The sequence below is a fragment of the Pyrus communis genome, chromosome 13, assembly GCF_041283825.1.
Source record: "Pyrus communis isolate YQ-2024b chromosome 13, ASM4128382v1, whole genome shotgun sequence".
Lineage (NCBI taxonomy): Eukaryota > Viridiplantae > Streptophyta > Magnoliopsida > Rosales > Rosaceae > Pyrus > Pyrus communis.
Genome location: NC_142577.1, coordinates 14,770,407 through 14,840,539, shown reverse-complemented (window position 1 = coordinate 14,840,539; position 70,133 = coordinate 14,770,407). Strand labels below are relative to the sequence as shown.

The window sequence follows — 70,133 nt, the reverse complement described above, 5'->3', positions numbered from 1 at the left end:
ATGCCGTAATCATTTCTTTTGTTTTGGGTCGTAGGAGTGGGCTGTACGCTTACATGGTCAAGAAGAATGAAGATTGCTTTAGATGCCGCAAAGGGGCTTGCTTTTCTTCATGGTGCAGAGAGACCAATCATTTACCGCGACTTCAAGACATCAAATATCTTGTTGGATGGGGTTAGTTGTCTTCTCATTGTTATCTTTTACGTTGTGTTCATAACTGTTGAGCATCTTACTTGAGGTGCATTTGGAAAAATTTAAAAGAAAATACTTCTCCAATGAAACCCCAACCCGAAGATAAACTCCACATGGACACTAATTGTCGTGATTCTTTATCAATTTCTGGCAAGCAAAGAGTGGTATTTTATGATTGAATACAATTATGCATGGCTAGGAAAATGGGTGATTTCTTGTGATTAAATTATGCTGGTTGTTTTTACTGAAATTAAATGATAATATGCAGGATTTTAATGCAAAGTTGTCAGACTTTGGCCTTGCAAAGGAAGGGCCAATGGGAGACCAAACCCATGTTTCAACACGAGTGATGGGCACGTATGGATATGCTGCTCCGGAGTATGTTATGACTGGTGAGTGGTTTCATGCCACCGATTTATATGATAAAACATTATTCTTTTCTTGATGGAAACAGACAATTATTGCAGTGGTTTCTCAGGGCATCTTTGTAGTCCTTCATTGTTACACATGGTTGACTAAAATCACATCATATGCAGTGGTTTTCATCATGGTTTGAAGGAAAAACTTAAAAGGAAGTCATATTTGAATATCGATAAGAAGAATCCCGTTTCTCTCTTCCTCACTCTTGTGTTCTCTCTCCATATACATCAAATTGACGAGTCAGTGCTATTCTATGAATGCTTTCGTAGATGAAACAATATATGTTTCAAGCCTATCTCAACTTGGTTTTCATAGCAGTATACCTTTTAACAAGAAATATGACATAATTCCTTATTATTGGTAATATTTACATCATAGTATGTCATGACTAAGTATTAATTTGATCCAAACAGGGCATTTAACCGCTCGAAGTGATGTTTATGGATTTGGAGTGGTACTACTTGAGCTGCTCCTTGGAAGGAGAGCAATGGACAAGAGCAGACCTGGGCAAGAACATAACCTGGTTGAGTGGGCTCGCCCACTCTTAAACCATAATAAGAAACTTCTGAGGATCGTAGACCCTAGACTGGAAGGGCAGTACTCACTCAAAACAGCAATGAAGGTGGCCCATCTGGCATATCAATGCCTTAGCCAAAACCCGAAAGGGAGGCCCCTTATGAGCCAGGTGGTTGAATTGCTCGAGTCTCTTCAGACAACAGGAAACCATGAACTTCAAAGTGGAGAAGGTGGAGTGACTCTTTATGAGGCTCCCAAGGGAACCTTTGGAACCGCCCCCATGAAGAGAGACCCGAACAGAAGAGACGGTGAAAGGGGAGGAGAGGCACATAGGAGGAGCAAACCGGGAAATGGAGGGAGCAAGAGTGAGCCTATGAATGATTTCGATCGTAGTAACTTGTCTCCAAATTTTTGTGTCACTTGAAAAGTAGCTCCTACGTACGTTAAACTTGTAACCAGATAGTGGATGGAGGGTTGAAACTGTACAAGATCATATCAACTGGTCTATCCATTTGGTGGTTTTGAGTTAAATCCATTTGCCGGGGCGGGGCGAAAATTGAAAATTGTGATTAACAATTTAACGCTTTGTAATTCATTTTCTTACGTTTTATTCTAATCACTATCTTGTAATTTAACAGAAGGTATCATTTGACATTATTGCCCTCGCCAAATATGCCTTAATCAGTTGAGACTTTGAGTATCAGCATAAGCATCTCATGTATTTATGATCATGTTTAACTCTTGATACGTCTTTAGCCTGCATTAATGATGTTCAAATTTACATGGGTTCAGACAGGAGAAATTAAGCCGACGAACAAGTGGAATTTGTAGTTGAGTAAGTTTTTGAAACGGGGAACAATCTAACGTTACTGCTCGTGGGATCTGAACGACTCTTGAGGTTTGCCAACTAACAAAACAACACACAACAAATGAAACCATCTTTTTGCCCTTGAACAAACACTTGCCGCAATTGTTTACGTTGTTAACCACGTTGGTGCATTTTCCACGGTAGATACGCTCTCCAAGCTTGCACTTATACCCACATTGCCCGCAGTGCTTCCTTTCTCCGACAACATAAACACCTACTGTCTTGCGGCAATAGACATTAGACAAGACTCTTCCACTGTTAGCTTTTGGTTTTATTTGCTCACTGGTGAGGATTTTAGCTTACGATCTCTACTTCTGCAACACTCCTCTATGGGGCTAAAATTTAATCCAAAGTTGTATTTGGCACTTGTTTAATGCTTACTAGTTTACGCGCGCGCGCACAAAGTGCGTGAATTTTTTTTTTTTTTTTGTTTTTAATATTAAAACAGAGATGATGAGAGAGAATGTGGGAGTGAGGAGAAATAGGTTTTTTTATTTTTTATTTTTTTAAATTAAAGATGTTAAAATCACCTGTAAGTGATGCTTAAACAAACAAAAATAAACTTTAGGTTTGTGAAATTACATTACTGCCCTTAACATTTTTATTGTGATAGAAGACTAAATAGTATTTTTCACCCTCTTTTGATTGACAAAGAGAGTTCTATTAATATGTAGTTTAGATAATAAAGACCTCAATTATCACCGCAACTAGCTTTATACACACAATAATTGCGTTTAAATGTCTAGCTGCAAATAACTCTAGATAAATAATAAATTTGTTTTTGATATTTTGTAGATGTCTTTGATGTATAGTTAAAGTTACATGATGAATATTATTTTGTATATATATAAATAAAAGTGTAGCTGCAATGTGATAAACCTCAGTATATATTCAACTTTTTCAAGGTTCAACTCGAAAACTTTGGATTATAGTAGCTTGTACAAAATTTTATATGGGGCATTGGTTTTTTCATAATCAAATTCGCTTTGGGGGCAAGTTTGCTTCATTGGACCATACCAAGTGTTGACTAGCAATTCAGTTTCGTGACTCGGTACTAGTGTGTTTCCCAACTTGTAGCACATCATCTTGAGTGTTGCCTATTTTCTCTTTATTTGGTATCTCGCCGTTTTCTATTGTGGCTCCATCCTTTATTCCAGTCCATTATAAGTTGTCGACGGTTGGATGGCTTAAGGTTAATATTGATGGGTCTTGCGCCAACTTACGTGCTGGATTTAAAGGAATCTTTCGCTCTTTAGAGGGTGGAGTGCTTGGTGCTTTTCAATCAAATACGAAATTTGTAAATTCAATTGCTGCAGAAATTCTTGTCTTTATTGAAGATGTGTCTATAGCTCGGGTGAGAGACTGGAAGCATATATTGATTGAAACAAATTCCATGTTTGGTTATTCATTATCATTTTTTACAGGCTCCCAATTTGGTTCCTTGGTTTCTTATGGTGGATTGAAAGAATTGTCTTTGACGACTTTGTCAAATGCGGTTTATATGTACATATATTTATCGAGAAGGAAATTAGGTTGAAGATTGTTTAGCTTCATTTCAGACAAATAGTTATGCTTACTGTTGGTGGTCTATAGTTCCAGACTTTGTTGCGTCTGCCTATGCTCGTGACATGTCATTTTGTCCTTATTATAATTTTCGTTGATCATTTGGTTATTGCAAGTTTTGGTAGTCTCCCCGCTTGTAATTTTTTTCATTTACTTTCCTTTTTTATTTATTAATAAAAATGGTGGAGAAGGGATGGTCAGGGAGTTCCTGGGTGTAATGATTCTCTCCCCTTTGGGAGTGGGTATGTGCCTCGCATGCAACCATTGCCGATGAGCTAATCTCGCTTAATTTTTCTTCATTAAACTTAGAAGAAAAGAAGAAGAGACAAACGAAACGTTGAAGCATGTCCAGCCCATGCCCAAAAGTCGAGAACTAGGCAATTATTGCCCAAAAACTCAAGAAAACTACTCCAGCCCATAACCTAAAGTAGGGCAATTGGGTGGGCCCAAGCTTGCTAGACAGACCCATTAGGCAATTCATGCTCGATCCCTTGTCCGAGTTCTATCTGACGTCAGCATGAAGTTAACTACACCTTTTTTTTTATGTGCTAGGCCCGTGCCATACACGCGTGCGGGGTGGTATGTCAAGAGACAAAAAAACGTCGTGGAGACTGTGATGTAGGCTATCAACACGTGGCGGAATCCAGGCTTGTGGATTTCCAATGGCCATATACTCCAACAGTCCTTATTAATTAGGCCTTTTTCAGGTAAAAAAATTTGAAAATTTTCAAAAAACGAAAGAAAAGGAAAGTGACCAGTGTGCCCACGTGGCACCATTTGGTACACTTAGGGGGCGTTTGTTTGCCCTCACTAGGTTGGACTGGACTGGACTGGACTAGCTATTAGTCCAATACTGTGTTTTTTCCATGCTGGGACTAACATTAATGAGACTAAAGGGGACTAGCATGGACAAAACCCTTCACTAAGAGGTCTTAGCGAGACCCCCCAATAACCATGGGACTAGCTAAGACTATCCTCTCTTTCTCATCCTCGTCATGCTCAACGACCATTCCCGACAAACTCCTCGTCATCTCCGGTCACCTAGATCAATCATTAACTTTCCGACTCTCTTTCAGATCCATTTCACAACCAACTTTCATATAAAATATACCAAATTGAAGCTGGGAGTGACAAGATTACGATTTTACCTGAATCGAGGCCAAAATGTGGTCGAATGTGGCCAGAAAATGACCTGGAAGTCTCGGCCTGTTTGGGCTTCTTCAAATCCATGACAGATTCGAGCATTCAAAGCTAAGATCTCGGTCTAGGGATGGTGATGAATTTTTTGGCAGTGCTAACTTCATCCAATTTAACAAGGGTTGGCCGGAAAACACATCGGGAAACCTGCAACTCGTCGGGAAAATTGGAGCTGTGAGGTTCCATTCGAACAACGCATAGCTAGAGAGGGAGGGAGGACAGAGAAATAGAGACTGGAATCAATAAGGAGTTTGACCAGGAATGAGAAAGAGACATGAATTGAGAGGTCTAAGAGGAAAAAAAGAGGGAGAGGGTGGGACGATGAGAGAAGAGGAAAAGAGTGGGACGGAAATGGTAGGAAAAGATGAAGAAAAAGATAAGATCATAATAAAATATTAATAATTTATATATTAAATAATATAATATTAGAATTTGTTATTATCCAGCTTCTTATTCCAATACTGCACCAAACGCTTCACTAAGTTAGTCCAGTTTAGTCTAGTCTAAGCCAGTCCAGCTTAGTCCTTGAAGCTAATCCAATCCGAGATAGTCCGGCGCAACAAACGCCCCCTTAATTGAAATAATCTAACAGTCAAATTAATTTGGTTCAAAAACAATTCTACACACAAAAGCAATAAACCCTTACTCCACTAAGTGAGGTCAGCTGTACGATTCCTTACTCAATTTTGTGCCAAGTCTTCCGTTAGATCCAAGTACTCAGTCTTTTTCTTAGAGTCTTTCCAAGTCTTCCTAGGTCTTTCTCTACCCATTTAGCCCTAAGCACTCTGTCTCGCAATAACATTTTTAACTGGAGCACACGTAGGTCTTCGTTTCACATGTCCAAATCACCTTAATCTATTTTCTCTCATCTTATCTCAATTTTAGCTACTTCTACTTTACCTCGGATATCCTCGTTCTTAATCATGTCCTTTCTTGTATGCCCACACTTCTAACGAAGCATTCTCATCTCCTCTACACTCATTGTGTGTACCTATTGATGTTTGATCGTCCAACATTCCGTGCCATAAAGCATTGCTGGCCTTATTGTCGTCCTATAAAAATTTCCCTTAAACTTTAGTGGCATACGACGGTCGCACAACATACCCGATGCATCCACTCAACATGTAATCTATGGTTAAGGTCTCCATCTAATTCTCTATTATTTTGCAAGATAGATCCAAAATAGTAAAAGCGTTCATTCTTTAAAAAATAAAAAATAAAAAAAATAGAGAAAATTTTTTAAATGTAATTTCAGATAATGACATTGTGGTGACAGGATTGGTTAAAAATTAATTTGGCTAGAAAATAATGTTAAAAATTATAAAAATACAAAAAAATGTAAATGTTTTTTTCCTATAAATACCCAACCATACTCTTTCACAAAAATTGTAATTTCGAGTAATGACACGTGACGTATATAGAAAGTTAAAAATCCTATCCATAATTAATCATAATATTATCTTTTTATAAAAATTTTAAAAAATGCAAACTGCATGAGCAATTGATTTACAAGATGAATATGCACTTAGGCAATTAATATTCACCAAGGCAATAATTGTATATTGCCCAATTACCCATGAACTCGCTTTTATGCTTTTCAACAACAACATCGTCTTATCCCACTAAGTGAGGTTTGCTTTTACGCTTTTATGCTTTTCAAGATCAAAAAAAATAAATTGATGGTGTATTAAATAGGAAGCTTCAACGCCGCTGAGTCGCTGACAACAGAAAAACTCTTGGTTTTCATTACACGACAGATATAACAATGTGCACATTAAACTACGTACTACAGGAAAGGAAATTCTAATCCAGACTAAGATTCTAAATGACCGCACTATCAACCCTCGTCTGGCTAAAATTGTACAAACACCACTTCAAATTTCTAAAACAACAAATTACCAATTGGAATCTGCAGTTCCATACATCATAACCTTGGTTCATTATCCGATTATCATGAGCATTAGCCTGCAGAAGTAGGAAATCATCGTTAGCGAAGGCATGTCGACGGCTAATTTGTAGAATCTGCACTCAAATTTCAAGTGTTGAAATGAAATTACCCCATAGATGGTGCAACTTCACAGCTAACTGAGTGACAGATCTTCTCTCTGAAGGATTGGAAAATTCCATATTCACAGCTTCCTCAATGGAAGACAAGAATTCATGTTTTGCTTTCACGGGCAGGCCAAGGTAGTTTGGTCCATGCGTGGTGCTCAAGTCAGCAATCTAAACGAGTGAAAAATCATATTAAGCATTAACATTTCAATTTGGAATACATGTCAGTTTCCAAGTAAAAATTACGTTGCATATATGATATATCATGTATGGAAGCACTTGCCTGCTGCAACCAAGGAATTACGGTGTTGATAAACCTTTGCTCTAGGAGATATGAAGTTAAAGTGCTGAGAACATCCCTGGCAGTTTTAGGCGACAAACATTCCAGAACAGGACCAGTTCCATCAAGAAGCTCAACCAGAACAATTTCATCACCCGAGCAAAGAGCTTCCACATATGCAGAGTCTAGGTCCCCTTCACATAGAAAACCTTTCACTTGTTTCCAGAGGTTATTCTTACTTTCTACAACATTTTGTCTAACTTTGGCATTAGAAGCCGAAGAAAACATAGCATCTGTCCTTATTTGACCATTACTTATCCTCTGTGTTCCCTGCCCAGGAATTTTCCTGATGTCTTTCCCAGTAGGATTCCTGGTAAGCTTCCCCATATTGTTACTCCATGTCTCTGCACCGTGTCTTACAGAATTGTTTGTTCGGCTCCTGCCAGTTGTGTTTTCCACCCAAGTATCAGAATGTTTCACGGACAACATTGAAGGCTGTCGGCTGGTTATATCTATAGATGGCCTTGGAGTGCTTGTGGAGAGCCTTGGAGAATGCAAAGTTTGACTCTGTTTCATGAGTTTGGAAGTTGCTAAGTTCGAATGGTCCCTCCTGTGTTCAAAGTTCTGAGCTAACCGGTCTACAACATCCTCTAGACCCACCACCCTTGTTTGTAAGACAGACAAGCTATCCATTATGCCCGATGTAAACACCTGTTAACAAAGTTTAAACCAAGAAAAATAGAAGGTTTAGAATATATAGAAAAGAAAATACGTATATTCTAACTTCTGAGCAATATTGTGTCAAAATGACCAGCATATCAGAGTTTTTCTCTAGGAGTTTTACACAAACGGTGCAGCTACTAACATACATGCATGTCTTTATGTACCTGTAAAAGATCCATTAGGTTTGACTGCTTGGTTTCAATCTCCACAAGTTGTTTTCTAATGCAAACCACTTCATTGACCATTTGTGAACACCCATTTGGAGCATGGGAACTAGATTCTGTCACAGTTGAATCCAGACTTCTACGGTCGCGTATCCTTTCAGAGTACATCTGTTTCTCACTACCACCAATCTCTTCAGCTGCAAACTGTTGATTTCTTCCCACTGGCTTCTGCAAACCACCCTTGTCAATGCTATGAGTCACAAACTTTCCCTCTAAGTCATCAGTGACAAGATTTGACCCAGAAGAACACTCTTGTTTATCATCCATAGGCACATATTCATATCCATTGTCCTGTGTGTTTGTAACATCTGTACTCGTCCTTTCTAAAGTCTTTGTAACAGAGCTACCCTCAGATTCTTCATTCTGAAATTCGGGCAAAGAAGCATTGTAGGTCTTTGGAACTGCAACTTCAAAATGCCAATCATGCTCACTGGAACGTTGATGACTTTCCCCATAACCTGGACATGTTTGTCTAATAGACAAAGGAGCTCTGCTCTTAGTTAAGCCAGTAACAACTTTCTTGTGGGCGAGATCCTTCCGTCCAGATTCACTGGCACTAGTAATATCGCTGTAGTCACCGCCAAAGAAATTTTCTGAAGAAAATTGGTATAAGCATAATGAGAAGTAACAGGGATAGCACAGTTAAAATTTTGCACAACTACAAAAGAAAAAGAATGACATCTTTATTAATTAACGCAGACTATCTATGCACTAGTAGCATTTTTACTTTACTTTCTAATAAAACTGAACAGCTACACCCTAGTAATCCTCAGATTTGATATGCATCACAAAATGCCCATTGAAACTGTACCAGTTTCCAGTTCTTGTCAGCTTAATTGAGACTTTGAGAGTCGAGACTATCCAGAAAGAGCACAAGAAAGTAACAGAAAACAAGTATAAACAATTATGCATTTACATCTTTATGGGAGCATCCAGCAGAAAAATAAGCATTGAGGCAAAATCCAGCAAGTAAAATAAATCTTAAGCATATAAAAGAACAGGAACCGGTCATTAAACCTTTTATTGAAGATCCAGCTTCTGAAGGTTCAGAAGTATCAGGTCCTGGAAGACTTTTCCAGCACTGTAGGGCCTGCAGGACCGTGTCCCTAACTGGTTTCACCTGCAACACAAGAAGCACCAAGAGGATCTGGTTTTAACCATCTGCATGAAAGAAGATTATCCAAGTGTAGATTTTTAACTAACACTGACCTTGTCAAAGCGACATGATTCAAGGGAACGAATGCAGGAAGCCTTAAAAGAGCCCATGAAAGATGCACCACTTGAAGCTATTTCCCCTAATGCTATGCAAGCAGCTTTGCGTGTTGTCCAGTCATTACTCTTCAGAGATTCTTGAATGCTAGTCATTGCAGCGGCGAGAACATTTTGTGTTGGAGCACCCCCTGCCTAGAATAGAGTATCGAATTAAGCCCATACAGCAAGGATATTCTACCACACAAATTACAAAGAAGTAAACAACACAAGTGGTATAAAACAAAATGCAGCAAAATAAACACAAGCATACATAGCATCAAAATAGGCTGTTGAGCTAGTTACTAGACAACTGGCACTGTCCAATCCCATTCAATGATTAATTGAAGAACGCACCATGCCATGATTGAGATTTGAGAGGAAACACCATATAGCATGTTTTGCAAACAGAGACTGAAAGAAGATTACTTTGTACCAAAAATAAGTACACAAACTAATGATATTGATGCATATACATCAATCTGTGTATATGTAATAACTTTTGTCTCAAATTTCTTTCATTGCCATACCTTGAAACTCAACATAAAAGGCCTCTCCAGAATATAACAAATACTAATTCAAAGGACGTGCAAATAGAAATCCATTAATTCAAACAGCATTTGGAAAAAAGAACTTTTAATAGCAGAACCATAATACACAACCTGTAATATCATGACTACTAAACTTACGTTTGAGTTTGAAAATTCACCTGGATAATGCTTCTGTTCAATTCAATGATTGCAGGCTTTGCCATGAAATGTGGGTTTTTAAGCAACTTTATTGTTCGAGTCAACATGGGCTGCAGAATTGAAACTGGAGGATCACGAGTATTGTCAATGACCCTGGCTAAGCACAATGCTGAACCCGCCTGCACTTGCCTGTTTTGTTCACCCATAGCTTCAAAAAGTGGCCTGACTAAAACAACAAAGATCCCATCACCCTCACCCGTGTCATTACTCAGTTTTGATGCTAAAACACCTACAGTCTCCACACATGCATCCCTCACAACTGAGTCTGGATCCCTGAGCCGCTTAACAATGCTGGCAACCATCTTGCCGAGATGCATTCCAACAAGCCCCTCATGATATCTAACTAATGTACCCATCAGTCTTATACACTCCTTTCGAACTGCACTCTTTTGTTCCGAATCTGTATCCAAAATACAAGACAGAAATGGAGCAAACCCATCTGGGGTTAAACACTCAGCCATTTTCTCTAGTTCCTCAACGCCTAATTGGTAAGTATCCCGATCAGCAAGCTTGTTCATTGCAATAACTACCTTGTGTTTTAGCTCAAAAACCACCTGTTGCGCAGTGACCCTCGCAGGTCCCCTCCCTTTAACAAGCCCATGTCTTTTCATCTTGAATAGCAACAAAAAAATACCCAATTTCCTAATTGCACAAGATTAATTCACTTCAAAGTTGGGGCTGCTAATTCAAACTATTGGATTCCTGTAAAGCCAAAGTAGAAAACAAACCAAACATGAATCATCATACTACCATGGTGAACTCAATAGCAACTTAATCACTAATAAAATGCAAAAAATTAACCCAAAACTTGAGTTAAATCTCTACAAATACAAAATAAATAAAAAGATTCACTTCAAAGAAAAATCCACAATTTTTGAATTAGTGTTTTGAGCATCACAAACTGAAATCCAAAGTACAATCTTCGACATTTACGAAAGTCTATTAATTTTATAAAACAGGAAACTCTAGAACCCTAGAAATTTGAAACGGAGCACTTACAGATCATATTCTCCGTTGGTTCCACAGTGGAATTACTAGCCGGATTAGGAGGCTTTCGCGTTGCTGCATCAGAGCGAAGTATCAGAGCTCCCTCCCCCCCCATTCTCTCTTATTTTGCGGCGCTTTCTCGGCACCCAAACAAAAAATCTAGAGAGAGAAAGAGAGGAGAAATTTTTGAAAGAATGGCTTTGAGATTACCGAAATTTGAAAATATTATAAATTATAGAAAAGGAAATAGTAAAATACTCAAAAGAAGGAATCTCAGAGAGCGTGTCAGGGACGGAGAGAGAATCTGGAGACACAGATGGCTTTTCAAATTTCGCGCTTCCTGTTTGGCTTTTCAAATTTAGAAAGGGAGCGTTTGGATTGGACCATGGGGTATTTTGGACCATTGATTTGAACCTGGGGGTTTGAAAGAGACACGTGGAGCCCTCAAACAGCTCCTGATCTTCCTTACCTTACCTGAAAGATCAAGATTCGTTTTTAATTTTCTCCATGATTTCAACCCAAAGTGAACAAATATTGAGTCTAAATTTTCTCCATGATTACATATTGATTTGATTTCAGAATTGGCACTTAATACTATGATCTAATAATATTTCTCTTCATTTGTAAGTGAGAGATCTTAGGTTCGATTTTCGCCAAAAGTAAATTTGAACCACGTCACTACTAGCACATTGTAAGACTTAACTCACTTCCCTACCCTCTTAATATAGATATTATCGTTTGTTCAAAAATATATATATATTGATTTCAGAACAAAGTAACTTGCATCATTATCTCAATTTGAATTCAAAGGTGACTTTGATTCACACTGTATGTTTTGAGAAATATTTCCATCCGAAAAGGAGAAAAAAAGGGGATGAAGAGTGAAAGCCCGCATCAATAAGAATACTTCGTGTTGGTCACTTAACCATGGTGAGCAAACAATTGTCCAATTTTTAAAACATCAGGTAGTTATTGAATGTTTTAACAGATTGGAACCAATTTGGAATTATTCCTAAAGATTCAGTAGTTATATGCACTTAACCCTAAAATAATGTACGCAATTTAAATGTATTTGGTGGAGGTTTGGAAATAGGCCGAACCAAATCGAACAAAACTAATGCAATTTGGTTTTCTTTTCTTTTCTTTTGTAAAATGTTACTTTATTACCAACCCAATATATTACATAAGAGTAGGCCCAAATACTAATACATAGACGGAAAAAAAAAAAAAAAGGACCTCTACAGTAACCAAGAGCCCAAAACATAAAAAGCAACGAAGAAAACCCCAGCAGCATCAAACAGCCGCCGCCGGAAAGCCGCGTGCGGACCAACAGAAACAAAGGTCCCCGGCACACCCCTGATGACAAGCTAAATGTGAAACACATAGGCATAATGTCACACAAATTAGTGGCAGAGTTAGCTCACTAAGCCTGCAACACCCGACAGCGGTATTCTCCCAATGCCCAGATAGGGAATATGTTCCGGTACGCAGCATACGTGATCATACAGTTCCTGTTGAAGACACCCATAATTTCCTGCAAAAGAAAATATTAAAGGAAGAAAGATCAAATGTATTGACAGCTTAGGCATACAAATTACGAGGAATCAATAACATATATTAACATCATCGGGTCAATAACACTTTGTACCATTAGGTTTGTGTTCAATTGCAACCTCATATAACATTTTTAAAACATTTCAATCTCATACACTTATTATTTCATTTCAATGTCATACATCCGTCTCATTTCTGTGTAAAAAAAGGTTATTACTGTCTAAGGCTTAAGTTGCATTGCACATTCCGCCTTGACATGGTTTAAACTGCGACTGCAGGCACCCCTGTCCGGTACACTAATCCCTCGCTACTTTCTTTGCTTTCACCCTAAATTTAATATTTTAAAGCAGGAGGTTGTATGACATTGAAATGATATAATAAGTAAATGTATGAGATTGAAATGTTTTAAAGATGTTGTATGAGGTTGCAATTAAACACAAACTTGGTAATTTACCCAATATCATTTGTTCATATCCTAACATGTGAAAATCTTCTTGTTGGATACAGTATTCACTAGAAATCCAAATTGTTGGATACAGTATTCACTAGAAATCCAAAATGACAAGAAAAATGCAAAATGGTAGAGGCTTAGAGCACGTTTATGGAGGTTATGCATCTTAAACAGTATTAACAAACAATGAAGTACCTCTTGAGGAAAGTCTCCATTCTCCATTTGAGAATTTATCAAAAATCTAGCCGCACGGTGCAACGGTGTTGGGTCTCTCTCAGCCTGTTCCAACAAGTAAAACACCACAATAAGAAAAGTGCAAACACAATGAATAACAACAAGGAAAGCAATCAACATCTGGAAGGACAAAAAAGGGGAGCAAGTCTTTTGGAGTTGACTTTTGGCAATTTTAGAATTGTTTGGTTGGAGAGAACTGGTAGAAATATTACTGAAAAATGTAGAGGATTAGGATTTCCAGGGATAGGGCCAGATTCTGTGTGTTTTCTGGGATTCAGTGTCTATGAAATTACTCGTTTAGAGAGACTTCATTTCTTTTCTTAACGGGGATCATTAAAGCATGGATGTATTGTCCTCAGTTGTTAGAACTCAGAACTGAAGTGGCTTATGTTGTCTGATGAAATGCTGGTATTATACTGTGAGTTGGGAAGTAGAGGCCTTGTTTGTGTATTTGACGGACTGTTGATCCATTTCAGTGGTATTGATGTTAGTTCATTCTAACGAAACTATTTGTTCTCATCCAAAAGAATAAACACCTTAAATCAAAAGTTGCTGCACCAGAATAAGTTGAATAACAACCTATCAATGTACATGAAAGTATTTGGTTAAACTATATGCATACCTGGCCACCATCAATAAGAGCCAACATGGCCCATCCAGTATTGACCACGTGAGACCTATCACCCTCAAGATTTGTGTACACCTGTAAAGAAAAAGCAATAAGAACATTTGATGACATGAATCACAAAAAACCTACCAAAATTATACCTTCAACCAATTCAATATTGTCACCTCAGACAAGACACGTCCCATTACTATCAAAGTTACAAGAGTCTCTTTGTTGGCAAATGCAACAATATGTAAGGTAACATTATGAATAAATGTAAAAGGATGGTGCATTTTCAAAAACAAATGTTAGAAATATTCTCAACCTTGCTAACCTGTTCTCTTTCAAATCATTGCGAGAGTTTTACCAAAAGAAAAGGCAAAGCACCCAAGACTAACTGTTTTCATGGCTACATAACCATACATTGATGATGAGGGAAACAAAAGCATCATTTAGATTCAGCATGTAACAAGATAGACACACTACAAACGCATTTTATTTTCTTGCTTGTATCAGAAACAACTAGCAACAAGACAATATTTGGCCACATCAATTAAAGTTTGGCCAAATCAAGTAAGGAAAATATCAAATTACCGGAGTAAAGATATATGTTATCTGAGTACAGTCAAGGTCATATCCCCATGCAACTGCAGGTGGTTAAAGCTTACAAGAGATGAGATAGGATTGACACGCTTAGCTCACTGCAAACCAATAAAAGAACCAATAGAAGAAAAACCTAGTGTATTGACCAGGAAAGGTTAACTAATTCCCATTTTTACCTGTTTTCCAGCTTTATAACCACTCAAAACATATACAATACAAGAAGCACACCAAACAAAATAACTACCTAACATTAATTAATTAAAATTTTCAATTTAAAGGGATTAAAGCTAAAATGAGGAATACAACAGAGTTTATAATTAAGAATTGATGAACTTAATAATTTATAGAAAATATTTTTGAGAAATAAGAATGATGTAAAATCAATAGACTTGCCTTGTTTTGACATGATAGATAACTCTCTGACCACCCACCAGAAGTAAGTTGTTTTGATAGCAGAAAATCACAAGCTTTCCGAATGCTAGAACTATTGTTGTAGTTCCTTCCAGCAGCCACCAACCCTTTTACCCCAAACCATGTACCATAAGTGAAGCAAACCCCCCATGAACCATACCTGTTCAGCAATTATAGAAACATAAAAAGCGTGATCTTGGAACTGATAGATCAGAGAAAGAGAAAGCAGCTAGAAAGATCTTATAAAGTAAGAAACATGGGGCTAACCATGAACCATCAGATGCTTGTATCTTTTCAATAAACTCCACAGCTCTTTTGATACAGTGTTCTATTTCTTCTCGCCGATGACCAGGATATAATTTCTTAAATGATTCCAGAGCTTGAATAGAAGCTGAGGTGCATTCAACATAACTACAGAGACGTGTAGTAAGTACTTAATTTCTAGAGAAAGAAAAATGGAAGGAGAAAAGAAAAGATAGAACTGATGCAGTTCAAGGTGGTGGTATCTTACGGATAATCAATTACAATGTCACCAAAGGTTTCAGCAGGGTTGATCAACTGGAAAATAAAAGAAACAGTAAAATAGATTAGGTCTCTGTGATCTCACGAGGTAACAGTGAAAAGCAAAGGGTTTTTATTTATATCATGCAATGAGTCCTGACATGCAATAGTGACTTCTCCAAGTTTCAAGTATTATTTAATAGAGAAGATGGGACTCCCCTGGCAAAGATTGTGATAAAGTGCTAAGATAAGACGTCAACCACAGGGTTGTTGCAGATAAAGCGGGTTGAGATTACAAATGACGATACCATGAACCACATAGATTGTAAATTTTTCTTGTACATTTTCAATTATTAAAGGAGTGGTTTTCACTATCATTAGTTTACAAAAAACAGAACCTGTGTAAGGGGTTTGATAATATGCACCCACAAAATGAAGAAAAATAAGTTTTCCTTTTCTTCCCAACTTATGTAAATATGGAAATAAGCACAACTGCACAGGCAGAGTAATGAAACTGCTTTCAGTCGCAATACAGATTCAAACACTTACGGAAGGAGTTACTAGATGGCAGTTATATTAATGGACACATGCTATACAAATTTTAGCAGAACCCACCAAAATAAAATGAAGAAAAGTGAATGACAATGGAGAGTCATTAAAATGAGGCTACCTCCAACCAACTGTAAGATCTTGTGAGCTCATATGTTGCAAAACCGCCATCATTATTCTGCAATCACATTATAATAAATAGCTATAAGCGATTAAAACAAAACTTTCAGGTCATAAATCAGTTATTACAGAAAAAAGCAACGATGAGTATTCATAGGAAATATGTAGATAGGGCAAGCTGCAGGGAAGGGTATTTATATGAAACCTGCATATGGGGGAAGAATGGAGCTTCATGATCGATTAGCACAGTTCCAATTTTGATGTAATAGGTCCAAATAAAGACGGCATTGTCACACACATAAATGTTCTCCTGGTCACTAGGTGACAAAGAAATACATGCTCACTTGCCCTTGAATTTGATATCAAGGTGGAGATGAAAGGGATGCCCTTTTAATGTTTTAATCTCAACCTTTGATATCAAATCCAAGGGTGGGTGACTGAATCTTTGGCCACCAAGTGACTAAGAGAATAGAACTCTTGTCACACATAGCACATGGCAACATACACTCTCTTGTTTGTATCTTTATATCATCGCAATTAAGGGTAACCAAATTCGTTTGTGGTTTCATCCCTCTCGACTTTCATAATTAAGGGTACATGCCCATATAAAAACCACACTTGTCTGGAGACATTAAGCATTAGAAACAATAGAACATTATAAGGAGTTCTAGAGATGGCATGGGTGGTAGAAAATTAGTACACTTATCTACTTCAGAGTTCAGACTATCATGGTCTGGGCTAACCTGTAATGAGAGTATGACATTGACAGCATCGTAAAGCCGGTTTGCATCTAGTGGTTCACCAACAATTTCAGATGGAATTTTTGACAATGATAGAACAGCCTGAAAGAAAAAAAAAATTAGAAATAGTGAACAATGAATAAGTAAATGCAGTGCGTTTAACTGACCAACACTCACTTTCAATCCTTCAGCTGTGCAGTCTGAGATGGGCCATCCATGATCAGCAGTTGAGAAAGGCCAAGCACCCTTTGAAATGTGGCGATACCAATAGTCCAGATCACCGGGGCAATCTTCTAAAACCTTGAGAGAAAATAAACAGTCAATCATGGATGTGAGGGGCCCATTAAATGTACCAGTATTAAGAAGAAAAAAATGAACTCAGATGCACAAGATCACCACCTGTGAATCTTTTATGTATTGATGTCCCTTTCTTAGAGTTGAACCAAATTCTTCTATAAGGTTGGTTGCGATAATTGCTTGAACAGAAAAAGAAGTGTCCCAAGCCTGGCTTCCATTATACCCCTGGAGTAAATTCATAACATCAGGTTACATGGCAGAAAACTCGTTAAAAAGATGCTGACTCAATAAGTGCTGTAAAACAAAGTCAGCATAATTGAGTTTATTTGCAGGAAGAGGGTATTAAAAATCGCAGACTTTTTTGTCTGGGTAAGGCTGTAAGCACTAGGCACTCAATGCAAATATCTGGACAATTGAACAAGTCACACTTTGAGGCTATTAAATGTTCAAGAATAAATCACACTTAGAGGCAATTAAAACTTCAAAAACTTGTTCAACTTCCTAGCAATTGTTTTTCGCATGATCATCACACATATTTCTGTAGAAAAGAAAGTTTCCAGTATCAAATTATTGATGACTACTGAGTACAATTAGAAACAGCAGTTATGTAGCAAGCTTTAGGATACGCATGCTAAACAGCTGTAAAGTGTCAATGGATGGGACACATTCCAGAAATATGGATTGTTAAAAACAGTTCAAGGTATGATGATAGTAGACAGACCTGCATTTTCATGCCATCTTCAGCAATCCATAGGTAATCATAGATTCTTGGAATATGTAACTTGAAAGCCTCTGAATTCGGATCTTCTGCCCAACAGCAAAGCATATTTAAAACCTGCAATCCGCATCAACCCCAAAACTCAAAAAATTGTAATTGACATATAGATATAGTCATATATAGATATATGTAAAAGGAGGAGGGAGATGTGAACATTAATAAAAGGACCAAAATGAATAACTAAAAAGCAATTAAAAAGTCGTCCAGACAAAGGACAAAATAGATTAAATGAAAGCATTTTAAGAACCTAACTAATAAACCATTCTTGACTTAAAATTTTAATCACAGTATTATCATCATAACTAATATAAGTTTGGCATGGACGAATAGTGTGTGGGATAAAGGGACGGAATGAGAGGAGTTTCTTAACCTGCTACAGAGATAGGTGAGTAAAAATGACAATCAGGTGGATGAAGAGCCCCTCCATACCCACCAAAACCACTGTGTTCATGGTGGAATTGGTATAAATCTAGACAAAATTGTTAACTGAGACCAGTAAAAGACTATATGCAATCTTTTAAAATAAACTATTCTTCATCTCTCCTTCCTTTCTACCCAACAAGAGGAGAAAACATTTATATCCATCTCTCTTCCTATCCTCTTCCCATGTCTACTATCATTTTCCTCCATACTCTTCATCATCTCTTCCAAATGTAGTATAAGTGGCGGCAATAAAAGATTATATTTGCTCCCCTTAACAGACAGAAACCTAAACACTGTATGTAGCGCCGAACCACTTGGATACATACCTTATTCACAGGTCCAATGCAAATATAACGAGTATTCTCATCTTCATAATGTATGTGCTCAATTGCAGTGCGAAGAGCCTTTTCTCTCAACTTCTTCCCAGGCCAACGCATTAAGATTGGTTCAACAGCCATATGAAGAGAAGACCAAAGTATATCTTGTACAAGGGGGTGTGGATAGTACAAATCTTCCTGCAAACATTAAAAAAAAAAAAAGGAATTTTCTTAAGAAAAATTCGGATCAATGTGAATGTATAGATAGATAGTTGACCGTATTCCAGTATGTGGAACAACATAAGTATGCAATCTGCTGACTATAGTCCACAAAGGTATTTAGAACACATTCCTTTATTACTGAAAAGAAAGAAATGAATCTTCTAGTGAGAAAAATTACAGTCAATATGAAAGTACAGACAGTTAGTTGACTGTCTCCCAATTGATAGAACAATATAAACATGAAATCTGCAACTGCTGACTGTAATCCACTAAGGTGTTTAGAACACATTAACTGAACTGAACTTTGCTCGATAATGTAACCTTATTTTAATAGAAAACATAGAGATATATAGTAATAGGTAGAAATATGAAAATGACAGACACAACAATAATAAAGCTATTATATTCAACCCTTCTATCAAGCTGTTAAAGAAGGAGATCCAATATTACCGGACAAATTTGTATCACATCAGATGTTAGCTCTGATTTGAGAACAGAGTTAGTTTGACCAACCTTTGCACACTGGTTGCGCGCCTCATTCCAATCTATTTCATGATAGGGGACATTAAAAAGTTCTTTCCTCAAAGACAAAACTGTTGGTGTGATTGGGCCAACAAACCTCTTCCCATAGAGGTATGACATTGGCAAATAGACCATGCGGCAGTGACACCACATCCTTCCTGCAGAGTAAAATGCAATCATTCCTCTGGTATGGTGTCTACTAGACGATCAAATAATTATTCATGCATGCCACAAGAAACATTTATTTGAACTTTTACAGCAGAAACTTCATTTTAACTAAACAATAACCACACTAGTCGAGAAGGATGGCATTTGAAATCTCATTATAAACTAAATTTTGAGAAGGGAAGAAGGCCCACCAGAATACAGCATATTTTATTTATTGTAAGAGTAAGAATGTAATATTACTAGCAAGGTACTTAAACAATCAACCAGAGGTCAAACTTTTCAAAATTAATGCTGATGAAGGGAAAAACAAAAAAAGCCTCAGAATGAAGGTTTAAATGTATGCTATTGAATTAATATGACCACCTAAGCTGTGTTGATTACCATAGTTGATTGTGCATCACAAGTTATGAGGTAATTTTTCTATCAGGTAACATGGTAACATGCTAGAGAAAATACAGAAACCGCCTATTCTTTTTTTCCCTCTCTGATAAGAAAAATACTTATTCTTCACAAATGCAGAGACAAATACATACAGGAAAAACACTCATCTGCGGAGAATGAATAAAAGGCAAGAACCTGGATGAATTGGGAGCATGTATGGAAGAAGCCATATCTCAGGGGGCAGGGGATTATTGCCAGACCATTCAAATGCTCCAAGTACCTATTAACACCCAGCAATGCTACAATGATTAAAGAATGCACTAGATTGTGTATATAAAGAATTCTTTCCAGCACAAACTAATAAAAGATTTGAAGGTCAGTTAGACCAACAAGATGAAGGTTAAGTTCTGAACTGATAACCACATTTTCCCCCACGATGTAATTGCAGTAGCACCACCATGGTCCAGAATCCACCTACGCCCACTCTCCATGGCTCCTTGTCCATCTTTATTTCCTTCACCAAGCAACCTTAAAGTAACATATGTCAAGACACTGCCAAACATAGTACTTGGGCCCTCAATGTGCAAGCCCCACCCACCATCTTTGTTCTGCAATTAAACATCTCTAAATTAACAAATTTTCATCCCTTGTGCAGAAACTCTGGTACACGAGACTTCTGATAAACAACCAAAAGTTGAGCAAATGAGAAGGTACACCAGTGAAAAGGTGCATATGTCACAAATTTAAAATCTAAAGTGAATCCTTGCCTGATGATTGTAGAGGTATCGACAGATCTCCTTCTTATGCTCATCAGATAAGACTGCATTCAATGCCCCAGTGATAGACAAAGCAATTACCTAATCATTTGATGGGAAAAAAGTGTTAGAAATGACTGATTATTTTTATGGAGTAAGAATCAAAGATTTTATTGCCTCCAGTGTACTATGTTCCTGAAGGCTGAGACAATTGATCTAAAATACAACCCACAACATTTTTGGATGACCTGGAATATTTTTCACAACTTAAGACCTTCCATTAGCAGCATCAGCACTTACCAGGCCCGGGAGTAAAAACATAGGACCTCCATAGTCCCCAGGCCAATGTCCATCATGGGCTTGAAGTGTTGAATGGTAACTTATACCCCTTTTTAATGTATTTGTCACTGTCTCCTCGGTCACATCTTCTGTGTCTTTTACTTTGACCTGGGGTAAAACAGCAGGAACTGGGTTCTCCTTGGAAAACTACAATTTGGTGACGAAAGATAAATAGTTATAGTCAGTGAGAATATATAAAAATAAATTAATATAGATAAATGTTTGAACATTCACAATCTCATTCCCCTTTCCCCACAGAGCAGAGCAAAAACAAAAAACAATATATCATATGAACAGTCTCCCATGAAGCTTAAATCTACTCACAATCTGACTAACATGTAGAGCAACCAATATATTCAACGATACTCTCTCACATGTTTTTTTATCTCAAAAAAGATGATAGTCTGTGATGATCTGAACTTTTCCAGTTGAGAGATTGTAACAGAAAAGTAATCAAGGAGGCAGCTTCATTTTCTGGAAGAATTAAGTAGCCAGTCATAAATCTTGACCACTATTCTAACTATGGAAGGTAGGAAATTTTAGATTCTATCTTATATGGGAGATCTCTGAACCTATTTCATATCAGAAAACTTAAGCATAATTATTCGAATAATATTGGACAAGATATCAAAGGGAAATCTGTGTAGAGGAGTCTCCTGCTGTTCTTAACGATTCTCTCAATGCAACCCACAAAAGATAAAAAAATTAAACCCAAGGAAGAACACTAAAATGTTCTGTGAAGGCTTATGATTGTGTTTTCACTAACCTTAGAACCCAAGTCATAAGACTCGTAACAATATCACTAATAGCAGTATATTAAACAGAAAGAAACAATTTAACTCTAGGATAAAAGAGAAGGTTAAATTATTCCACCTATTTAATGAAAATCACTATGCTTCTATTTAACGAAAATCATTAGAGTTTAGGCAATGCTTCTAGATAACCAGAAGTACTTGTGGTAACATGTGCCGAAAAATATTTAAAAGTACATTCTGCAAAAGCACTTATGGGCAGAAGTGCTATCTGCAAAAGGGGCCCTTACATACTAGCCCTTCACATTTAAAAATAAAAAAGAAAGGTAAATGGTTTACAAGATTTATCATTGACTACGAGTAGATTACCCAATGTTGTGTAGTTTGCTTGCTTACTGCTATATTAGCTTAATTTAGTGATGCAAACTTTACAGTAGAACCAATTTCAGAATGGACAACACATGCTAGTTTTAGAGTTGACCGCTTCTAGTTGCACACTGGCTTGCACTTGTTCAGAGTTCACGTTGGTAATTTTGAATTCCAGAAGTGCCTAGCTCAAAACTCAAAAGTAGTTCAGAACTCTTTTTCAATGAAACTACAAACGAAATGGCACTAAATTGATGTGGAATGCAGGGCTTGTCCTAGACTAATTCGATATTGATAAATATTTCATAAACAAAATAATTGCTAAAGGAGTCAGCAGCATGCAAATAACAATTAAGCTGGGAACAGTAGAGAGCAGGTCAAAAACCATCTGTAGAAAATGCAAACCACATGTAAACATTCAACGATTAAACTAACATTATCATAATTGTTTATCCTCAATTTTTCTATCGCTGACTCTTAGACTGTGACATTTTACGAAGCAACTAGATTATAGAAGATTATTAATAAAGACAAATCCCCACTTAGTTTAGAAAACTCATCCAAAGGAAGACAAGACAACCACTTTAGGAACTCTTCTGGAAGACTCAAAAGTCTCAGAGTCTTCGCCGCGACAAACCCGCTACCAATTAGCTTTCCAACCCCACCAACTTCAAAAACAAAAATAAAAAACCTCAAGGACTTCCCTTTCTCCACCAGTCTAACAATTCAGTCCACCACGCAATCCCTTATTAACCCCATAACCACCAGTCAACTTCAACTCTAACTCTCTAAAACGTAATATCACAACAAACAATATTAAATCCATACATTCACGATCAAGTCTTCAACAAAATACTAGATCCATAAACCGAAACCAAATAGCGTAAAACCGAAGTAATCGCTCTCAAAACAAGCAGCAGAGCTTTCGTTTTCATCAAACCAACAACGCAATCAATTGAAGAAAAACATTCAGAAGTAAAGAATTACCTGAATGCGCATGAGCAAATCGGAGCTGTGCTTCTTAACGAACCGATTATTGTGGTAGTTCTCGCGAGCTCTCTCGATCTCGAGGAGCTCTTCGGGGGTGCCGAGCTTGGGATCGAACTCCCAGACTTGCCTGCCCACATTGTTCTTGAGTGTGCGCAGCCATGGACTCCCTCCCTCCGCAATCTTCAGCTTCCACATTTTCTGTTTGGTTCCCGGGAAAATATAAAAACCGAAATGCCAAAAACAGAAAAAACTAAGAGAAATGCAGCAATAATTCGGAAAGCCGTTTGCTTTTTTGGGATATTTGAGATCCAAAAGAGAAAGCGAAAGGTTATCAGATTGCGACTTTCTCAGCCGAAAGTAGAGAAGAGTTGCAGAGTGCGTCCAATTCAATTAAACACAAACAAACAAGTCCCTCTCTCTCTCTCTGTCCCTCTCTCTCTCCTACTCACCGAGTGACTGCGACGTTTTGAAGGAACTTGAAGGAGGCATGTGGTAGTTGGGAATTTTAAACAATTTGAATTGATGATTTCACAGAGAGAAACAGAGAGGGTGGCCGACAGAAACACCGTGATTGTTTTGGGATGCTTTTGATAACAATTATAAAATTCATGGTAAATTAGAATCCACAAAAGATAGGAACTTTTGGATTTGTGTGAGTTTTTAAAATTTGAGGTCTACTTAAAAAAACAATTTTAGATGAATAGTTATGGATGAACTCAATAAAAAATTCTCGGTTGATGATATAGAAATTAAATTTATAAAATAAATGATATGGAATTTGAGTATTACTTAAATGTTAATTAATGTGTTTATTTCTTACTTGTGACACATCATTTAGTTTGTAAATTTAGTCTCCTTAGCCTAAATGAAAGTAGTCTCCTTAGCTTCACCCAAAAAAAAAAAAAAAAAAAAAAAAAAATCTCCTTAGACCATCTCCAATCCTTGGATTAAAACCTAAATTTTTTTGCCTAAAAAATTTAGGTTTTAACACAGAAACAACTTTTTTGCTCCAATCCTTAAAACCTAAATTTTTAGCCCCATATTATTAAAGAATGAATATAAAACAAAATTATTAACTAAATTAAATATAGATCATTGGATAACCATTAGCCATTTGAATGTGAGCCATTGATCACAAAATGAGCTGTTGGGCTCAACTTTATTGCTGACAAGTGGCTGACACAACCTACGTGGGTGGGGTCGCCACCTTCTGGAGAGTTGGAAGAGTATGACACATCAGTTGGGGAAGTGATCTCCAATTGCTAATTTCCCACTCGCACAAGTGAGCCAGCCCACTAACTTTGGCCTAAATCTTAGCCAGAATTTGGCTTTTTTTTTAGTTCTAACACTTAACCCTATTTTAGAACAAGGGTTGGAGTTGATCTTTAGCCTAAATGAAATGGAAGGAAACCCTTCCAGAATGTGATGTAGGTGACGTTACAAGGAGAGAGAAATGGTACGGGTGTACCGTTATTGTGCTGAAGGTAATTTTAAGTTTTGTGTTAATAATAGAATGTTATATATAAAAATAAAAAAAAAGATATATATATATATATTATACGATTGTAGGAAGATAGTTTTTACACTCTTTTTAGTCTCTCACTCATCTATCTTTGCTTTCTGGAGATCAAATTAAATAAATCAACAAAAATAATGGTCAAATTTAGACAGGAGTGTGAGAGGCTAATAAAAATGTATGTATACCATTTCTCATGATTGTACATTGATATGAGAATGAGATGACACAATGATGTCATTTGAGGCATTATGAGGGCTGCCATTTAGTACTCTTCACTTATATGTGAGAAATATTGAATTCGAATTTGGAAAAATGGCTTCTTAACTAATTTATTCTCTCATTCATTAGTTTAAGGGTAAATTACATTTTAACCTATCAGGTTTCGGTGCAATTACAATCTCATACAACATCTTTAAAACATTTCAATCTCATACATTTAGTATTATTTTATTTCAATTTCATACAACCGTTAAAAAATATGTTAAATTAACCATTAAGTGATGATGTGGCAAAATATGGGGTCACTATTTGTGCTAACATGGTTACCACATTTGTGCCACGTGGCTAAACACTTAATAAAAAATTTAAAATATTAAAATAATTAATTAAAGCAAGTAAAAAAATAAAATAAAAAACCAAAAATCCCCTTCGTCTTCCCCACCATCACCCACCCCCTTCTCCCATCCCCCATCACCCACCCCTTCCCCCATTAATTCTAAACTCCTTCTCAAACCCAAAAACCTATCTTCCCGATCAAAACACCAACTCTCCCTAACCTCCATTGCCGTCTAGTTTTCCAACGATTCGACCTTTTATTTTGACCACCCTTATCCACCCACCAAGCTCATGTTCGATTGCAATGACATCGAGCCTCCTCGAATTGGGACTTCTAGCATCGACACCAAGCCGAGTCGAATATGCGCCACCGAGCCGCGTCCTACTGTCGCTGCTGCCTGAAATCGAACCCACCTCATGCAATTCCTTTGTGATAGGCAAGGGGTAGTTGCAGCGTGCGACTTGTGGTGGGAAAGATTTGGGTCTAAAGGTTGGTGATGGCAAAAGGAAGATGAATAAGGGGACTTATGATTAGAGAAAGATGCATAGGTGATAGGGGAAAGGGGTGGATCGCCTTGCGACCTGGGATGGGAAAATTTTGGGGGCAAAGGATTGGTGATAGGAGAAGGAAGATGAAGGGGATTTATGGTTAGAGAAGGGTGCAGAAGTGATGGGGGAAACGAGTGGAGCCATGGAAGGGATGGAGGGGTGGCTCGGGTAGGGAAGATGAAGAGAGGGTTTCCGTTTTTTATTTTTTATATTTTAAATTTTTTTATTAAGTGTTTAGCCACGCACAAATGTGGCAGCCACGTTAGCACAAATGAGGATTCTATATTTGCCACGTCATCACTTAAAGATTAACTTAACAGATTTTTTAACGGTTGTATGAAATTGAAATAAAATAATACTATATTTTATAAAAAGTTCAAGTCGTTCTGAGGGCGGTTAACTTATGACTCACATGCTAATTAGTTTGGCTTAAAGAAATTTTTAATGGAAAACTAATGAAAATTGATTGAAAATTTTGAGTTTTAACGATAAGGAAAAAATAAAGGGTAAAGTGAATAGTATCAGGATTGACTTTTTAACGTAAAAATATGATTTTTCGTTAAATGAACAGTACCGAAAGCTTTTCGTTAAAATTCCCAAATTTTTAATCACCATTTGCAGAATTGTTAAAGGTTTTCTGCTCAAGATCCCGAGGTGGTGTAGGGTTTGTCATAAAAGTTTGAACAGTTTGTTAGTTGTCATGTGATGTATAGGAATATAAAGTGACATTGTTGACTGTTCCCAGTGTCATGGCCCCATGGGTTGTTAACGTATGGGAAATTTTGAATAGTATTATAAGTTTAGGTTTCTTTTTATAATAGATAAAAGTGGTCTTTGAGTTTGTTTATTATAAATTATTTTGGTCATTTCGTGAAAATTTGTCAATATTCTCGTTAAACTACCATGTGAACGACCACATGACTACCTTTGTATGGGTATTTTTGTCAAACCAATCATTTCACGTTAGATTGTCACCTGAATGACCACATAAACCACCTTTTTACCCATATTTTTATCGAACCAACCCCTTCACTTAACGAGGTTGATAGATTTGTCATGGAATGACGAACATGATTTTCAGTAGACAAACTCAAGACCACTTCTATCAATTTCATTGTTAGAGACCAAAGTGAGGAGTTATGCTAATTTTAGGAATTATTTTGGCAAAAAAGCCATAAGTTTATTTGCATAGACAAAGTATGGCATCTAGGATTTTTTAGGATCCGACCTCAATAGAATTCATGGAAAAGAAAATATAAATGGAAGATGAGAATGAGGATGAAGAAAGTTGAGATTTCACTAATTTGTAATATGAATAGCTCAACTACTTTAAGTACATGCATGGTCTCTTCTTTTTATAGTTTGGGATTCATACAATCAATATCACCAACAGTTAAATGGAGTTATGACCCCTTTTGGAAATGCTTATTTTAAAAGCATTTATTAAAAAAAACAAAAAAAAGCTTCTACTTGGAGTGCCTCAAAATGTTTTACGAAAAACGCAAATGCTCCTGAAGGAAGCATACAATATGTGATTACTTTAGAAAACACTTTCAAATTTTTCTATCAAAACACTTTTGGTGATCTAAAAGCACTTTTAGTTATTTTAAAATCACCTTCAAACAGACTTATGTTAATAGAAGAGTGAGGCCACCATATTATAGAGTATTTATCAAAAATAGCCAAATATTAGCCCCTAATTTCAAAAATGTCAGTTTTTATAAAAACTTTCAAATATATCCAAAATATCACTTAAATAGACACAAATACTCTTAAGCTTTAAACCTAATAAATTAAGGTAAGTGTTTTTGGCACTCCAAAAATCTCATTCTACACTCCTCACAACTGTATTTTTCTTTCTAAATATAGAAAGATTGGAGTGTAGAATGAGAATTTTGGAGTGCCAATAACAATTCCCTAAATTAAAAAACTAAAACCCTATTAGATGAAGAGTTCTCACAGCTAAACCTTAAAATTGGAGGAGACCTAGTGAAGGCATCGACTGTTAGTGAAGAATTATGCACCCCTACACGAAGATGAGTGTAGATGGTTAATTTTTTGCACTTTTCCTCGTTTACGTTTTTTCTTTGCTTTTGTAGTTTCTTCCTTCAATTGAATATTTATGGAAGAATGAACTGTCAATTTTTGAAACATTATTTATCTCAATTTTCTTTGGATTATATGTGCTTCATATTTAATTTTCCACCTTTGCATTATTAAGGAAGTTGTCCATGTTCAAATTTTGTTTTGAAGGTTGTCATTGACTGTGGTAGTGAATTGAGAGATTTGTTGTGTTATTAGAAAGTGCAAAAAGCATATTTTAAGGTTTACGAAATATAAATTATTCGGGTGCATATTAGAAAAATTAGTGAAAACACCAGTTGATTATCGCACAAGAATCTTTTAATCAACAACTAGTTATTTGTATGAATTAAGGGTATTTGTGTTTATTTAAGTGATATTTTAGATATATTTGAAAGTTTTTATAAAAGTTGACATTTTTGAAATTAGAGGCCAATATTTGGCTATATAACGATATAATTACAAGTAAAAAAATAAAGGAAAACTAACGAAAAGTTCAAAAAACATCCCTTTTAATGAAAATTCCTTTTTAAATGTATAGTGAATAGTACCAGGAAAAAGTATAAATGTGGTTTTTCATTAAAAGTGAACTGTACTGTAAGTGTTTTGTTAAACCTCAAAAAAAAAAAAAAAATACAACTAAACAGTACGTTGGAATTCAAGGGTAAGATGACTTTTGGAATATCTTTTAGAAATATTTTCAGATTTGTTATCCGTCTTCTTCTTACTTAAAAACTTGCAAGCTTTGAAGTTTAACGAAGAAAATCCTTAAAGCTTATGCCTTACTTTGTCTGAAATTCTTGCTTTTCAAATCCCTTTTCCTTTAATCCATTTTCGAATTCAAGAAAGTATGTCTACCTCTTCAGGTGTTCTTCCTGCCCTTGCTGCAAATTAAGGTTCGTCGTAAGGAAGAAGCAGAAGCTTTTGGCCGCCCTCGCCAGAATCTTCTGAACTTCCGATTGGAAAGAGAACCTAAAAATGGTTATGATAATTAGATTACACCCAACATATAAAAATATATGTCCTTACTAGAGAAGCCCGCCCACACACACACACACATGTTTGTCATTCTCTTGGCTGTCTCTCACAGCGTATAATATGTCTACAGGAAAAGACGTGAATTTAGCTAATGTCTTGATCGTGTTCAATCTTACGCAATTTCGGTTATAACATAGCAACATTTTGGTGTTAATATGTCGTCAGACTATTTGACAAGAGACCATTTTAGGTTACAGGATAACAACGTTTTATTGTTTAAATAGGTAAATACACAAACCTCCAAGGGAACAAGCCCTTGTAGTGGAATACAGGAGGGGCAACATTTGACTGATTAGGCTGAGAGGGACCCTCCGCCCTTACACCGTGCAGCAAAGCTGTCGATTAATACACACATGGAGAATAGGGATTTGCCACAACAGGTACATTGAGAAAGATTTCCGCTCACCCGCACTCTTATTAATTTACGTCTCTTGATTTTTCTTTTGATCTATCCTTTCAAAAGACCAAAAATAAACTCAAGTGTATATTTATAAGTTAGCGTCGAAGGTTATACGTGTATAAAACACTTGCACTTAATACTACTTCTCTTTTATTTTAACAGCAAATCATGGGAGTGTATAACAAGAATTGCATGATCAGTTACTCTGCCTACAGAAACGTCTTCCCCATACGGGCCCTTGGGGAGTATCGCAATCGCGTATTCTTACCGTATAAATGTATAAATCAAGTTCCTAGAAAATGAGTGTAAAAAGGTCATGTGGAATGATGTATTTCATTGGCTTTGTCAAATCCCTACTACCTACCATGTAGATATTACAACAGAACTTTACAGATGATGCAAAATCTACAGCGTTTCGTTAAACATCTGCGAATTTCACTGAAACCAATTCTCGACAGAAATAATATCGATTACATGGAACCGAGAACAAACGATAATACAAAATTGGGGGTGGACATCTAGATAATCAGAAATGCAGAGACAAAATTTCAGGCCACTCAAAACCGTGAATTGCTAAGAAAAGCGACCACACAACTTGTACTTTGAAACAGTTTTTCTACTCTTTGCCATGTTTTGCATTGAATATCTAGGAACTCCCAGGCCTTGTCCTGCAGTCTTGATTGGCACCGAATTGTTTCGCCATGGATCTGTTGATAAGGGAAATGAAGAAAGAGGTTAAATTTGAAGTTGAGGGTCTTTGAGCACCAACTGGAACTCGCAATAGTCGGTAAATACAGGAATTCTCAAAGCTCTAAAAAGCCTTCTGACAACACTACTACTAGGATAAAAGCGAAAAGGAGAAACCTATACCTTGAGAAACACCTTGATTACAGCTTGTACAAAGTCAAAATTGTTTCTACATGAAGTCTCATGTATAAAATAATCAAGAAGCAGTTCGATTGAAAGCAACTCTGGCCGGCTTTCAAGTTCTTCCTCCTCATCATCAACAATCTGAAGCATTTGGAGTTCCATATCCAGAGTTGATGGAGACAAACTTTTGATATAGTCAGTAAATGCTGAAACTGCAACCAAAAACACAATTCAGGACCATTATTTCCTGCATAGATGTTATGACAATAAAAAAGGCAACGTTTCAACAGAAAAATAAATGGGATATTACTGTAATAAGAGATTAAAATATTTACAATTCTTCATTTCTGCTGACGACTGAAGATGTTGCAAGAATTGTGATGGTGCCAGACCAGATTTTATTCTAGTGTCTTCTACGTTATCACCTTTGGCCTCCTCATTTTCTGATCCAGTGGGCTTAAATAATATTTCTCCTGAAAAGGAGGGAATTGAAGGCAAAAAGAAAGGAGCCCTTTCGGGTTTTTTTGGCGGTTCAATTGGTTTATTTCGTTCCTGAGCATAGCAGAGACGCAACATAATTACTGATCAGTCACCAACAAAATGTACAGGAAAACAGATACAAATGTAAATATAATATTTCCAAATAAGGTCAAATGTTTGGAATCTAAACAATAATCAGCAGTAGAAAGTACCTTTATAGTGCCTAAATTGATTAAGCTTTGCCACTGGCTTTTAGGCAATAAAGAGAGAGTAACAAGATCTGGAATTTGCAGGTCAAGAGTTTTAAAAGCAGGAGCATATTTAGACTGCGGATGGTCCACAATAGGCTCGTCAGAGTCCTCTACTTGATAACCTTTTGTTGAAGAGATAGATGGCAACTTAACACTCCTAACTTCCTTTCCACTTGCATAAGAATCAACTTTTGAAGCTCCAGAAAACATCGATTGATTTACCCTGTTCAAATTGTCAGGTTTAATTTCAGGTAAAAAAATAAGGAAATGAAAAAAGCAATATTACAATATCAAACGATCTATTGCATGCTAAACCATTCACTTTAAAAATTTAAGATAACTTATATTCTAATGTTCCACTGATTCTATGCTATATCATGATGCATTTGGTGGAGGTGACAAGGGCTAAGGTTCTATGAGGTTGCAGTGTCTTGGCTCTAACCTGGGTAATCCGGATGGAAAGGTATAGGAGGGTCTTCAAAGGTTATAAAGGGTAGGGTTGGAGAGAGTAAAGTTTAGGCGATATTGGATTGGAAGAAAGCCATAGGCTGAGTTACTGAGCTGTAATCATTAACGCTGTTTTCTTATTTACGTTCTGCATCATTTATTTAGTAGGCCTCTCCTGTTACTGTATTCCTGATAAAATTAGTTTTTTCTTTGAAAAAGAAACGTCCATTCTATATGCATCACAATAACGTTTAAGAACTCAACCTCCGAATAAAAACTCAATAGCAATTTGGAAGTCAATAGAATTGAAGACTTACCAAAGATAGACCCCATTTTGGTCAACATGAGCAGTCGCTAGAACATCCATATTCGGTGATAGAGACAATGCTGTTATAGACACGTCAACATGCAATGCATCTATTTGTCTTGCTAAAATAACATCCCAGACTCGAAGACTTCCATCCATACTTGATGACAAAAGCCATTTTCCATCCTCGCTAAAACACATGTCCGTAACACGATCTGTATGGCCTTCAAATTTACGAACCATTCTTGATGCCACAACATCAAACAAACAGATGATTAAGTCATCAGCCACAACAGCCAAAAGACCTGAAAGTTATTTTATCACAATATTATCCAAGGCATTTAGGATGGCAAAAAACCGAGTCAAGTAAATCTAAATGACAAAAATATATCAGAAACAAGTTACCATTCAAACGATTGTATACAATCTTGACAACTGAGCACCCAACTTCCCATCTAGATTTTACATCACGCCCCTTGAAATTCCAAACCTGCAGGTCAAGATGAGTGAGGCATGAAACATCCAACTAAACTTAGCCATTTTGCTTTCTTCCTTTAACTTGGGAAGCTTAGTTGAAATGGAGCAAATTTCTTTACTTTGCTGATTCTTATAAATCAAGATGAGAATATAAGGGCAAAATGCATCTTCGTGCAAAACTGTAATATTTTTTTGGAAAACAAGGTTTAGGCCAGCCTCACCACCATCACTCTCAAAAATCAATGTAAATCCTGCCCTTCAGCACCACAGACCTTGTATTCTATTATATGAGCCTGCCTACCGGTACCTCTGACATAAAGGTTGAGCATAATTTTTTGAAATAAGAAATGAAGACTGACCTTTATGTCTCCATGATATCCTGCACTTATCATTAGAGTATTTGTTGAATCACAAGCAATTCCAACCACTTCCCCATCATGGGCAAAGCTTCTTCTTTCTGACGTGTCCATGTAACTGCCTCGACTGATTCCTGATTGGAGGTTGAACCGCTCAACCCAACCATCCGCTGTCCCTAGTACAGCAAAATTGCCACATGCACTGATGGCACAAGCCTATTACCAACAAAAGAAAACTATTCATTAATATTGTAGATTGTTTTAAAAAGATGGTTCAGTATGGAAGTGGTTTAACAAGTCTTTAAGAATGCACTGAGCATAGTCATTAGAACCGATTCATTGGGAACCATACGAATCCAAAGAGAGTAATTTCAAATTTGATTGTTCAAACTTGGAAAATGGAGGTTACAAAAAATGAGCTATATTCAAGCAGATTCTAACCTTCACTGGTGTGGGGTTTTCTGGTCTTGGCTTCAGAATATGCTCACCAAGAACAAAGTTTTGAAGTCTCCATACATATGCCTCTGCAGTATCCATATGGCATGTAACCACATTGCACCAATCTCGCTCTCTTATTTCAGCTGAAGATATTTGTTGCATAAAAAAAATCAGATGATTTAAAAACATTTCAGGTTTCTCAAATTGAATAGGATTATAGGAATTAACAAGAGTCTTAATTACTTCAACTACACTAAATCTATGGTATCGATATTTAAATATCAAACATAAGCAGTAATTTCTTTCAAGAAGAGACCAAAACAAATTTGAAATTTATTATAATTTAGAAATTATTTTCACTGGTAATATCATTGGAATATAAGATCGCAAATTGTAACCTATAGAACTTTTTAGAATTTATATAGTATCTCAGTAAGAAGCTATTAAAAAAATTTTGTTGTAAAAGAGTTAATAAAGTTTAAATGAAAACAAATACACAAAGTTACAGGGAGTGAAAGACCTCACCACAGTCAAAAGCGATAACAGGCTTCAGTTTTATCTCTTCTTCCTAAAAGGTAAAGAAAATAGAAATTACAAAGTTAAACTATCAGCGAACTCAAATAGATTTGTCAATTTATGATTCACAAGATAATACTTTTCATCGAACATCAAGGGAAATGGGTATAAATGTCTAAGCCATGGTGCATGGTCTTACTTAACTACTTGATACAATAATGTATAGCTGCAGGGGGGGAGTAACAGGAAATAAACAAGCTTTATGTACAGTATATATCCTGAGGCCAATAAAACATTTACAAATTACTTCACCCACAGAGTATCATGAAAAGCATGACAGACGTCAAAAGGATGCAAAACATTTGGAAACGGAGAGGGGGGAAACAGAACAACTCACATCCAGCACCAATTCCCCTGGTCCAAGTAACAAAGACTATAAAAAGGCATTAATTACTACTTACCAGGGAGGATGAAGATGTAGTGTGACCAATTTATGGATTCATCTAAGACATTTTCTGGTTTTGAACATTTTTAAATTGAAAAATGATCAGGCACTCTTTTCATTGCTATCCACACTGCAACATATCCCTTATGAAATCATTCAAATGGTAACACGTCTTGTGATCACCCATCATGGTATAAATACAGAAAATCAATCGGGGCCTGATCTTAGGACCTAACCACCTAAATCATTATCCATGGATTAACCTCACTGAAATAGTGAAATGCGACATAAAGCATCACATGGACACTGGCGGATGATTTCACCCAAGCATAATAATGTCAACAGAACAAGACACTGGTAATGGTACAGGTGCCAGACACTCAAATATGTGAACAGATTCTTGAAAATACATAAGAGCAAACAAACAAAAATTGAGACATTTGCATGCATGCCCACATCATACATGAACTTGAACATCTGAGTTCATGTATTGTAGTGTATACAGCATATAAAGTTCACTTTTAAATGTTTTCATAGTCAGCAAAAACTTTTTCTTAAGAAAAAAAAGTACCAAGGAAAAACAAAAAACACATCCATCCTTGCTGAAATCCATAATTTAAAATTATCAATCAATAACACTATAAATTGAATGTTCTGTGTGACAAGCAAAAAAAAAAAAGACAAATCTTCAACTAATTTATATGCTTTCATAATTGTTTAGTGCATGCATCATGATTTGTCTAAGAACTAAGAGTCGTGCGAAATTCAATTAAAGAAAAAATTATAAATCAATAATACCAATGCAGTTGAGTTCTACTAAGTACTGCAAATAAGGATAAAAGATATTGTACTTCCAAGTCAAACCTTCATCTTCAGTTTCTTTGCTCGTTTGGATATGTGACGCTGAGAAAGCTCTCTACTTTGCTGATCCTAATAACAACATGTAACTAAATAAAACACTGAATAGAATTATAAACAACAAAAATAAACATGGTGGTTAAAAAACACAAGCAACATTCAGACTACAATGCTGACTGAGTCCGAACCTGTATTACAGAGAAAAGGCGAAATGCACGGTCCTGACCAGCCGATAGAATGTGTCTCCCATTCGCATAAAACCTAAAACTCAAGCATGGTTAATAAAGAAGGTTGAAATGCAACCAATACCCCCAAAATAAAGCAATGGATTGAGCATCATGGAAAACCCAAAGCCTTTACAAATGATTCATCGCACAATTTAAACTAAAAATCAAGTCCTTAACTTGACGTGTAGAAATGCTGCATGATAAAGAGCAACAGACAAAGAAATAGAAAACTAGATTTTGCTTCATACATATAAGCACCACAAGATAACATAGATGGAAGCCAAAGATTGTAAAATCAATGGGCAGAAATACGTGAATCCTATAGCACCAAATCTATGGCAACAACAACACTGGCAGATTTTAAAATTCACTAAAAATTAATGTCACGACCAATATACCTTATGCATCGTGGAGGAGCACTATGACCACTTCTGAATCGTAAAAGTCGAGGATCTCCATCAGTTGTGTCAAAAATCCACATCTAAGGGGCATAAAGAGTTGTACAAATCAATTATACAGGTGCATGGAAAAACACGAGTTCTTTCTAAGTAAACCAAGGTCATACAATAATGATAGTATAAAAACCTTCTAATGTCTTAAATTCTTCAAATATTAATGATTGAAATGTTCAAACTAACAAAGTAGTAACTCAGCCACGACATCTCAATTGTAAGTTGTAACAATTAAATGAAAAATGGAAACATTTCACAGTGGAACTTCAAGGAAAAAGAAGATAAGAGAGAAAAGAAAATAACTAATGATTGATATAAAGTGAGCACAAATCGGATCCTATGGCAGAGAGGACAGCATACCATCTTGGCAAGGCCAAAGTTTTTGTTTGGTAATAACAAATACTGGGGTCCAACTTTCAACCAATATGCTTATGTTAGTAACTTGGTAGACACACTTAAGTAATTACTAATTACTATCTAGTATCTACCTATTTTATAAATCTGAAGTAGTAGAAACAGTTCAAGTGGTCATGTTACTCATAAAACGGCTTCTTTGCTTGATGAAGAAGGAAATTAGATTAATCATGGTTGTATGTTTCTTCGGAGCATTAACAAATAAATTTCCACTCATAATACATGATTAGGGAATTAGCATGTGTTATCCCTACAGATTTGACAACTAGATGCAAATGAAACCTACAAAGGACGATAAGGTGCTCTTACTTTGATAGAATTGTCAGATGATGAACTTATTAGCACAGGTTCGTTCACAAGAAAGTGAAGTGATAGTATGGAACCATCATGGGCATCTCTTATAACTGATTGAAGCCTTCTTTTTTCAAGATTCCATATGCTTATGATACCAGAAGAACCTCCAGATGCTAGAAGAGGCTGCCCATCTAACAAGGAGGAATAAATAAACGTAAGCATAAATTAGTAATTGACTTCATGGATAATCGTCAAAATATAGCAGACACAACCCCTTCTCTTATTTTTTGCGTAGGACAAACATATAATTCCCAACTCAAAAAAGACAACTGAGAACTAACTAGGAAACGTAACTCAATATTGATGTCCCCACAAAAAATAGACAATCTGCAAGACAGTGGGAGCATGAAAAATAATACTCATTCCAAAATGCACCTGATGGAGTTTAGAGAATAAATATCGAGGATTTCAAGCCTTGCATTACAAGATATAATGACATGGGCCTCCACCCATTTCCAATTGGTTTTTAGTTGGATGCTGTAACATTAACATGACATCGAAGCCTTGCATGCTCCGCGTCACCCAATTTAATTTTTCAGTGTGTTTGGCTCGGTTGCCCACATGTGACGGGTCGTGGTGAGAATTCGAACAATGGAAAATCTAAGCTTGCATAACAATATATAAGCTTTTGGACGTCTCAACTTATTTCCATTTGGTCCAATCCTTCAACAAAACATGCTCCACTTCAACCACTGTATGTTTTCTACATGAGCAGGTGTGTTTAAAGTACAGAACCCCATATCAAGATTTCTAAGCCTTACATGATAATTTATATTGTCCTAGGTTCAACCTATTTCGATTAAAGAGGCCCAGGATAGTATAGTACTAATACCTTTTCTATTTTTCTATTTTGGTAACTAAGAGCAATAAAGAAATACGTCTACAGTATCACAGCCTAACATAGCAACTTCCACAGCACCATGGTAAAATAATAATTCATAGACAACTATTAACATAAAGTGTAAAGTATAAACCAAAAACCTGGTACTCTTACCTGTGCTGAAAGATAAGGCATTCAAGGCACCTTGTGCCGAATGAGAAAATGTGACTAGCTCTTCATCGTAACGAATGTTGTGAACACGAATATTTCCATCAGCACAACCAACTGCAACAACATCTAGTGCAGGAGATGAAACACAACTGCAGATTGAAGAATTCCATCCCTTGAACTCATAGAGTTTTTTCTTTGTACTGATGTTCCAAAGTTGAAGAGAACCTTCCTGACTCCCAATAATAATCTGTACAGATTATAGATAGCTTTTAACCTTAAATTGAGAGGAAAATGAAGCTGCATCAAATTTAATGACGGAACATTTTATGATTATTTTGCATTGAAAATTGCAATAGAGCTTCTTTGAGAATATATTTACCTTATTTAGGTAGGTATCCGGATGCATTATACAGCTAGGACTAAAGTTGTTGTCTAACATAACATGTCCGATCGGAGTAAGGTTCTCCTCAATTCCTTTGAATGCCCGTATAAACAGATAACCTTCAACATCAACACTTAGGATATGCTCTCCAAACAATAGCAAAGAATTGACCTTGGCACTATGGCTCCTCCATGTTGCTAACTGTTAAAATATTAAATAACGTGTTAAACGTGAAGTTCAGTCCATCAGATACTTCTGATAACAGACGCATATGACTCCCCTGTAGCAGGTTATTTATAAGATTCTAATTAAGAGCTTTGAAATTAGGATGGTTAGCCAATATCAAAGGGAAAGAAAGCAATAACTCTGAAATGTACAAACAAAGGATGGGTGTGGAGGTATCTTGGGATTCAAGACAAGGGCAGGTGGGACTACATAAGCAACATTCGTTCCTTTTAAAAAAAATTATAGAAAAGAACTGCCAACCAACCTGATGAGCCCGCTTAAAAATGGCTATCTCATTCCCATATGCAGCAAATGTATAATCACGGTAGGAAGCAAGAGCTCGAATCTTCTTTGGCAATTGTGGACCTTTCATAGGTGATAAAACAAAATTATCATAACTATAATGCATGAACAAAATAACCTAAAATGCCTACAAAATTGCAGTCAAAAGCATTTGGAAAAACAAAACCAAAAATAACATTGCCAGCATAATGTCATGCTGCTCCTCCAGCATAAAGTCATGCTGCTCTCCAGCATAACGTCATGCTGCTCCTACAACATTAAAAGTGTTGTTACTTTGCACCCGCAACGGTTTGTTCATTCTTTTGTGAAAGTAAAACTAAAGTTTTTAAACAACTCCAGCTAATTAAAAAAATTAAAAAAATTAAAAAAAAAAAAACAAACAAACAAAAAACAAAAACCCTTTGTGCAGATTCGTGCACAGGATTGATCGAAAGCAAGATATGTTGGAAGAATTTAGGCAAATGTATTGCCAACTTGGTCCCATTTCTGCGTTGATACTACTAATATCAATGCCGAACATTACTTTATATAGTAATTTAAATAATTATATTGTTCATAATAATAAAAATTAAAACTTCAAATTTCAAATTTGAAAACAAAAGAACATAGAAACATACCAACGAGGACGAGACTGAGCTTTGCACACTGCAACCAAATACAAATTAAAAAATATTAAGCATAAATTAATGGGCATTCTTGAAGAATAAATAAATAAATGAATTAAAAATTACGTTGTAAATTTGGAACGCCTTGCCGACGGAGACAGTGACGAAGGTTTCGGTGCCGAGGCGCTGAACAGAGAAGGGCACGGAGCTGGTTGTGTAGCCGATTGCTCTGAAAGGCTCGAATATTCCCATTCCCTCTCTCTTTATGTCTGTTTGTATATCTTATTAGGGTTTTCTGGAGCTTGCCGAAAGCCAACAAATAGAGAAGAGAGAGAGAGAGAGAGAGAGAGGAAAATAGAGACTCCAAGCAGCGAGGAGGGACTGTGACGGGGTTAGGGTTTAGGGTTTAGGGTTTATGGTTTAGGAGGAAGGAAGGAGCGATGATAACCAACACGGTGCGTTTTGGTAACACGTTGAAATACAAATAAGCCCTCCCAAAATCGGGGCGTCTTGTCCAATCTATTTTTTTAGCCATTAAATTTTATTTAGTTATTTGTTTAGGAAATTTAGCTATTAAATTCAACAAAACAAAAGAGAATTGTTATTGGTACTTTAAAATTCTCATTTTGCATTCTAAATTTTCTATATTTAGAAAGATAGATACATTTATAAGAAGTGTAAAATAATTTTTTTTTTAAGTGCTAAGTTCTCAAACGAAAAAAAAAAATTAAGCGCGACAACTAAAAATTCTTATAGAAAAGAGTACAAAATTCACTCCCTTATATTTTACATTAGTGGGCGATACAGCTTATACTATAAAGTGTAATATTAATCTACATTCATAATCATGAAATTTTTAATCAACGGACCTTTTTACACTTTTGTACCTTTTATTATTTGATCCAAAAATAAATTTCAACCGGTTTTAATACAAGCAAATAAAAGGACAGGTTTCACCTCTTTAAGTAAAGATCTATCCTAAATACGAGACAATTGAATAAAAAGACAGATTTCACTTCTTTAAGAAAACGACCTAACCCAAATACAAGTATATTGGCAAGAAAGACCAATACTAATGATAGCATCTGCAAGAAATTTGGCCTTCCTAAAAACATGCTCCATCAAATAGTTGAGAATGATCTCGCAAGCAATTTGATACCCTCAATAATAACCCTAATTCTCCATGGGCATTTCTTGGTAACCGAATCAATAATGATCTTAGAATCCCCTTCCACCCAAACATGTTGAACTCCTTTGTAGTTAACCAATACTTATTAATATGTAACTTGCCCCGGTTGTTAGAGCCATCCTCTTCAACCCAGTGCCGCCCAAGTCCAAACCTTCTGTCCTCCTAATGTAAGTTAACCTAGAAATATCTCTCGTATTAAAAAACAATTTAGTTCTAATATAACCAAATTTTATTGAAACACCCCCACTTTTTCCTTTGCCTTTTGTTTTGTTTTGTTTTTTTTTTTTTTCCCAGTTCTACAACTACTGCCTTACATACATACCATGTGTGAGAGTGCCAATGACACTAGAGCCAAAAATTACTTGCATACATTTGTGACGCAATGAAGAAACACACTACACTCGACCCTTCGTGTACATGTTCACTTACCAAAAAATTTGACCTGTTTGCTTGTTAACTTTGATGTTCGAACATGATAACCGATCGAACACGTATAATGAAGAAAATGTGAAACATTTCGGATGTCTAATCGATCGTTGTACGAAACAGTAGCAAATTTAAACAAAGTTCAACACTATTCCCTTTTCTTGTTCCTTCTTTTTCTTTCTAGAACCAACGATATATACAGACCTAACAAGACGACCACATAAAAGTCCTACGAATAAAACAACGATAAATTTAACAGGAACGTATAAAGAAGTGCCTCCACTACTTGGACTCATCCATGAGATCCTTACGATTACAAGATTCAGATCCTAAATCCGTGTTGTCTTGCCTCGACTCCTCAGACTCTGACGTCTTTGCAACCGAATCCTCAAGTGCCTCAAGAAAAGACAATACAGTGAACCTGTCTGCAAGAAAGAAGTAATAAAAACCATAAGTAACAAATCCATGAATTATCATCGTACAGATTTGATGGCATATAATATTGTTTGACGAGCTCCCAAATCTGTAAGCGGAAGCAAAAGACTGAAAACAACATTAGCATCAGACCCTCTAGGTATCATCCTACGTACGACGATAACTCATTTGACTTCTTATCACAAACATAGAACATTTGCCACTCGTACTATCTTTCCCCCTTCCTCTAATTCTCTTCACAAATGGTAGTGTAATGGCTAAGATGCGTGTTTCAAGTAGTTGTTCTTTCTTATTAGGTAAGTCTCAATTTGAATTTCACCTACAGCGGTATAAACATTTTTTGGGACGAAAGGGAAGACAAAATCATTCAGCAAGCATGAGTACAACAGCAAGCTACAAGATATGGAGTCCTTACATTTACTTGGGTCAATACCAAACTGAGTCAAATCTATATGTCCTGTTCGAAGTACCTATAATAAACATTAAGGGAAAGATGAACGTTTAGGATGTACGGATGATAAAAGAAAGAAACAGCTTCACCCTCATTAAAGAAACGGACAATCAAAATTCCACAAGATGAGTTTTCAAATTCTTACATAAGCAAATGAATCCATTTGTTGGCGAAAAGGTGGACTCTGCAGCAACTCCAATATATCCTCCGGCGACCACTGACCCTGCAACGTCAAGCGAATTAAACAATGGAGCAAAGCTAGTGTATAAGAGATCAACAATACAGAAAAGTAGTGCACCAGAATATTGCATACCTCAGGAAAGTAAGAACCTAAGCCCTGTTCCAGTGGCAATGTCTCAATCAATGGCATAATCAACTCTGGTTTCAATATATCCTCCAAACTCACGCCTAGCCCGACAAAAGGACAAGTCACACGATTAAGCCATAACATATTTCAAGGAGAAAAAATTAAAAAAAGCAACCATAGAAGTAGTATTGTAAATACTGTAGTAAAATGGGCCGGCATGCATATTGTTAGAAATCTTTAATAATCATTGACAGGTACCATTAGAGAAGTTAATGCGAAAAATTAACAGTTAAAAACCACTTTAGGTGCTCTGCGAACGGTCCAAATTCATACTCACCTTACACCCTGAACCTTCTGTGATCAATTCTGTTATGTTCTGCCAAATCAATTAATCGATTTATGCCTCCCTAAGAAACTTGCACTTCACAAAAGATTAACTGAACCAAGGGTCAATGTGAAATCTGGACAGAGTAAAGTGAATTTTTGCCGCAAGTAACTTGACTATACTGCCACGACAGTTGAGAGAAAGGCCACTAAAAGGAAGAACGAAAAAAGAAAAGGATATAAGGCAATAAGAAAATTGAACTTCCTAGGAAACTATTCTTTTAGATATCCAGTGCCCACCCGCGTCATCCTTTTTGAATTGTAAAACTGTTAATTATCAAGTGAATTAAAGATATAAATTACTTCAGATGCTAAAAGCAAACCAGGCCAACAATATGAACCCAGTTGCAATATTTCTACCTAGTACACAGGGATTCATAACATTTGACCGTGTCATGCTGAAGTAATTTCTAACACATGAACGATTTTCACTACAGGAAATAAGCAACATATTCAATGTTCACAATACTGCTTTCATCATTTGAGTAAAAATTAGGAAGAGCATTTTGAATTAAAACTATGCAACACATTAGATTGTTGAGATAACAAAAACTGTAATAAAATTCCTATTCAGAGGAAAACAGGTCATATTTAATCACAAAAATTTGGATTTAAAGCATTTGTACGAATGTATTTACCTAAGATTCTTTGAAGATGAGCGAATTTCACTGGGCCAGATGAAGAAGTTAGATTGCTACTTACTTCCCCACCCAAGTTTGGTTCCCGCAAGATTCCAGCTTTGGAAGACATAACATAAATCATAAAAGAGTAATGTACAACAAATGCCAAGAACATCAAACTGAAAATAGCAAGCCCAGATACGTCGCACACTATAAAAACTCATTAAAAGTTGCTAACGTCCCTAATAACCCCCCCCCCCCCCCCCCATCTTAGCTTTCTTACGGGATAGTCTGATTGTAAGAACATAATTTTAAAATATTACAATGGCTACTATACTAGGAGGGGAAACTTTTGTTTTCTTTCAAGTCACTAGGAGAGACCAAAACAACATCCATAAGAAGTTAGAATTTAAGAAAACATTTCCAGCAAATATATGAAGGGACTTGGTTCTGTCAACCATTTTTCAAACACTGCCTCGTCAGGAAATATAATCTGATCCTGTGGTACTATCATTAAGGAAATTTTAAGAAAAGTAAAGATAAATATAAAGTGGGAGAGTAAACACAAAAAATGGAATAGTGAAACTGTGAAGTGAACAAGGATTACAACAGAATAGGGGAGAATTGAGAAAGTATGGAAGAACAAAAATAGCAACATTAAAAAGAACAACAAGAAGCACAACTACACTAATAAACAACCTAAAAGAAGACTAGAAACTGACGCAAAAATGAAAAAGAAACCAGGATACATCTTCCACAACATTTAGACTACGATCAAGCCACTGAAAATGCACCAATCCCTCATCACACTGATACAGAAAGAAGAGAAATTTACTAAAAGGCTGTGCCAGCAATGAGTTCAGGTAAATATTAGATAGAACGTCAACTAAAACCATATCCTTGCTATGCGAACAAGTCCTTTACGAGTATCAGGAGCAACCTTTTTCCCCTCAGAAACCATTTTACCAGCACGAAACTCCAGCAAAATCTCCTGTCAATAGAGGTTAGTTTGACAAAGAAAGTCCATCATGCTCAAGAAAACAATAGACGAACTAGAGCATGTGTACGCTCACACACTAACGCAAGTATTATATATGCACAGAATTCTGCACATACTTTCATAATTAAAGGTTTGAACAATCAACATTCAATGCCAACAACAGCATAACAGCAAAGCAGATGCGGAAAAATATGTGAAATAAAACAAATGTAGCATAAACATGTAATTTAAATATAAAACAAATGTAGCATAATCATGTAATTTAAATTATCTTACCTGCAGAATCATGCTATTTAGGGCTTAGCAACCTGTGCATACTCTTGTGGATTTGTATATTTGCTCCCTAAACCCACAAAATTCAATGCAAGAAACAAATTTATATAACACCAGCAGAGATCCCTCTTTTCCCCTCATTTACTTATGTTAATGGCATACAACAAAAGGGAAGAATATAGAAAGTAAGAGATAATGCATGAAAGAGAAACCAGTACCATAATTCTACAAAGAAAATGAATACTAAACTTCTAAGCAGAACTTACAAAGAAGAAAAGCCAACTTGTTAAGGGCACCAATATATTAATAGAATAGATCAGAACTCCAAAATCTATGTAGTCAGCTACGAGGTCCATCAAACTGTAAACTTAAATGAAACCTCAGTGGATACATCCCTAACAAAATTGCTCATCCCTATCTGTTTTACCTCATTTGAAAATAGAAACGCAACTCATGCATCTCCTAATCAAAAGCTCACACCCCTAATCAAAAGCTCAGGTCGTGAAATCCCCATTTACTGGAATATACTTAACCTAATCTTCCATGTTTACCTTATCTAGTCAATGAATCAGACTTTGTCACTTCTTCACCAACCAGGCAATTCCAATCTCTTTTTCTCTTCTACGAAAACGGGTCAAAATTGATTTCCTTGTTCTTCTACCCAAGCATATTAGTATCAAACTATAATCCCCAATTCATATTCACAGATTGAACAAACAAAACACTACCTACACATAAAATATACATACATACATGAATACACATATACATTACCTGCATTTGTGGGACAGCCGCGGTTGAAGACCCCCTTGTTCAATCAAGGGCACAAAACTGCAGGAAAAATGAAAAGAAATTCGATTAAATAAGAGAAATCCAATGCCATATGAACAGACCCAAAACCCTAGAAAATAAATACAATAGCAAAACAAACAAACAAACCAACCCTAAAATTAGATAAATAATGTTGAAGTGTAAGTATAACCTTAAGGACTCTCGGTCCCTAGGGTTAACTATCAAGGCCATCATTATATCTTAAACTTGTAAAACAACCATCTTCCCTTGATTTAAGAGAGTTGACTGATTAGTGACTTAACCTAGTGTTTGGTGTAATTCCTTAATTTAAGGATTAGATTAGGCCTAGGTTTACCCGATCACTAGGGTTCCCTTTGATTTACCCGGTCACTAGGGTTTCCTTTGGTTGCTTGCGGCCAACTCTCCTTCCTCTCTTCTCTCTTATATATTTGGTCTCTTGTACATTGATACTCATGAAATACATTACAATTTTAACTGGAAAATCAACATGTTATCAGAGTAGGTTCTTTGATAACCTGTCTCTGTGCACTCTTACTGCTGCGATCTTTATTCAAAGTCTGAACCATGACTGAAGAAAGTTCAGTGAAGACCCAACATAGTCTCTCCTCAAATTTCTCAGATGTTGAGGTTAACACCAATCAACATCTATGTTCAGTTCTATTGAACGAGTTCAATTACCTTGGTCTTGAGCTATTTCGCTAGCTCTCGGAGGCAAAGGAAAGTTGGGGTTTGTAAATGGAAGTGTGGAAGCTCTATATAGTTCTTCTCCCACATACAATGCGTGGCTGTGCAAAGACCAACTTGTCATGTCCTTGCTGCTCAACACCATGGAGAAACATGTTGCTAATATTTGTAGCTATTCCATTTCCTCTCATGATCTTTGGAAAGCCTTGAAGGATATGTATGGAAATCAAAACAATTATGCACTTGTTTTCCAACTGAAGAAGGACATTGCTAGTGTTCAATAAGAAGGGAAAGCGTTTGTTCAACATCTTGGGAGCCTCAAAACCATGTGGAATGAGTTGGATGTCTATCTCCTACACACCGCATACCCTACCATTCTCCTAAAACGAGCTGAGGAAGACATAATTTACCAGCTGCTAGGGAGTTTGAGCTCTGAGTATGAGGATCTAAAGAGTCATATCTTGATGAGTCAAGAACTGCCCACCTTCAACAATGTCTGTGCCACTATTCAACGAGAAGAAGCGAGGAAGAAGGTGATGAATGTTGAATAGAACTCAAGATTGACTAAGACTCGTGCATATGGTTTAAGTTACAAGAACTCAAAGGTCAAAGTGTACAAGGGTAGAAATACACACCTAAAATGCAAACATTGCAATGGTGTTAGGCATGTGGTTGGGAACTCCATCCTGAACTCAAGCCTAAGTTTAGCATAGATGGAAAAATGATACCAAGGTCCTTTCAACAACCCCACTACAAGGCACAAGTTGCTAATGCTCATCTTCCTACCACTTCACTAGGATCCATGGAGTTCACTGCAAATCCATTGTCACTTATCAATGAATTTGCAGCTTATCTACTAAGTCAAGGACACAGAGGAGCCTCACATGGTCAAGGCAATGAAGAGGGCAATCACACAACAATGTTAGGACAGTTTGTTGGCTTCCTTGTTGGAAATGAGAAAGTACCATGGGATGAAGCACCAGGTATAGTCAAAGCTTTGTTCACATCCAAACTTTGAATTGTTACAAACTAGATGTCAGGACAACCAAGTGTGTGTCTTTGGGTTACTCTTCCACCCAAAAGTGATACAAGTGCTTCAATCCAGTCACTAAGAAATGCCTAGCATCAAGAGATGTGAAGTTTGAAGAAGACTGTCCTTATTTGACTCACACAAGTTAGGGGAAGGAACTAGTTGACATGTTTCCACTTCCTCAAAACTTCAATCATCTAGTGTTGAAAGAGAGATCAGCCACTATGATTCCAGAGCACGAAGAAGTACAAACAGACTCAATCACTTCCAGGGATCAAACTGGCAGTGAAAGAGACATGAAGTCCAACTCAGATCATTCCCAATCTTCTATGGAGCCTCAAGGGATTAAGAGAAATCCTCCTCGAACCAGAAAACCTCCAGCTAGGTTGTAGAACTATACGATGTACACCTCATGGAATCCTATCACTGAAAGTATCAGTCTTTGTGGGCTTTCTACAACTCATACTGCTTTTCTCTGTGAAATTGATAAGCATTGTGAGCCAAGAAATTTTCAAGAAGCATCTCTACTCCCACAATGGAACCAAGCTATGGCAGAAGAGCTTCGTGCACTGGAAGAGAATCACACCTGGAGCTTGGTCCAACTACCTCCAGGGAAAAAGGCTGTTGGAAGCCGTTGGATTTACAAGATGAAGTTCAAAGTTGATGGTTCACTCAAGAGACACAAGGCTAGGCTTGTTGCTCGAGGTTTCACTTAAACCTTTAGAGTAGATTATAAGGAAACGTTTGCATTGGTCGCCAAGATGAACTTAGTAAGGATTATACTCTCAGTATCAATCAATTGTGGATGGTCCCTTTACCAAATGTACGTGAAGAATGATTTCCTTCATAGAGAGTTATAGGAAGAAGTGTATATGCAGCCTCCCATGGGGTATAATCGTATTGAAGGCAATATGGTTTGTAAATTGCACAAGGCAATATATGGATGGAAACAATCCCCATGAGCTTGGTATGTCAAGCTCAGTTATGTACTGGAAAAGGCTGGTTTCCTACGAAATAATAATGATTCTTCATTATTTGTAAGAACTGGGACTAGTGGGAAGTTGGCGGTTCTTATCTACGTTCATGATCTTATCATCACTAAAGATAGTGTCGTTGAGATTGAAGCACTGAAACTCTCCCTACATTAAACATTTGCTATCAAAGATTTGGGAAGGTTAACGTATTTTTTGGGCATCGAAATGGCAACATCTTCAAAGGGACTGTTTCTACATCAACGAAATATATGTATTGGACCTACTTTAGGAAGCCAAAATGCTAGACTGCAGACCTGCTATCACCCCCATTGATTGTAAATTGAAGCTCAACATCGATGGAGAACCCATGCATGATGTGAGCTACTATCAACACTTGGTGGGGAAGCTAATATACCTTACCATCACGCGTCCAGATATTACATATACAGTGAGCTTGACTAGTCAATTTATGCACTCTCTCACTGTGGATCACCTTAGCATTGTCAAGAGAATATTGCGCTACCTCAAGGGTTCCATATGGTGAGGAATTATCATGCACAACAATCAGTCTACTACCATTAGTGGTTACACAGAAGCAGATTGGGCAGGAAATACAATTGATAGGAAATCTACCATATGCTATTGTACATTTGTTAGTGGAATCTCATTACATGGAAGAGCAACAAGTAGCAAGTCATTGCTCGATCCAACGCAGAGGCAGAATATAGAGCCATGATAGCCACTGCCTGTGAACTAATTTGCCTTAAATGGCTCATTTCAGACTTAGGGTTCCTTAGTTGTACTCATATGTCCTTTATGTGCGATAATCAGGCAGCCATGCACATTGCTGCCAACCCTATGTTCCATGAAAAAACAAAACATATTGAATTGGACTGCCATTTCATTCGTGCTCAAGTCCAAACTCAACTTATCCGGACCATATTCACTCGAAGCCACGATCAACTAGTAGATCTCCTTACCAAGGCAATGTCATCCGTTCAATTTCATCGGTTTTTGGGCAAGCTTGGCTCAATTAACCTCCTCGATCCAGCTTGGGAGGGAGAGTTGAAGTATAAGTATAACCTTAAAGACTCTCGGTCCCTAGGGTGAGATATCAAGGCCATCATTATATCTTAAACTTGTAAAACAGCCATCTTCCCTTGATTTAAAGGAGTTGACTGATTAGTGGCCTAACCTAGTGTTTGGTGTAATTCCTTGATTTAAGGATTAGATTAGGCCTAGGTTTACCCGGTCACTAGGGTTCCCTTTGGTTTACCCGGTCACTAGGGTTCCTTTGGTTGCTTGCTGCCAACTCTCCTTCCTCTCTCTTCTCTCTTATATAATTGGTCTCTTGTACATTGATACTCATGAAATTCATTACAATTTTAACTAGAAAATTAACATTAATATAACCAGCTTGATAATTATAAATACCTATATGTATAATTAATTATTGATTTTTATGTATAATTAATATATTGATTTTTTTGGTGACGAGCTTTGAGAGATTTTGCTTCAGAGAAAGAAAGGGAGTTTTATTTTAGGATTATTCTTGATTGTTGTCAGCTACTCAAGGTATAGGATGAGTTGAGGTTTTTTCTCAACTTGGCCATTAGTTTCAAAGATATTTACGAAAGTGACATTTGTTCTCAATGCTGGCGTTATTTTCGTGTTCTGGTGATAGTTAACCTGTGACATCCCACATCGCCCAGGGGAGTGATCCTTAAATGTATTTCCCATCCCTACCTAGCACGAGGCCTTTTGGGAGTTCACTGGCTTCGGATTCCATGGGAACTCCGAAGTTAAGCGAGTAGCGCGCGAGAGCAATCCCAGGATGGGTGACCCATTGGGAAGTTCTCGTGTGAGTTCCCAGAAACAAAACCGTGAGGGCGTGGTCGGGGCCCAAAGCGGACAATATCGTGCTACGGTGGTGGAGTGGGCCCGGGAAGTGATTCGCCCCGGGCCGGGATGTGACAATTTGGTATCAGAGCCTAACCCTGGCAACATGTGTGCCGACGAGGACTTAAGGGGGGTGGATTGTGACATCCCACATCGCCCAGAGGAGTGATCCTTAAATGTATTTCCCATCCCTACCTAGCACGAGGCCTTTTGGGAGCTCACTGGCTTCGGATTCCATGGGAACTCCGAAGTTAAGCGAGTAGCGCGCGAGAGCAATCCCAGGATGGGTGACCCATCGGGAAGTTCTCGTGTGAGTTCCCAGAAACAAAACCGTGAGGGCGTGGTCGGGGCCCAAAACGGACAATATCGTGCTACGGTGGTGGAGTGGGCCCGGGAAGTGATCCGCCCTGGGCCGGGATGTGACATAACCAGTGAAAGTTAACGAGATTTGGACACGAGTCATTTATCAGGTGAAGAAGTGCAAACGTGAGTTTTTCAATGTGTCTGAAACATAGACATATATGTTACATGACATTATACAATTGGAGAGACACTTGAAAGGGTTTCCTTTGGTTGCTTGCAGCCAACTCTCCTTCCTCTCTCTTCTTTCTTATATACTTGGTCTCTTGTACATTGATACTCATGAAATACATTACAATTTTAACTAGAAAATTAACATTAATATAACTAGCTTGATAATTATAAATACCTATGTGTATAATTAATTATTGATTTTTATGTATAATTAATATATTGATTTTTTTTGGTGACGAGCTTTGAGAGATTTTGCTTCAGAGAAAGAAAGGGAGTTTTATTTTAGGATTATTCTTGATTGTCGTCAGCTGCTCAAGGTAGAGGATGAGTTGAGGTTTTTTCTCAACCTGGGCATCAGTTTCGGAGATATTTACGAAAGTGACATTTGTTCTCGATGCTGGCGTTATTTTCGCGTCCTGGTGATAGTTAAAAATTAACGAGATTTGGACATGAGTCATTTACTGGGTGAAGAAGTGCAAACGTGAGTATTTCAATGTGTTTGAAACATAGACATATATGTTATATGACATTATACAATTGGAGAGACACTTGAAAAAAAAAAAAGAATTTCCCTCCATTTGTATAATAAATATTATGTTTGTGTTTGCCAGTAATGTTTTGTAATATAAGTCTTAAATGGTAGTCGTGGTGCTAGGATATGGGTGGTTGCAATATCCAGGTGGGGAGAGGGCAATAGTGGTGGAAGTAATTGTGGTGTATTTGGTTATGATAGCGAGGACTGGTGATAATAGTGGGGGTGGTAATAGTAGTTGTAAAGCCTCATCCTGATATTTATTGTTCATTTATCGTATGTTGAATTTTTTGAGGTGTTTTGACTTTTATTTTAGTTAGATGTTTTAGTTTTTTTGAAGAATAAAGTTAAAAGGTGATTCCATGATTTTAAATTTCACTTTGGTTTTTGATTCTAACTTTTAACTTGGTAGATGGAGCTCGAGTCTACGGGCGCATGAGTGTAACAACACCCATTTAAGATTTTGAACGAAGAAATTAGAGACATTTTAAATAGAGGGTTAGTTTGGTCAGTTTGAATAAAGTTAAAATCAGAAAATATCTCTCGAGATCCAGATTAGATGCGTTTGGATTGCCCAGCTTAGATCGCAACCTGACTAACTTAACTCCTTTAAAATGCCATTTTCCGGAGGCCATACTCATTGCCACCACCAAAGACCAATAGTCATTGACCTTAATACCAAAATATTGGAGTTACGCCCTCAAAGTCAATTTTATAATATTGGATATTATGCGATAACTCTATTTTAATTAATTAATAAAAAACAACAAGTTTTATTAATTAATGAGTTTGGTTTGTTTTATTCATTAATGAGTGTGGTTTTGTATTATAGAGATAATATATTATGAATGAGTCCACAAAACTTTAGGTATGAAAATAATGTCCTAAACGAGGTCAAGGCAGGGAGATTTGTACTCTATGATTATTTAGCCCTAAAAAAAAGCTCCTAACCATTTGAAAAGTCAACTAGACATTGACTATCCAAAAAGTTGGTGTATATCGCATCAAGATTAACGTGGTCACTTGCTATGCGTATTGGACATGTGGTGGATCTACATGTGCACGTCTATTGGACAAGTTCATTAAACATTGACTGCCCATGAAGCTTGAACGTATGGATGCTTAGCACATGTCAAAAGTTACGGAGCTTGAAGTTGTAGTATGCAAATAATGTCACCTCAAAGCCGCACTGCTTCGCAGGCCTTATAGTGTGATGATTGGTTCATGTGTATTAGGATGGAGATACATGATTGCAAAAATAGGACTCTATCATCTTCTAGTAATTGTTTAATAAAAGGAGATATCGATGGAAACCACTTGAAGATCCATCTCAAAAATCTCTAGCTAATGTAACTGTTGATCAAGCTACATTTGTAAGAACTACTTCAACATGAGATGCATCATGGTGACCATAGATATCTACATGTGATTTGACATTATTTCATTTATATCACATAAATCTTTATTAAGATATGAATAATAGCATAATCGAATTGCAATATTGTTAACGAAGGGTCCTTTTAGACCCATTAAAATAATTATAATTGTTGTTGGACCTAATGACATAGGCTTGAAGAGACCACTAAAGGATGCGAAAGATTAAGACATTGGGCCTACAAGCCAGCCCAAGGAACTGAGTACACAGAGCATTACTGCCGCACGACCGCTTTGGGCTTAGATTGTTTGTTGACAGTAAGGGATGAATGCAGAACTTAAAGTCTTTTCTGACCACTCAAAACAATTGGCAAACCTGACAACTTTATGACATAGAGCTCCAAGGGCAGGTTTGGCCAGATATCAACACCAAGCCACGTGTTGGCCATCGACGAGAACATAAGTCTATGGAGGGACGTAAATGTTGTTAGCCTAAAGCTCAGCTAAAGTGGGTTTTAACCACTCTTGGATGAGAGTTGTGCTCGGTACCTGACTACCCGAAAAACCAAGCAAATAACCATGTATAAATTTCAATGCCTCTCCACGTGTCAAATGAGCAATGGAGAAGTAGCTTCCATGTGAGACCCCAAAAAATTATTATAAAAAAAAAGAGAAATATTTGGAAAAGCATGTTCAGCCTATTTATTAAAAAGGTATTCATGAGAAATAGTTGACATTATTACAAGTTCTAAGCATCTTTATTATTACCTTTTAGAACCAACAGGGTCCTCTCCGGATCATTTTGGTAAGGATCCTAGCAATTCGTAAATCGTGTTCGTTTATCGTACATCGTGGGATCAGTTTTTGTCAGGTATTGTGTGTAATTAATTTTAAATAAAAATATTTAAAATAATTTTTGACAGCACGATATACGATGAACATATATGATTTAAGGATCTGTAGGATCCTCACAAAGAGGATCTGGTACCATCTGGATTCCTTTTGGAACTCGGATGAACCTTTAAGAAAGTTTGCATGTTGGACCAATGAGTGAGTGCCAAGTGGCAGCAAATGAGTGACTAGCTTTACCACTTGACAACAGCTGGAGTGACCAGCAAGGAGGGGTGTTGATTGTGATTTTATTTTTAAACAATTTATCTTTTATTTTTTATTTTTTTATTTTTATAAAATGTCTTTCACATAGGTATGTTTTTTGTTTTTTATTTTTAAAAAGGGAGACAACGGATGGCGAACCATAGTTATCCACATTTTTTGGATTTGGAAGAGTCTAGTTATGAAATGCTACCCGTGGTCACGATCAAATAGATTCACAATTTACAAAAAATCAAAGTCAGTTTAAAGACTAAATTATGAAAATTCAAGACATTGGATACCAAAAAAAAAAAAAAAAAATCTCATGCTTTGTAAATTGTCAAGTTGATGTTTCGTCTGTTCTTAAGAATACAATCCGTTGTTCAAAAAAAAAAAAAAAAAAAAAAAAAAAAAAACAAACAAACAAAAACAAAAAAATACAATTCGAAAAATAGAAATCCAACACTGATTTGGTATGATATCAAAATAAAACTTATCATATATGTGATATTCATAAAAAATAATCCACTTGGATTCGCGCTATAAAACGATAAGAAAATCATTTAATCATGTTTATAGCCAAATTGGTAACCATAATCTAGGACGATATTTGTACATGGTAAATGTGTTTAAGCAAATTATGTAGGATTATTCTCATTGGTGTGAAAGCATGGAAACTCTAGTTGTGTAGCTATAAAAACCCACCTTTTGACAATTGAGAACAAATCAAAACGCATTCCCTCTCCAACTCCACTCCCTTAGTAGCTGCTATTTGCATCACTTCAATGGCCAACTTTTCTGCTTCCTTCTACTTGTTTGCGCTCCTTTTTGCTTTCACATCAGGTATCAAACCTTTGCAACCCTCGAGTTTCGAGTTGTGTAGGTTTAGGAAAGATTAGTTCTTCGGCAGTAGTTGTTTACTAGGCACCTACCTTCGCCCGAATGAGAAAACAAAACCATTACACGCTGAGAAACCGCCTACATGTCCAACTTTTAAACTTTAATAGACACCATATAATTGTTACATTGCTCATGTTTTATCAATTTTGTGCAGTCAGAACAATGATAACAATGGTGAATGCCGATTGTTATCTAGCGACGATTGGCGGTGGTTGTCCGGATAAACACCAGTGTGAGATCACATGTAGTACTTGTAACCGCGGCGTTGGGGAGGTCCGCTCGTTTTGCAAACCTGGTGGTGGCGGAATTCCATACGAACAATGTGTTTGTGTGATGGCAAAAGGTGCTCCTTGTAATCCTCCTCCTCCGCCAAAGTGCCCAGACTGGCCTCGAGCTCTTTCCTCTACCAATGTCACTGCAAATTTGTAAAATTCACTTTCAGTATTTGTAATGCCAAAAAGGAGAGCCAAGGGTTATGCAATTTATACCAAAGTAATGAATAATACAAGGCGCCTTCATTAAATTTCATGCCTGATACGAATATATATATTTTTTCCATCTGTATCAGGATGGGGGTGAGACTTAGCCACACAATGAGTTAACAATAATTTAGTGTCGAACTCGTCATTCATACAAATTGAAGACCTCTCACTTCGAAGTTTTAGAAACATGACCAAATATTAGAACTTAAAGTTCCTGCAATACTGTTCAACGGAAAAAAAATAAAAATAAAATGTGAATCTTTCGTCATGAAACAGAAACAACTTCACATATTCCATTTTCCACGCCAACAAATTACACCAGCATTTCAGGAAGAAGACGTTGTGATGCTACCGAGATCTGCAACAAAAGAACATGAATAAAAACCGATATGTTAGGAGTGCTCCTCTTCCTGTTTTACTTCATGTTTTACATAAATGAAGGGTAATTGAAAATTAACTACTTTGCACACGAAACGAATGGAAGATGAATTCAATGCACAAACTGTCGACAAATTATATCACAGCAGCAAATAAGACCTGTCTATGCATATATTATATCAAATTATCAATATCTGTTTTGAAATTCTTGTTTTTTAATTGAGTTTAGACGAAAGACGATTTAAGTCAATCAGCTTAAACGAATGATTTGGAACAGATTGAGATGCAATGTTCTTGACAGGTTCCTAATAAGCATAAGAAAATCCACAACAATTTAATCATCTATCAGGCTCTTAGTGAACACAAAAATCTAGCAAGGATTAGAATTGCTCTTGAGATGCAATATTGCTCAGCACTAAGCATTATAATCACATTACCTGTTCTTCCTCTTTAGTAAGAAACTGTGTCCGTCATGTCAAGTAAGGCGAGGCTCTCTTTATAAGAATCAACGGTGCAATATTGATATCCATCTCCAGAAATCCCAAGATTTTTAATTTGTTTAGTCACAAGGTCCAGCGATACTAACTCATGCTTTGATTTTACATGGTCACTAGCAAAAATATCTTGAAAGAAAAATTGTTCCCTAGCTCCACAAAGCTCCAATAGTACTTCCATGCTCTTCCTAAAGCATAACGCCCTAGGTAAAAAGCCTTTCGGGACCTTGTGTACCAAGAGAATCAATTTGGCCGACGACTCTTTTTTGCCATACTTGAGCATCGCCCATATGCCAAGAAAAGAATCTGTATACCTGTCATCCGTCGTGAACAGAGCAATAGAATTTCCATCTCCATAAACAAATAATCGTAATCCCAAATCAAAATTATATGTTAAACTCTTAGGGACTGATATCCCACCGAACAACTGACTGCCCACGTCAAATGTCAGTATAAAGTACTCAGCACCATCAAAACCCCAACGGAGTGCAGGCCAATGAAGAGCCCGATTAACAAAAGCCTGGGATGCGGCTCCACGTAGTTGACATTGAGCAAGAGAACCAAGACTGGTCCATGAGCCAGTGGCTAGTGAATATACCTCAGCTACAGTTAACTTCTCATCATCATCCAAAAGAGTGATATTCCATTATTGGATGGAATATTCCGTTAAATATACCTGACATCATTAGTATATTCCGTCAAAGTTGATGGAATATTCTTCGTCTTCTCCGGTAATCCTCGCCGGAGCCGTCACTGGCCGCCGTTTGCGATTGTCAGATTCTGGAAAATTTTCAAATCTTCATATCTTCTTCATTTCTCAACCAAAATTCATGAAATTTTCACCAAAATGAAGCTTAGGATGAGAAGAACACAATCTTACCACTTTGGGGGTCCTAAAACCAACGGAATCTCATCAGAAAAATTGAGAAAATCGGCCAAACCCTACAACTATATAAACCCGAGTGTTCTTACGTCAAAACCACTCCAAAATTGATCCAACATGCTAGAAAAGCAAGAATAAAACCTTTCTAAGTTTTAAAACTACCTGAAACCAACGCGATCACAATGAGTGAATAGTACTCCTCATCGGAGCTTTTAGTTCCAGAGGTTCCCGAAGCCCTCACGTCCAACCAAAACAAGGAAAAACTTAGTTCTTATTGGGTCCAAACAATTAGGACTTAAACATACTTGGTCCACAACCAAAGTGCATGTCACACAATACCATTTAACGTCCAAGGGTATAAAAGTCATTTCACGCTATCGAAAATATATTTTGGGACGGGCTGTCACAATATTGAACGGCCACAACTGTTGCAAAAATGCCATTATAAATGGTTGTGATATCAGAAACAAAAAACCACACAATTTCAGTCGTTCTTCCATTTTCTCTTTCATAGAGAAACACATAGTAAATTCGCCAAGAATCCAAGTTCGAGTGCAAGAACTTGAATCTTGCAAGATAGACGTCCTTGAACTACTGCACTGATGTATTTATGTCTTAGGAGATTGCTACTGCAAGCCTCTATCTTCCAAAATCAAGTTAGTGATTTTTGTTGTGAATTTACATACAATTTTATTTAGTATTCATATTCTGATATATTGAATATATATATTGAAATTATAATTTGAAATAGTCTGTACAATTATTACATATTAGGGTAAAGTACAAAAAACTACCCCAACTATTGCGGTCATGACAGTTTCATACATCATCTTTTAAAAATGACAATGTCATACCGCATCTTACGAATTTTTGACAATGTCATACCTCCGTCAATTTTTCTGTTAAATGCTGACGTGGCAATAGACAGGGACCACTTTCTATTAAAAAATTAATAAAATATTATTAAAAACTAAAAAAAATATTTAATATTTTTTAAATATTAAAATAATAAATAAAAGTAAAATTATAAAAAAAAAGGGTAAAGTACAAAAAACTACCTCAACTATTGGGGTCACGACAGTTTCATACCTCATCTTTTAAAATTGACAATGTTATACCGCATCTTACAAATTTGTGACAATGTCATACCTCCGTCAATTTTTCTGTTAAGTTCTGACGTGGCTTGATTCGGGACATACTTTCTATTAAAAAATTATTAAAAACTAAAAAAAAATTATTTAATATTTTTTAAATATTAAAATAATAATAAAAGCAGAGAAAAAAAAAACCATCAGTTTGTCCTTCCCCTCCCCCTCCCCCCTCCTGTCACATCCCAGCCTAGGGCGGATCACTTCCCAGGCCTGCTCCACCACCATAGCACGATATTGTCCGCTTTGGGCTTACCATTCCCTCACGGTTTTGTTTTTGGGAACTCACGAGCAACTTCCCAGCGGGTCACCCATCATGGGATTGCTCTAGCCCCCTTCTCGCTTAACTTCGGAGTTCCTACGGAACCCGAAGCCAGTGAGCTCCCAAAAGGCCTCGTGCTAGGTAGGGATGAGAATATACATATAAGGATCACTCCCCTGGGCGATGTGGGATGTCACACCTCCTCTCTCTTCTCCCCATCTTCATTTTCTTCCCCCCACTTGCAAACCCAAAAAAATAAAAAAAATAAAAAAATTTTGAAAACCCAACAACCTCCTGCTGAAGAACAAGAAGGAGGAGGAGGAGGAGGAGGAGGAGGAGGAGGAGGAGGAGGAGGAAGAAGAAGAAGAAGAAGAGGACAAAAAAGAAGGAAGGAAAAAAAAAATTCCCCCTATCGGTGCGGAAGAAGAAGAAGGGAGAAGAAGAAGGAGGCAGAAGAACAAGAGGAAGAAAATGAGGAGGAAGAAGAAGAAGAGGAAGAAAAAATAAAAAACAAATTTGAAAACCCATCAACACCCCCTGCGGAAGAAGAAGAAGGAGAAGGAGAAGGAAGAAGAAGAAGAGGAAAAAAAGGAGGAAGGAAATTTTTTTTTTTTAAAAAAAAAAACCATCAACTCCCCTGCGGAAGAAGGAAGAAGAAGAAGGAAAAAAAAAATTATTTTTTTGAAAACCCATCAAACCCCAAATCCACCACTTTCATCCATTCTCTACATCCTCTTCCGCACCCATCCTCCACCTTCTTTGTGCACCCATCTTCCCACCGACGAGATCCCGTTTTTTTTTTTTTTTTTTGGGTTGCAGGAGGGAGAAGAGTGTGGGTGTGGGTATGGGTGTAGGTGTGGGGAAATTGAGTGCGAGTGTGGGGGGAAGACAAATTGGATTTTTTTTTTTTTTTTTTTGGTTGGGATTTGCAGGTGGGGGAAGAAGATGAAGATGGGGAGAGGAGAGAGGAGAGAGAAGGGAGGAGGGGGGAGGGGAGGGACAAAATGAGGGTTTTTTTTTTTTTTTTTTTGGCCTTTTACTATTATTTTAATATTTAAAAAATATTAAATAATTATTTTTTAGTTTTTAATAATTTATTAATAGAAAGTAGGTCACAAATCTTAACAGAAAAATTGACGGAGGTATGACATTGTCACAAATTCGTAAGATGCGGTATGATATTGTCAATTTTAAAAGATGAGGTATGAAACTGTCGTGATCCGAATAGTTAAGGTAGTTTTTTGTACTTTACACTTTTTTTTTTTAATTTTAAATTTATTTATTATATTTAATATTTAAAAAAATATTAAATATTTTTTTTTAGTTTTTAATAATATTTTATTAATTTTTTAATAGAAAGTGGTCCCCGTCTATTGCCACGTCATCATTTAACAGAAAAACTAACAGAAAAATTGACGGAGGTATGACATTGTCACAAATTCGTAAGATGCGGTATGACATTGTCAATTTTAAAAGATGAGGTATGAAACTGTCATGACCGCAATAGTTAAGGTAGTTTTTTGTACTTTACCCTACATATTATATAATTGATATTTGATTGATTCTAACAGAAATTGTATAGAGTTGTTAATTTTTTCCTGAATTTTAATTTTAGCCGATTACCCTTGAACTTTTATAATTGGCCAATTTTCCCCTTGAACTTTAACTTTAGCCAATTACCCTCTTAAAATTTATTACTAACAAAATAAGAGAAAATTGTAGTAATGGTCCCTTTAAGCGTTGATCTCTCAACTAAAAATTTGTGACCATTGGTCTCTTAACTTATCAAAATGTGCAGTCATGGTCCTATTCGTCAACTTCGTCAGAATCTCTATCAAAATAAGTTATGGTGGAAGAACCATTGCTACAGTTGTTAAAGTTGAGGAATCATTTCTTCAATTAGATTAAAGTTGAGGAATCATTTCCCTCTTTCAGTTGACGAATTATTATTCTAATTTTGTTAAAGTTGAGGGACCATTGTTATAATTTTCGTACAGAACAAATATACACAAGTAGAGACTCAATCACAAAATAAGCACAACACGAAGAAATAAACCCTTAAAACAAAACAAAATAGAGTGTAAAACACACACACACACAAATAAAAAATAAAAAATAAAAAACAAACAAACAAAAAAGCAAAACACAAACCTAGCAACTTGCAACCAGCAGAAATACTTTTCAGATATCTTATTTTACCTCTTAAAACTTCCAGTCTTCCATCGCTCTGCATGTGGGTGGTTAGGGCCTTGTCCTTATTTATTGCCTGCTGGATTCAAGCTCTCTATATTCCAACTTTTTTTTGTAATATAAATTAAAGTAGTAACATCGTTTGTATGAAAAAAAATTCAACTGTTGGAATTGATACTTATTAAAGTAGCCACAAGGGTCCATGTGCCTCTAAGTAAAAATGTGGTTTCTATTGAAAAATTCTTGCGTAGGAGCTTCCGTTGGCGTTCTATGGGGACCTCCTACATTCTATTATAACAATATGGGTTTATGTGCGACTTGAATGTAGGGGTCCTTCGTATGTGTCTTGCACAGACAAGTAATGTGATAAAAAAGTGTTTACTACCACTATGGAGTTGCGGTTTATTATATAATATAAGGTTATGTAGAAAGCATTTTACAAATAATATTGTAGCTCCAAAAACGCCATGATGGTTATAAGTTCATCCTAGCTAAGGGTTCATTTAATAACCATTTCAGTTTTTTTTTTTGGAACAAATGATATTATCTATACTAAGGGATGGGGGTGGGCTTAGCCTCACAATGGGCTAATAATAATGTGGTTCGAATTCGCCTTTGACGAGAATCGAACTTAAGACTTCTCACTTTCAAGTGAAGAGCAATATTACTAGACTTTAGTACTAAGTGACAATAACTATTTCAGTTTTTATTTGTCTCTTTTATGATTGAAATAAGGGGAATGCAAAAGAATGCATGGAGTTTGTGCATACAAAATGAAAACTAAATAAAAAACTATTTCTTAAGGAAAATGTACGATATTCATTATACAGAATGGAGTGTACAAATAGAAAGATAACAGTGCATACATGACCATCGATAAAAACTATGTCAGAGCTTTAAACTTGGTCGAAAAGAAAAAAAGCGCCTGGCACCAAAAACTATATAAGTAGTTTTTTGGTTTCGGTTTTGACTTTTTGTTGTCATTCAGTCTTCCTTATTAATGGAGCTTTAAAGCAAAGTAGGACTCCCTAGGGAGAATTTATCAAATATAGCAAAAAATTAACCCTTAATTTCAAAAATGTTAATTTTTTTCATATATATATTCAAAATCTCACTTAAATAAACATAACTACCCTCAATTTATATGAATAACTAATTGTTAGACTTAAAACTTCTTGTGCTATAATCTCTAACTAAAACTTTCTCCTCTCCTTTTTTTCTTCTTTTCTTTTCCAAACGAAGAGCAAAAGTTTTTTCTCAATTTTATTTTAATAAATAATCAAGGAAACCTTTCTTTCTCACATGGTTCACAGAAAACACTTTAGTATGTTATAAAAGTGAACTATCAAAGTAAAGAAATAAAAGTAATTATCTTTTAATTGTCGGAAATGTAAAGAATTATACATACAACCAAAATAAACAATAAAATGATCAAAAGAAAATATTTATTTGTTACACCCCAATTTCTTGGCCTAAACAATAAAATGATAGAAACAAAATTGTATTCATAAAACTCCAATTTAAAAGGGTTCTACAAAGTAGGATGAAGTTGAACGGGATTCCTGCAAATTGATTTTTCTTCTCCATGTGATGGGATCCAATATTCTTTGTGCCTACCATATCTTCTTTGTGTAATTGGTGGTAGGACAATTCTTTCACGCACATCATCAGTTACTATGCAATCGGTTTGATCATCAACTGGCCATATAGCTTCTGCATAGGCAATGACCAAGGAGTTTGTAGTATAATAATGAGAACACATAGGATAACATGAAAGTTGTCGGTGTCTACATGCAACACAAGCATGTGAGCAAGGGAGTTGGTCAAGATCAAATTGTCAGCATGTGCAACCCTTTTCCTCTAAATTCACAACTTCAATACAAGATCCATCATATACATGAAATGAGTAAGTTGCAATGGGCGATACCTACATGTTCACATACATACATATATATATATATATATATATATATATTACTCAAACAAAAGAAGAACTAAACAACCAAAAAAAAATATTCCGAACCAAATCACCTTGACTAAAAAAGTTAAGACCTGTTTGTAATGGGTCATCATTATCTTCCGAAGAAAATACTTTCTACTTCAATGTAACACACAAGGGAATCTTCCAAGACCTCGAAAGGTTTAAAAAAAAATGCCCACACACCATCATCATCAACTATATCTGCAGGCCATGTAGTTTCCGTTGCGTTATATATGACTTTCATAGTTATCTCATACTCATTTGGGTCCGCATTCACAATACTATGTACTTTCTTCTGAAGCTCTGCAAATGTAATTTTGTCTGAAATAAGTAACCCTTTCATTTTGTAATTTTTGTACATTGAGTCAGCCCACCTCCCACCATAGTTCACTAAAATTGTCAAACTAGACATTGTCATGAATATAAGCAAAACAATAAAAAAAAGAAAAGTGACATACAGACACAGCTAAGATCGATATATATGTGAAAATAAAAAGAGTGTTGTGAAAACTGGACTGAATCATGAGAAAGGTTGGGCGTTAATATATACAGCGTTAATATCTACGCAAAACATCGTGCATTTCAGCAATGGAAGACGAACCTTGTTGATTAAGGTGCTATTCTTGAAGTTAACTTCCAATTACTTTTACGCATTGAAAAAAATTAGATTAATATTGCTTACCAAACCAACATAAGATGAATAAAAACGCAGAAAGAAAAACTTTATTCCGTAAACCCTAATATGCACTGAAGAACAATTAGCTTTGCCTCTAACTGATTGGCAAATGCTGTTAGATTTGTCAATCTTCCATTGACATAAGAAACGTAATTTTTCTAATATGTGCTAAAGAATTTCTATTGCGTAAACTTTACAAAAATTGATAGTTCGTTCTTCAATAAAATTCAACCGAAGGAAGAAACTACAAAAGCAAAGAGAAAATATAGACTAGGAAGAGTGAAAAAATTAATCATCTACACTCACCTTCATACGTTTAGGGTTGCACAAAATATCCACAGTAGCCGATGCCTTCACTATCTCTCCACCATTTTCTAGGTTTTGCCGACCAAAATATCAATCTAATAGGGTTTTGTTTCTTTTAATTTATTTGGTTTTAAAGTTTAAAGACATTTGTGTCTATTTAAGTAATATTTTAAATATATTTGAAAATTATTATAAAAACTGATATTTTTAAAATTAAGAATTAAATAAATACTTGTCCCGTGGACGGAAGCATATTTTATCGGGCAGAAATTGAGAATTGCCTCTCTCGCAATCGCTGGCGGCTACTGAAGCAGAGAGACAAAACCGCAAAAAATTCAAATGGAGAAGAAGGTTTTGGTTCACTACAACCACACCGATCCCTGCGCATTTGCACGCTGGACTACCAAGTAATCACCTCCATCCCTTTGCCCTCCCTTCTTTCTCTTCACTTGTGTCCTCAAATTTCAATAATTTGTTTGTTAAATACTGGGTTTTTGCAGAGAAAGCTTCCAGTTCATGGCCGCCCGGCCATGGCAACAGGTCATCGATTTTTACTCCTACGTGGTCACGGGCCGGAAGCCCCTGTCCGCCTTGTTGGGCAATGCTTGTTTGACTAGGAGTAATTTATGCAATAGGCTGGAGAGTGTTCCGCCTTCTCAAGATAAGGGTGGGAGGTGGGCTCGACTGACATTCAAGATTGTTGTTTCGTACCATGGCGGTTCGTTTGATGGGTGGCAGAAGCAGCCAGGACTCAATACTGTTCAAAGGTGGTAGCTTTGATGCTATGTGGTGGTGTTTTTATCTGTTTTGGAAATGCCCAAGTTGTGTTAAATGTGAATTTGTTGGTTGTTCAAGTGTTTAAGATGTTTGGGAAATTGACCAAAGTGATCATTTTTTAAAAACCGAATTGCTAAAATGATCGGTTTTTTAGTATGATACCTAATAGCTTTAATATTTGATTTGATCAGTTCAGCAACTGGGTTCTGATCATTTTTTCCAATTTCCCAAGATATTGTCTATTGGCAGCTTTGATAATCTGTGATGTTTTGTATATTTAAGAAATGCCCAAGTTGAGTTAACTGTGGTTTTGTTCTTCATTGACACATTTAAGATGTCTGCTCTTCATACCTTTGATAATCTGTGATCTTGTTTCATATATTTTAGAAGTTCCCAAGTCGAGTTAACTTTGGTTTTGTTCTGTAATGAAATGTTTAAGATGGTTTCTATTGTGTTGCCACTTGACAGTGTGGTGGAAAAATCTCTGGGGAAATTTGTTGATGAGAGGAAAGCCAAGCAGCTGAGAGATAAAGGTTTACCATTAGAAGCGGCTGCTGTTGTAGCTGGGCGCACTGACAAAGGAGTGACTGCCCTTCATCAAGTTTGTTCTTTTTGTATGTGACACCCTCATTTGTTTCCAATTTGGTTTAGTTTACTTTTTAAAAGAATGTCTACTTAGGCGCGGTTGTATGAAAAAGAAATTACTTGTCAAAATGATATAGAAAAGCATGAGAACGAACCACCTGCTCCCTTGCTTAAACAGAGTTGGTACTTTCCTGATTCTGATATGACCCAGGAATGTGTAAGGTTAACTATTGCACTGCCCTTTATGCTTTTTTCCTGGAATATTCTTTTCTAAATAGGAGCTTCCATTGTTTTGCATCTTTTGAAAACGAGTCCACATCAATTAAATAACTCATTTATGTTTTACATTATTTGCAATAATACATGCTCATAATTTTCTTCCATTTTCCCTGAAGCCATGCATTGCACTTTTCACTGTTTCTAATACAGGATAGTCTTCTCCAGTGTTTCAAGTGATCATGTTTAATGCTTTTTCTATTCTACCAACTCATACATCTGTGAGTTTGCTATTTCACTGACATTACTCATTTGTCTTTTTAGATACTTGGAATAAGGATGTTAAATCTCAAGATATTACAAATGCCATTAATAGTGCAGTACCAGGAAAACTCAGGGTTGTATCGGTTACAGAGGTGATGTTTTGTTCAAATTTGACTGTCTTGCTACGCTGAAATTTAAATTCACTAATCATATTTTGGTTACTTCAATTATTTTTGCATCTTGAAGTTGATCTTTGTTATCATAGCTGGTTTGGGTCTTCATCCGTGCATGCTGCCCATGTTTATGTTTCCTTTTAATTTCAATAGTCTGAGAGCTAGTCAATCTTAGTGTAGGTATCACGGACCTTCCATCCAAATTTTACTGCCAAATGGAGACGCTATGTATATATATTTCCATTTAATGATGAGGAGGACATGGAGCAAAGTAATCAGAGTGGAGGGAATGCTCAAAACTTTAAGAGTACACAAAATCGTCATGAGAATGAAAATGGGTGTGATCAATGCAGTGAGACAAATGCTGGAAATTTAATTATCAATGATAATGAAGACATCGGAATTGAGAACAAACCTCGGAAATTCAGCTTAACCAGGGTGAACCAACTTTTACAGAAACTAGAAGGAAAGTTATTATCATATAAGATGTTTGCACGTGATACCAAACCATCCAGAAATGTGTAAGAAATTAAGAACTGAGGCTTTATTTGCAATTAATACTTGGATGCTTATCTTCTTTTTTTTTTCTTTTTCAGATTATAGCTTTGACTGTTGCTTCGTAATTCCAATTTGCATCATCTTGGTCTTGTTCTATCAGTTCACGTAGTTTATTTTATTTTGTAACCATTTCATTCACTTCTTCAAGGTCAAGCCATATTAATTGTCAATCTCCCATCTCGTCATGTGCTCGTCATGCACTAGTAAGCTGTAGTTATTCAAAAATACGTTGTTTGTTCCCTTTTTTTATTTTCATGCCACATGTCCAGTGCACAACCTGAGTTCATTTGCTTCATTGAGTGCATATATTTTCAATTCATTGACTGCATATTGCACATGTGTTCTTTCTCCTCTAACATAATATTTTATTCATAATGCAAAGAAAGAGATATTTACTTTTAAATGACGGGTAATATCCTTTTTTCCTTTCTTTCTGTACCTAGAGAATGCTAAATATTTTTTTCTTGGGTTGCGCTGCAGATTACTATATGCATATAATAATTCTCATGAGTAGATATATCTCCTATAATCATCCGAATCCAACTTCCCAACCTGATATATAGGTGCATTGGAATGACTGATCTTATGCAGAAATGTAGTGATGGAAGAGGTTCAAATGCTGTTGTCACTTTCTGTCTAGGTTCTTTTGACTCAACTGTAGTTTGATACATACGAAGATATCTTCGCTAGCTGAATATCCCCTTAATATTTTCTCTCAAAGAAATATGCCTTTTAACACTGACTTACCTTAGCAGAGGGAAGTTGCGCTTCCATGTACTAATGGTATTTGTTTGTTTTTTCAGGGGTCCTCCAACAGAGTGTTTTGTCTTCCATGCTCGAGCTAAAGAATCCAAATTACCATGTTCAGTATGTGTTTATTGTTGTTACTAGTCTTTTGAAACTTTTTCTTCATTTTATATTTTCCTCTTCAATTTAAATCCCTTAAGCTCTCATCTGTGCTGTAGGATGAAAATCAATTGTTTAGTTTCTGCACCCACATATAAATGTGTGCGCGTATGTTAGCAAACAAACATGAGACTATGAGATTACTTAATGATATCTTTCCAAAGTCACGTTCACTCATAGGAATAACGGATGCCAATTTTTTTGACCTGAATTGCCTCTCTCTTTCTCAATAATATAGATGGGAATTCAGATGGACAAAACATATAGGAAACTAGGATTAGACAGAAAGAAAAAGGAAAAAAACATGGTATTGCAAGCCAAATAAGAATCATCATTTTCAAGTCAAAACCTTCCGAAGTTCTGGAAAATTCCAGGTTTGTGTGACAAATTGGAAATCAGAATATTTGTTTAATTATTGAAGAAATTTCACGAGGGCCATGCCTCTGGAAGTAAATGGTGGGGTTGTAGGTATTGCATTAAATATTAGAAAAGAAGAGTTTCGGAAAACTTTCATAATCAATTGAAACATCTGGTACTTTCTAGCCCTCAAAACTTTCTACCTAGCTTAAGCATGTGGGCTGGCTTTGAATGCATCCCAACCACTTGTTGCCTTAAATCAAACATTTCTTCTACGTTGAGGCACGAATGTTTGTATTCCCAAGTGTCTATTTATAATATACAGTTAGATTGCATGATTGATCTGAATACGTGCACTTGTGTATGATGAACTATTAGAACATGATTGATTAATCAGAATGTACGTGGTCATTTTTCTTTTCCTTTTAAATTGGTACCTAATTAGACATTAAAGGATGTGAAATTGTTTGGAACTCTTGTTTAGGTGAGCTCAAAATGCTGGGCATGCCCTGCTTTGGATTTGATGTTTAATTTGTAGAAATATGATTACTTTGAGTGATTCTATTAGTTCCAGACTTTGACTATTACATATTGTATTGCGAATGTAGTGATCCAGAGAAAAGCATACTTACACACTTTTACTTATTAATATGCATTCAGATAATTAATTACTAATAGCACTGCGGTTGTGTAGGAGCATGAAAGAGGAAGCAGAGTGATGTGCATTGAACTAGTTGCTAATCGATTCTTACGGAGGGTAATACTTGATGCACAATGTTTTTGTATTTATTATTTTGAACTAGTGCCTTGTCTGGTTAATGGGCTGTAAGTCTTGCAATATTAGCAACAGTGATGTCCTTGGGCTTCCTTTATAGCCAACTTGACATCATTGCCATATTTTGCTAATTCTGCTGGTGCTCTAGTGATCTCTTTAATATTGTATTGATGGTAACTTCTATGAGTACTTCGTTGCCAAAATTAACAAATAAAAAAATTTGGTTACCTATTTTTGCAGATGGTTCGGGTTCTTGTGGCAACTGCAATAAGGGAAGCAGCTGCAGGTGCAGATGAGGATGCATTGCTAAAGCTGATGGATGCTACATGCAGACGTGCCACTGCTCCACCGGCACCACCTGATGGTTTATGTCTTGTTGATGTGGGTTATGAAGAATTTGATCCTCAAGATTGCCTTATCTCGAAGGAGTGAATTCACTATAAAGTTCATGTAGATGCAACTTACCGATCTCGTAAAATTGAATATGAGAAGCAAATAGGTTAAGAAAGGAGCTCCATGGTTTTGATGAAAATATATTCGATGGAAATGCAAATTATTCAGAGGACTTCAAACTTCGGATCAAATACGCTCTCTTTGTACTAATGCTTCAATTGTCACATGTAAACCCTTGCTGTAGAATTTTATACAGAAATGTCAAATTTGGTTGTGACTTATGTGGGTTATTCCAGATTTATTGTTGTGATATTGCCTGAACTCTGAACTGAAAAAAGTTGCGTTTGGCGAGGGACATAATGTAATGGGTTATTGTTAAGTTTGCCTTTGTACTCGTAACATGTGTTGGGGGTTCTTGCATTATACTCAAGTTGAAAGTTATAAATCTTTATAACAAATTCCACGTGTCTAAACTCTCATGTAATTTTCAACAAGTTGAAAGCAAAGGACTTCCATGACACGTGTACATCATCTCTATGACATCTCATGCCAATGTTATACTCCCATGTAGGGCTTTGAACGAGTTGAACCGAACTGAATATCATTGTGCACAAGTTTGGTTTGTTTAATTTTTTCCAAGCTCAAGTTAGGTTTGGTTTAGTTTTTACACGAGCTGAGCTCGAGCTCACTTAAAAAATTCGAGCTAGATACTGAGCTCAAGTTGTTTCGAGCTATTGCTTATAGTAAATTGGTCCAATTATGTACAAAACTTTGCACTATCATGATAGGTTTTAGGCTTAAGCGTTGGCTAACAATCAAATTTTTTAGGGAAATACCCAAAAATGGGACAATTTCTTAATCTTGGGACAAAAATAGGACAACCCGGCTGTGCACACCCCATGCACAAAGCCGAAATTACTAAAATAGCCACTTATAAATGGATTATTTGCTCCCATTTTTATTTTATTTTTCCCTCTCTTTACTCTCTCTCCTTCCCTCTCTCTTCTCTCACTTTCTTCCTCACGCACTCTCTCTTCCCTTTTCATTGTGCACACACAGTGCACTGTCATCTCGACCAACACCGTCCAAATCGAAGCCACCACCAATTTTCCAAAACACCCAGCCTTGTCACGAATCTCATCCCCGATCGTTGGGATCAAAATTCAAATCCTCAATCGTTGGGATCAAAATTCAAGTAGGCCGCGAGTTTGCCGACCCTTTTTCGGCAACAGGGCAAACAATTAAGGCTTGAGACCACCACCACTGTATCGAGTGTGGGAACAAAGCCCAGTCATTAAATGTTGGTGTTTTGTGGGATGAATTTTTCAAGATTTGCCCACTGTATGTACACAACATGCACATGGTATGCTCACAGATTTGAGCCAACCCAAAACTCCAGATGAATTAATACTTAGAAGTTAAATTAGGGTTTGTGTTTCATGTTAGGGCCTATGGGTTAGGGGCGGAGGGACCATAGGACCACAACAGTCCTAGGCCCACCCTGCTTTTGTTTATAAAAAAAAATTAGTACTACTTATTTTATTTATTTATTTATTATTTTTATCATTTTTCCACGACTTTTTCACTTAAACAATTCTAATTTCCTAGACAAAAGATCCAGCCCTCTTTAAATATTTTAAGGATATTTATGTAATATAGTCTAACCCTAAAGCTTACCTATTCCAACTTCCAACACTTCTATTCCTTTTCCCAATACTAGAAATTAGTATTTTATTATTCTCCAAGTTTCTAGCCGATTGCAGTTTGCCAGGCTGGGTTAGGGTTGATGTCTGTGTATTACTTTTCGATTAGTCTTCAATTTCCATGATCCTCAAGGGTATGAACTTCGAATCCCCAAAGTTGTCATTTTCAATTTTTTTGCAATTTGCTAATTCATGACAATCTACAATTGTATATTAATTTAACAAATAATATTTTTTTACATATTAAAGAATTCCATTATTCCATCATTCCATCAAAGAAAAGACATTGAAGTTTAGTTAATTGGTCAACAACCCAAAGTACGTATTTTAATCTCAATTTCTCTTATAATTTTTTGTTTATAAATTATGATTAAATTGATGTCTTGCAATTTCTCTTAACTATTGCCTAATTTGTTTTAGTTTGTAAAATTAACATATATATATATAGACACACACACACACACACACACACACACACACACACACACACACACACACACACACATTATGCAACGGTTTCAAAATATGAAAACTCGTCGAGGACAATTATTTTAATTATTGGGAATATGTAATATTATCAATGCTATGTTATTTTGAATTTTGGTTACTTTTCATATATATACTATGATGTTTTGGTCAACAATTTTGTAACTATTATTGATTTAATTTTTTTTTTAATATTTGTGAGAGGTCCCTCCGAACCCGAAATCCTGGCTCCGCCACTGCTATGGGTTGTGGAATAAATTTAAAGTTTCGTTGTGCTACAAAAACTGGGATGGAACAATTTTTGGTTCAAGTGTCAAATTGCAGAAATTTGTGAATTTTTTTCCGTAATGTGCATGTGGTGTGCATCGCTAATTTCATAATAATATTCCAACTCCAAAAACCCAGAGCTCACAGCTCTCTTTTTGAAATTAGAAAAATGATGTCATCACCTACGATGTCACCACCATATACACTATATGCACACCACATGCACATCATATGTACATTACATGCACATGATATGCACAGAACTAGAGATTGAGCAATGAGCTGTTTTTGGCATTAATAAAAAACTTTAACGGCAACC

The 70,133-nt window shown here is 36.4% G+C and overlaps 7 protein-coding genes and 1 pseudogene across 11 annotated transcripts in view; 3 read left to right on the top strand and 5 right to left on the bottom strand.

The window, feature by feature from the left end:
• The window catches only part of LOC137736983 (putative serine/threonine-protein kinase PBL17), a 5,616-nt gene extending 3,788 nt beyond the window's left edge, over positions 1-1,828 (top strand). The window contains exons 4-6 of the mRNA XM_068476316.2: positions 35-171; positions 458-581; positions 1,023-1,828. Of these exons, the coding sequence (XP_068332417.2) occupies positions 35-171; positions 458-581; positions 1,023-1,549 (788 nt within the window). The 3' untranslated portion in view covers positions 1,550-1,828. The remainder of the gene's footprint in view (positions 1-34; positions 172-457; positions 582-1,022) is intronic.
• A 4,640-nt stretch (positions 1,829-6,468) lies between these two features.
• Positions 6,469-11,349, bottom strand: LOC137736973 (TORTIFOLIA1-like protein 2). 2 transcript variants are annotated; one of them, XM_068476303.2, is made up of 8 exons: positions 11,029-11,349; positions 9,990-10,731; positions 9,242-9,436; positions 9,050-9,152; positions 7,973-8,625; positions 7,089-7,796; positions 6,811-6,976; positions 6,469-6,718 (listed from the first exon to the last, which is right to left on the bottom strand). In XM_068476303.2, the coding sequence occupies exons 2-8, from the start codon at positions 10,638-10,640 to the stop codon at positions 6,714-6,716; spliced, it is 2,481 nt and encodes an 826-aa protein (XP_068332404.2). In that variant the 5' UTR covers positions 10,641-10,731; positions 11,029-11,349; the 3' UTR covers positions 6,469-6,713. The 2 variants fall into 2 exon arrangements, with proteins under 2 accessions (XP_068332404.2, XP_088539175.1); XM_088683049.1 differs by lacking the exon at positions 6,469-6,718 and having other exon boundaries at positions 6,744-6,976; positions 11,029-11,330.
• A 795-nt stretch (positions 11,350-12,144) lies between these two features.
• Positions 12,145-23,654, bottom strand: LOC137736974 (cycloartenol synthase 2). 4 transcript variants are annotated; one of them, XR_015955011.1, is made up of 18 exons: positions 23,094-23,574; positions 20,950-21,135; positions 20,662-20,751; positions 20,308-20,502; positions 20,090-20,174; positions 19,337-19,503; positions 18,611-18,799; positions 17,805-17,918; positions 17,186-17,308; positions 16,964-17,086; positions 16,790-16,888; positions 16,048-16,104; positions 15,388-15,434; positions 15,144-15,287; positions 14,457-15,036; positions 13,878-13,958; positions 13,217-13,300; positions 12,145-12,550 (listed from the first exon to the last, which is right to left on the bottom strand). XR_015955011.1 is itself a non-coding variant. In XM_068476304.2 (18 exons), exons 1-18 carry the CDS (start codon positions 23,289-23,291, stop codon positions 12,440-12,442), a joined length of 2,271 nt encoding a protein of 756 aa, XP_068332405.2. In that variant the 5' UTR covers positions 23,292-23,654; the 3' UTR covers positions 12,145-12,439. The 4 variants fall into 4 exon arrangements, 3 of the variants coding, with proteins under 3 accessions (XP_068332405.2, XP_088539177.1, XP_088539176.1); XM_068476304.2 differs by having other exon boundaries at positions 14,859-15,036; positions 23,094-23,654; XM_088683051.1 differs by having other exon boundaries at positions 14,859-15,036; positions 16,790-17,086; positions 23,094-23,295; positions 23,430-23,566.
• A 5,902-nt stretch (positions 23,655-29,556) lies between these two features.
• On the bottom strand, positions 29,557-39,033 carry LOC137737500 (uncharacterized). The gene is made up of 18 exons (XM_088683517.1): positions 38,764-39,033; positions 38,650-38,677; positions 37,995-38,095; positions 37,502-37,705; positions 37,126-37,369; positions 36,087-36,262; positions 35,310-35,392; positions 34,873-34,945; positions 34,691-34,756; positions 33,391-33,433; positions 32,869-33,008; positions 32,431-32,643; positions 32,000-32,084; positions 31,605-31,899; positions 30,802-31,063; positions 30,445-30,661; positions 30,110-30,321; positions 29,557-29,946 (listed from the first exon to the last, which is right to left on the bottom strand). Exons 1-18 carry the CDS (start codon positions 38,887-38,889, stop codon positions 29,797-29,799), a joined length of 2,718 nt encoding a protein of 905 aa, XP_088539643.1. The 5' UTR covers positions 38,890-39,033; the 3' UTR covers positions 29,557-29,796.
• Positions 39,034-40,318: 1,285 nt separating this feature from the next.
• LOC137736077 (26S proteasome regulatory subunit RPN13-like) lies at positions 40,319-42,698 on the bottom strand. The gene is made up of 4 exons (XM_088682441.1): positions 41,783-42,698; positions 41,284-41,546; positions 41,103-41,157; positions 40,319-40,677 (listed from the first exon to the last, which is right to left on the bottom strand). The coding sequence occupies exons 2-4, from the start codon at positions 41,506-41,508 to the stop codon at positions 40,535-40,537; spliced, it is 423 nt and encodes a 140-aa protein (XP_088538567.1). The 5' UTR covers positions 41,509-41,546; positions 41,783-42,698; the 3' UTR covers positions 40,319-40,534.
• A 2,401-nt stretch (positions 42,699-45,099) lies between these two features.
• On the top strand, positions 45,100-46,237 carry LOC137736076 (uncharacterized; annotated as a pseudogene).
• Positions 46,238-54,148: 7,911 nt separating this feature from the next.
• LOC148691821 (uncharacterized) lies at positions 54,149-56,159 on the bottom strand. The gene is made up of 3 exons (XM_088683427.1): positions 56,097-56,159; positions 54,852-55,521; positions 54,149-54,394 (listed from the first exon to the last, which is right to left on the bottom strand). Exons 1-2 carry the CDS (start codon positions 56,157-56,159, stop codon positions 54,865-54,867), a joined length of 720 nt encoding a protein of 239 aa, XP_088539553.1. The 3' UTR covers positions 54,149-54,394; positions 54,852-54,864.
• Positions 56,160-62,590: 6,431 nt separating this feature from the next.
• Positions 62,591-67,737, top strand: LOC137737643 (Pseudouridine synthase family protein). The gene is made up of 8 exons (XM_068477184.2): positions 62,591-62,761; positions 62,855-63,121; positions 63,600-63,745; positions 64,257-64,348; positions 64,550-64,890; positions 65,731-65,794; positions 66,885-66,947; positions 67,206-67,737. The coding sequence occupies exons 1-8, from the start codon at positions 62,694-62,696 to the stop codon at positions 67,395-67,397; spliced, it is 1,233 nt and encodes a 410-aa protein (XP_068333285.2). The 5' UTR covers positions 62,591-62,693; the 3' UTR covers positions 67,398-67,737.
• The last annotated feature ends 2,396 nt before the right edge of the window (positions 67,738-70,133 follow it).

Excerpts from the sequence above, each read along its gene's own strand:
- LOC137736973 (XM_088683049.1), bottom strand. The coding sequence starts at position 10,640 with ATGAAAAGACATGGGCTTGTTAAAGGGAGGGGACCTGCGAGGGTCACT. Across the intron at positions 8,626-9,049 it reads AGCTGGATCTTCAATAAAAG|AAAATTTCTTTGGCGGTGAC; the intron begins GTTTAATGACCG and ends AATTTTCTTCAG. Across the intron at positions 7,797-7,972 it reads ACCTAATGGATCTTTTACAG|GTGTTTACATCGGGCATAAT; the intron begins GTACATAAAGAC and ends CTTTGTTAACAG.
- LOC137736974 (XM_088683051.1), bottom strand. The coding sequence starts at position 23,291 with ATGTGGAAGCTGAAGATTGCGGAGGGAGGGAGTCCATGGCTGCGCACA. Across the intron at positions 20,175-20,307 it reads GGGGGAAAATGTGGTTATCA|GTACTTGGAGCATTTGAATG; the intron begins GTTCAGAACTTA and ends GGGTGTTAATAG. Across the intron at positions 15,288-15,387 it reads GACATTGTAATTGATTATCC|TTATGTTGAATGCACCTCAG; the intron begins GTAAGATACCAC and ends ACGTCTCTGTAG.
- LOC137737500 (XM_088683517.1), bottom strand. The coding sequence starts at position 38,889 with ATGGGAATATTCGAGCCTTTCAGAGCAATCGGCTACACAACCAGCTCC. Across the intron at positions 38,678-38,763 it reads AGGCGTTCCAAATTTACAAC|TGTGCAAAGCTCAGTCTCGT; the intron begins GTAATTTTTAAT and ends ATTTGGTTGCAG. Across the intron at positions 32,085-32,430 it reads GATATCATGGAGACATAAAG|GTTTGGAATTTCAAGGGGCG; the intron begins GTCAGTCTTCAT and ends CTTGACCTGCAG.
- LOC137736077 (XM_088682441.1), bottom strand. The coding sequence starts at position 41,508 with ATGCCATTGATTGAGACATTGCCACTGGAACAGGGCTTAGGTTCTTAC. Across the intron at positions 41,158-41,283 it reads AAATGGATTCATTTGCTTAT|GTACTTCGAACAGGACATAT; the intron begins GTAAGAATTTGA and ends TGTTTATTATAG. Across the intron at positions 40,678-41,102 it reads TGGTATTGACCCAAGTAAAT|ACAGGTTCACTGTATTGTCT; the intron begins GTAAGGACTCCA and ends TCTTTCTTGCAG.
- LOC148691821 (XM_088683427.1), bottom strand. The coding sequence starts at position 56,159 with ATGACTTTTATACCCTTGGACGTTAAATGGTATTGTGTGACATGCACT. Across the intron at positions 55,522-56,096 it reads GCACTTTGGTTGTGGACCAA|TTAACTGTAGCTGAGGTATA; the intron begins GTATGTTTAAGT and ends GATGATGAGAAG.
- LOC137737643 (XM_068477184.2), top strand. The coding sequence starts at position 62,694 with ATGGAGAAGAAGGTTTTGGTTCACTACAACCACACCGATCCCTGCGCA. Across the intron at positions 64,891-65,730 it reads ACCAAACCATCCAGAAATGT|GGGTCCTCCAACAGAGTGTT; the intron begins GTAAGAAATTAA and ends TTGTTTTTTCAG. Across the intron at positions 66,948-67,205 it reads CTAATCGATTCTTACGGAGG|ATGGTTCGGGTTCTTGTGGC; the intron begins GTAATACTTGAT and ends CTATTTTTGCAG.